Source organism: Opisthorchis viverrini, assembly GCF_000715545.1.
Source record: "Opisthorchis viverrini unplaced genomic scaffold opera_v5_247, whole genome shotgun sequence".
Taxonomy (NCBI): Eukaryota; Metazoa; Platyhelminthes; class Trematoda; order Opisthorchiida; family Opisthorchiidae; genus Opisthorchis; species Opisthorchis viverrini.
In genome coordinates, this window is record NW_008751901.1 from 128,938 (window position 1) to 201,026 (window position 72,089).

The 72,089-nt window shown below is 43.4% G+C and overlaps 4 protein-coding genes across 4 annotated transcripts in view; 2 read left to right on the forward strand and 2 right to left on the reverse strand.

Moving 5' to 3' along the window:
- Positions 1 to 7,382: 7,382 nt before the first annotated feature.
- Positions 7,383 to 27,801, forward strand: T265_14701 (hypothetical protein; the record flags this gene model as incomplete). Its single annotated transcript, XM_009174851.1, has 8 exons — positions 7,383 to 7,442; positions 7,476 to 7,585; positions 17,047 to 17,290; positions 21,503 to 21,717; positions 22,927 to 23,088; positions 24,819 to 24,992; positions 25,141 to 25,258; positions 27,510 to 27,801. The coding sequence occupies 8 exons, from the start codon at positions 7,391 to 7,393 to the stop codon at positions 27,602 to 27,604; spliced, it is 1,170 nt and encodes a 389-aa protein (XP_009173115.1).
- A 2,213-nt stretch (positions 27,802 to 30,014) lies between these two features.
- T265_14702 (hypothetical protein) lies at positions 30,015 to 45,023 on the reverse strand (the record flags this gene model as incomplete). Its single annotated transcript, XM_009174852.1, has 8 exons — positions 30,015 to 30,206; positions 33,746 to 33,826; positions 36,465 to 36,588; positions 39,016 to 39,233; positions 41,245 to 41,408; positions 42,925 to 43,077; positions 44,804 to 44,906; positions 44,970 to 45,023. Coding segments are annotated over 8 exons (1,089 nt in total), but the record flags the coding sequence as incomplete, so codon positions are not given.
- A 1,999-nt stretch (positions 45,024 to 47,022) lies between these two features.
- On the forward strand, positions 47,023 to 57,568 carry T265_14703 (hypothetical protein; the record flags this gene model as incomplete). Its single annotated transcript, XM_009174853.1, has 4 exons — positions 47,023 to 47,074; positions 48,658 to 48,763; positions 48,978 to 49,188; positions 57,257 to 57,568. Coding segments are annotated over 4 exons (681 nt in total), but the record flags the coding sequence as incomplete, so codon positions are not given.
- A 2,192-nt stretch (positions 57,569 to 59,760) lies between these two features.
- Positions 59,761 to 72,089, reverse strand: part of T265_08909 (hypothetical protein) — a gene marked incomplete at both ends in the record, with an annotated part of 20,049 nt that continues 7,720 nt past the window's right edge. The window contains 7 exons of the mRNA XM_009174840.1: positions 59,761 to 60,316; positions 62,949 to 63,123; positions 63,285 to 63,442; positions 63,756 to 63,835; positions 65,065 to 65,144; positions 68,892 to 69,021; positions 71,938 to 72,089. The exon at positions 71,938 to 72,089 is cut by the window's right edge and continues 70 nt beyond it. Of these exons, the coding sequence (XP_009173104.1) occupies positions 59,761 to 60,316; positions 62,949 to 63,123; positions 63,285 to 63,442; positions 63,756 to 63,835; positions 65,065 to 65,144; positions 68,892 to 69,021; positions 71,938 to 72,089 (1,331 nt within the window). The remainder of the gene's footprint in view (positions 60,317 to 62,948; positions 63,124 to 63,284; positions 63,443 to 63,755; positions 63,836 to 65,064; positions 65,145 to 68,891; positions 69,022 to 71,937) is intronic.

Below are 72,089 nucleotides of genomic sequence, written 5' to 3' on the forward strand. Positions count from 1 at the left end.
ATATTATGTATAGTGTTTCTCAAAGGAAGTACATTACGCTGAATGGAATATCGTGCCAACTGAAATATTGGCTGGCTTTTGTGTAGTATGGTTAGCTGAAGGACATCGTTACAAAGGACTCAGCTGAGCCCCGCATTACAAACAAATTGGTGGTCAAATGAATACCGGACGATTCTCCTGGGGAGGAAAGCCAAAAGGTTGCGTTTTCACTGCGAAATTTTCTTCTAACGCGGAAACGTTGGACATATGTTTTCTTATTTAGTGTGGAGCTGGATAAGTACACTGAAATTTGCGCCGATTTTTGGTGCTTTCTTTCCTTGCTGGGAACTGCCACCTCGGCATCATTTTTCACGTGCCACACACTGACATCTTAGAACCCAATCAGGTGAGACGTTATTTCTGCAAACACCCAGTGAAAAATGTCTCAAACCCGACCAATGACGCTGTGAAAGCGAGACTCCTCCGCATTCTGAGGTGCAGTTTCGAAGGCTTAAACCGACGTTCATGTGTCAATTAAACTAACCGTAGGCTACTTACGGCTTTCCAGTAGGTGAGTGAGTGAATAAACTCCAATATTCATTGCAGGACGAGATGCATCTTGTTTTAACGTTTTAAAACGAAACACTGCACTGCAGAAACATGGCGAGATGGCAGTTGCCTTCCCGCAAAACTTCCTTCGAATAGCAGTTACTAAGTATCACGACCGCTTTTGTCGCTTTCGGGTTGCAAAAATCCGGTGCTGTTCACAGTCGGATTGGGTTCGTTCTCAGTTTGCATTCAGCGTGAATTTGGTGCCCGCTAATATATCTACAGAGAAACAATACTGAACATCACAAATTTTTATTACTGACGTTGCGAACGATGATGATTATGATGTAGTGCTCTACTCCAGTGTACGGCAACACTGTGTTTCGTCCCCACAATTACCGTGATTATATTTTCGGTCAAACAGCACACAAATGCCAACCGCCCTGTTTTTTGAAGCCGCGTTTTAACAGCCCCTAAACGCCCCGGCTCGTCAGTAACGACGACGACTGTCTGTGACCCTCATCGCACTGGACGACTATTTTACACCACGGAACACTCAAGTAGTCTACATCTTATCGTAAATACTGTAACAGAAGTTACTGTACTACCACATAAGATTCCGCTTCCTAACTCCACTTTTTATTCGTTACGAGCCGCAAACAGTACCCGCATCTCTACATAAGTCAACCGTCCCATCATCGTTGACCTCGCACTAGTTCAGTAGATTCAAACGCGACGGGAAGGGAACCGCAGAGTCGGAAAAGAGCCAACTCAGGACACTCTGACGGTGTAAACGTTCTCAACACAGACTATCAATTCTAGATGCCTGCTCTAGGAGCGAATCGCAATGGCCGAGAAAAACTACGGGAAGCCAAGTTTTCATACTACTCAAAGAACCTGAATTCGTCGCAAAAGAGCCTTGTGCTCCGAGGAAGAAAGATGTGGTCAGCTGGTAGTCGTGGAAGGTCTTGAGGGTTTGCATGGGTCACCTTTGAAGACGCCCGTGTCTGAGGATGGGTAATTGAACTGAGGTGGGTGTCATGTAGCTAAGAGATAGGGTGATCTCGATTGCTAATTGTCGACTGCCTTCTAAGATGCTGTCGGTGCGTACAGCGTTTGACACATGACAGTAGCGTAACGTAGGAACCGTACACGGGTAGATTACAGGGCGTTGGTGTATTGTAAGCAGCACTTAATAAGATTAAAGCGCAGAACTTCAGATTTCACCTTGGTAGTGGTGATCAAACGGCAAGAGACTCACCCTGGCTATGAAAACGATAAGCCAAGGTACTTGGGGTGTCAACGTGGTGGAGAAGGTTGATTATCAATCGAAAAGTAGAGCACTGATACCATGTTTTCTATGCTTTGAGTTAAGATGGAAGTGGAATCTTATTATTGATTTTCACAAAAAAAATCAGACGAAAGATCCGGTGAGAGTCCACTTCTACGTTGGCTGCGTTTGCGAGGTTGGAGTACGACACATGTGAGTCTTTTGATCCAAAGAAAGACGGAGATGAGCCACGTTTTGTGGGTTGTGATAGACGGTTAGGAACCTTAAAAGGGGTTCGTTGTTGGCCTGAACATACCGGGTCCGCTGGCTACGAAGAAAGTCATACAGCTCTCTGACACGGCTATAAAGACCGCCACAGTGTCTCTAACGGACGGGCGCTTAAGGGAGAGCACACTGATAATCTGAGGGTCGTTCTCCGGAAAAATCACGCCAGCGAAACTGGCACGGTATCCTCACTGAGCCTGGTCGCCAATCGCTTCATGCAGTGGTTACGACAGAAGTGAAGCAAGCGAAAATTAGGGCCTCCAGCACCTATCGCCTCCCATCTGCCGTACAGAATATCTTGGAGCGGGATGGCAGCATTCAGAAGGTCTACTCAATGATCAGGCGTCTATGAGAGGGCCGCCGTCTATAGGCGCGGCAGATCAGGAGTAAAGGCACCGACCAGGCTTCCGCTTGGCACCAGTTCAGCCGACCCCAAACTCATGGTCACGCCGACTGTGGTCATTGCCCCTGTGCACCCGAAAGCACGCCGGCGCAACCGGTCGCTTCTTTATACAGCAGTTTTCATTCGACCACAACAGACCCCTCGTCTTCCAAATGCAGTGATTCCCTGAGAGAGGAAAACCTCGCATGCAGCAGCGTCCAAATTACGTGGAGCCATCAAAGCTTATCTGCGTAATAGACGACACGGATGCGGCCATGAACTCCTCACCTAAGCCACAGCCTCTGAACCGGACTGAGCCAGATGTGCGGGGATAAGCAGCGGAGCCAAACTCCAGATCCGCTCCTCTGCTTGTTAATTACGTGACTTATTTATTTGTCTCCCTATTCCTCAGGCTAGTTCACCACCCTTCCGTGACTGCTCAAGTTTCAAGACTGAACCGTTCCATTTTATACAAATTTGACTCTACCTCAACCGTTTTCTATAGACGATTTGTTTACATTTATTTCTGGGCTTGTTGTTGAAATTTTGTCCCACTTTGAACTGAAGAACAACTTCCCCGCTTAATTTGTCTGATAGCACACTGCCCTTCGTGTGCCATCCTGTGATGCTAGCTGCCCAAGGTTCAATCTAGCCGTAAGCCTTTCAGTAATTCTCCTCACGATTTACTGTTAATTTCCAATGAAAACACGGTGTACCTATCCATACTGTCTGCCCAAGTCCAATTCAATATATTGTTCACTGCCCAGTTGCGCCTACTGAACAAACGCACGTGAAGTTCGTAGAATTCGCTTTCGCCGCAATCATCACTGACCGTTCGTTGGTGAATTAGACTACACGCTACACGCCAGATAGGACACCTAGATCGTGCGCTGAGGCTGTGACCTATTCCTTGCATTGAACTCACGGCCTTAGCACAGGATCACACAGTGCTTGTGGACACAACCGTCGCTCAGAGCCCTGAAAGCCAAAAGCCATAAACGTGACTGCAGCCAACCGGATAATCCCCTGTAAAGCCAGTTGGCCACGCTGGTCGCTGACGAAGGAAAAGCGGCTGCAGCCAAGCAAACCCCAGATGATTCGCCAGATTGGAAACCTGCTGGGTGGCTTCAAGGTGCATTCCTCCGCAAAAACGCGCTGCATGAGAGTGCCACCCAAAGCACTACTTCTTGGTGCAGCCACCCACCGCTCAGGGCCTCACAGGGACACTTCTGTGAAGAAATGGCGCCAAAACATCCAAGAATCCAGGAGGGCAAAAGTTTGTCGCAAATCTTCTATTAGGAACAATTCCGGTCGCCAAATGGCGGTGCTGAAACAGCTACAAGCGGCAATGGTCGACATTTTCACCCACGGGGGGAAAACACCGTCCCCCGAAGCTAAAAGGCCCGAACAAATCCGACTCTCACGGGCCCAAAGGACCTTGCAAGCAAAAAGCAACCCCAGAAACCAAGAAGACAGGAAGCAGGCGACGTCGCTCCAGAGGCTTCTCCGGGAACTTGGACCCAAACCCGGCGCACAACTATTAAGTCTGCTAACCGCCCCGGTCACTCAATTTGCGGCTCCTCACCCTCTGAGGTAGCAGAAACAGTGTTCAAATGCTCGTCCACAAACTGCCTCAGCCTTTTCAACAAACTCGGCGATGTTTAACAGTCAGCTTGCTTTGAACAGCCGCCTATAATCGCACTCACGGGAACCTGGTTCACACCAGATGTCTCAGACGCGGAGATCTTGACAGACGGTTACTCTATTTTTCGAGCTGACTCAAAACGCGGGAGGGCACGTGGGTTGCTCTGTACTTACATGAGGCCCTACGAATCCCGATTGTCCTCTCTGATACCACTCCCGCACCTTTTCGCTATGCACTATGAGTCCAAATCCCGCTGCGCAAGTCTGCTTCTCTTCTCGGTGTAGTCTAGCGTAGCCACTCGAGTCCTCCCGAAGATGACCAATCCCTCATACTAACCCTTGAGCAACTCTCCTCCAGCTACCACTTCACTCATCTCCTGTTGGCAGGTGACTTCAACGCTCCAAAGGCCTCGTGGATGGAACCTCAGCGCGTCAAATCAAGCGGACTTTTTTCAGTGGCGCTGATTGCAGACGTTCAACAGAGCGCTTGGACTCAACATGTCGTTGCACACACCACATACCGTGCAGGCCAACTACCATCCCTCCTGGATTTGGTCATCACCAACAAAAGACACTTCGTTGATCAGGTAACAATTAACGCTCCACTGGGACATAGCGACCACTGCGTGTTGACCTTTGATTTCATCTGCTATTAGGCCAGAAATCCCGAACTTCCAACGTGGTTTCGAGACTTCTGCCGTGCAGACTTCTCACAAATTTGCATCTTTTTTGAATACGTTACGCTGGGATCAGCGCAAGTGGAAGAATTATATAGCACCATTGTCCTGAACGTTCACGAGGCTGACGCGATGTTCGTTTCAAAAAATCCACCACGAACTCGGATGAACCCGCAGGCTGCCAAAAAGGATTCGGCGACTTCTGGGAAAAAGGTCCCAACTTTTTTTCAAAAAGTCGACTACAGGGGATACAGAAGATAAGCTGGCATTTCGAAAAATAAGAAACCGCTGTACATCAGAAATCCACCAATGGAACATACGAAAAAAGCCACCATACTAGACCTCCCTTGTAAAAACAAAAACGCATTGTTCAAATACATGAGACATCGCCGCAGAAACCAGCCATCCGAGTTCTCCTTGACAGGAACGGAGAATCCAAGAATGACCCAACAGTAGTATCTGAAGTTTACAGAGAACACTATGCGTGTCTATACTCACTTCAGCGTCTTCGTCACATCCACTCTTGTCAAGGGGAAACTACGGACCGCCTCTAAGCGACTTGGTCTTCACGGTGGAGGACATCCGCCAACTCCTGCACAAGCTCAACCCGTTCTGCACGTTAGGGCCCGACGAGTTCATCCAAGGATCCTGAAGGAAACGTCGCGGCAAATCATTTATACCTGATGTTTCGGCAGTCGCTTGACGAAGGCCGCCTTCCCTCTGTTTGGAAGGAAGCGATTGTCAAGTCAGTCTACGAAACTGGTGACCGACTATTGCCTGACAGCTACAGGCCTATAAGCCTCATCAGAGTGCCATGCAAGGTGATGGAACGCATTCTGAAGCGCGCTATCATAGATCACCTTACTTTCAGCAACCTGATATCTCCAACTCAACACGGATTTCCCCCAAACCGTTCTTGCGTAACAAACACGCTCGCGTTTATGGGCAGCTTAACCCAAGCCAAGGACGAAGGACTCATATTGGATGCCATATTTTTCGACTTCTCAAAAGTATTTGATAGGGTCCCACACGTCCCGCTGCTCCACGAACTCGGGTCTTACGGGATTCAGGAGAAAATCCTTCACTGGACCAAGGCGTTCCTATCAGACAGATCATTACGAGTGAAAATGGACTCGAACTACTTTTCTCCAGCGCCGGTCCCCACTGGAGTTCCTCAAGGCGCCGTCCTGCGACCACTGCTGTTTTTGATCTACGTCACTGCTCTCCCAGATGTTCTTGCAAATCCATGTCTACTTTTTGCGGACGACTTGAAATCCTGGAGTTCCAATGCCAGTGTACTCCAAATGAACGTAGACACTGCAAACCAGCGGTGATTGGACTGGCACCCTTCTCTGAATGACGAAAAGTGCGTCCATATGCCATTTGGAGGAGACTCAGTGAATGCCTTGATCATGTATGATAAGAAGGGGTGGGAAAACAGCATAATGTTAAACGCCGAAAAGGATTTGGGTATCTGGCTCTCTTCAAACTTGTCCTTCTCACTGCGCCATGAGAAATCGGCTCCAAAGGCATTCGCCATTTTACGTATGATTTGCACACTTTCTCCCGGATTACCCGCATGGACTTCCAAATACTCTATGAGGCCTATGTCAGACCGCTCCTGGAATACGCCAACCAAGTTGTCTACTCAGGGCGCTCGAAAGACGTCACCTCACTGAGCGTATCCAGCGAGCCGCTACGAAAATCGTTGCCGGCCTAAGATCCGTGGACTACAACACCCGTCTCGCGATGCTTGATCTCTTTCACCTGGAGTATCGTCGATTCCGAGGGGAACTAATTCTTACTGTTTGAACCAAGCTTGGCCAACAGGCTTTTCACCGTTGACCCAGCAAACACACGGCGGTGACATGGTAAGATTTACAAGCTCAGAGCGCACACATTCATTCGGCAAAATGTTTCTCATTTCGGGTACTGGCTGCGTGGAATGACCTTCCTCTGACGGTTGTCCACGCTCCTTCTAGAACCTAGTTCAAAGCACTACTAGATAGTTATTTATGCGAGTCCTCGCACTGGCAAGCACACTGCCCCGCGCTGAAAGTGTAAAGAGAAGTGCTACACACTTTTTTCACCTGTGCCTTTCAGGCGAACGGAAGCCACTGAACGACAAGAACAAAATCGATCCGAGAAACTTGGACAAAAGCCTCGATCCTGTGTATCAATCTGTGAATCCGTGCCGAAGCCCAGAAAAATATCAAACACGTGGCTTACTGGTCGTTGGCTTGTTCGCTGAGCTGGGCAGTTTGGTTGCAAACGTTTCATCACCAATCGAAGTGACATTGATTGGTGATGAAACGTCTGCAACCGAATTGCCCAGCTCAGCAAACAAGCCAACGACCATCCACTCTACCTGAGCAACCGACATTCTCCTCTATAGAAAACGCGGCTTACTATCTTCACTTTTCATCCACCACAAGAATTACGGTTCAGAAGCTATTCCTAAAGGTCACAATCAACCAGGCTCTGTCCTCTTATCCACGTATATGCCATTTATTTTTACTACCGTTATCGACCCCAAAGTTTTGTTTTAATTAACTGATGTTGTTTACAAATTCAGGACAGGTTTTGGAATGACAAGGTCGTGAAATGCCAAAATCGGGATATGAAATCTTGTGCTTGATAATTCTACCACCGTTGGGTAAATGATGACCTTTGTGATTAGTATTTTTAGCTCATGCGTTTGTCCCGCAGATCACAGATGAGATAGTTACAGCCGTGGTTCAAGAGAAGGGCACTGCTTATCTGAACTGTACGGCCCTGATAGATGAAAGTCAGGAATCTGTGAGTTATTCAATGTGCAATCGTAGAATTGTCCACATCCGTCTTTCAATACGCCACATTTTTGTGCACGTTAGCATCTTACTGGGGGCCAAATGAAGCTGGTCTCCCACCTGAGGTTAGCTGAGATCCTGAAAATGGTAACAAGGCTGTGACTCTTTCGTGTGGCGGACTGGCCTCCCGTAGGCATCGACAGCTGCCACACTGTCTTCCTGGTAGTAACCGAACGAATCCGATGAGATCCTGTTTAGACGAACATGCAAACGGTATATCAACGTTCCATTCCAAAGGAGAGGGAGGCTGGGGAAACCGAAGACACACTTTGGGTAGATGGAGGATCAAAACATCGTCTGTGTGCCAGATACAAGTCTTTGAGTATCTACCAGGTAAACTGGACACCAGCGGACTGGGACAGCAATAAGCAGATTCGCTGAAGAAATCCAGAAGGAAAGTGTAAAATCCTGTTTTATCCACAGTAAAAAGGAAACCGCAAACCAATTCTTCACAAGCACCGCCCGCAGACTCAGGGAAGTATCTTAGTTACGGTCAGGGGGACTGAAACGGTTCAAATTGTGGAAGACCGAGCCTCGTTGCTGGCTCCGACTACTCAAAAGTTTCTCGAATTCTACAGCCCGTACAAATCCCCGATCGACTGGATGCAAAGAGAAGCAAATGAGTAGCTGCATTGCATCTGAAATAAATTAAATTATGTTCCACTTGAACACACAGCCAATGGATCCCTCTGGTTCAGTAGACTTCTGCACCAGACGACGAGCATTGTGTTTCCGGACAATGCCACGATCATTCATCAGTCTCCGAAAAAAAATACACGGTACCAATGACGTTGAGTGGTGCTATCGGTACCTTGTTACAGAGGCCCGGTATCACCTGATCAGCCACCGGCAGGTTGAATGACGTTTTTGTTTACGAATGTGGTGGAAAGATGGACAAGAAGCCTTGTGGCAGTACTATGATTGCCACGCCATACAAACGTCGAAGCAGATCCGCTTCATAGCCACCCGCTTCTGTGTTAAAAATCCCGTGATAGCGCGAATGAAGGCTGGGCGAGTCGATCTTATCGAGTATACCAGATAGATGTGGTATTCTTGGACTTCAGTGAAGCATTCGATATAGTGCACTGAATCACCCTCCTTGAATGTCTTCAAGAAAATATTTTCTGTCCTTGGCACATTGGAAGCCCCCTTTCTGATTGACTATCACCAAGGGATTAGGGTAAATGGACACCTTTCTGAATGACCACCAACGGGCAGTTCATTGTTAATGTCTAAATATGTCCTACACCGTTTAGCACCTACCTGAACGACTTACTTTACAAGCCGGATCAAACAACCCGGTCTTCGGGTCGTTTGAATGCGCAGCGTCAGGGCATAAGGGGGTTGAACTATTTTTGAGATATTCTATTTATTAGGGGAGGCTGAATGGTGAGGGTCGAACCACCAATCACCCTAACCTAATGTCAGCTACCGCTGTTTAGCAGGGCACAAACGAAGCATCATAATTCTGGAACGGCATCACGAGAGTTTTAAGCTTCTATACATTGTTTCTGCAACAACCTCAAGACGGGGACACACACCACTGGGACAGCGTACCCCATTTACGGAATGCCAAGTGCTGTGACTACGCTTTCGACCCGGGAGACTGTGCCAAAGCTATTGGAAACGTCTATATGGATTATCAGTAGGCATAGATTACCAACCTGTTTTTTCCGTAGGAATAAAGCAAAATTCTGCAGTTTGTCTGGTTATAAAAATGACATCAGAAGTTAGTCTTCATAGCTTCATCAATCGCCACCTAGACACAGACTCGTTCACCATCAAACACTGGCGCAGAAATAACTTGATATTTTTGTTTCAAGTCCCATGAGAGCGCAAATTTCCAGCGTTGCCATAGCTCTTTAATCAGACAAAGACGACAAAAGTACAAGTTTGAAACACATGTGTTTCAGAAGGTACAATGTAGGCAGGAAGTTCGTGCGGTAAACTCCTCGAAATTAGCATAACACCACCTAGGTTGAGGCCCTTAAGCGCGTATCGGCTTGTGTAGGATAGCTTCAAGAAGTAAAAGGGCAAGTTAGAACCCGAGATTATGTACCCTAAGCATCCTGCACGCTCCATTAACTAAAAACCATATTGTTCGGCACAAACTCCGGGTGAGACTGACAAGGACCTCTGAGTCTTCTTCCTTGATCAATTTGACGCTAAACCTGAATAACGAAGACAATCAACAGTCGAACACATATCCTGAACCCAACTGTGCGCGCTAGTAGTAAGTTACGGAATTATGAACCCAGTGATATTCTGTCCCAAACTCTGGTTGATCCTCTAGAAGGAAGAGATAAAGAACGAGCCCTCACTTCTCGTCGTGTTTGACTCTGACGAGATTAGCAGTGCTAAAGCCTGTGGGTCAACTTAAAGCCAGGGTTGCTCATAAAGCAGTGTAATCTGTACCTTATGGGGGTTATGTATTAGACAAACATGCACAGCACCACCTAATGTCTAAAGGCGGGCCTTTCTGTCAACACACGCCTAGGACACCTATTCATCATCGGGGCATTTGAAAGGTTGAACACTGCATACACCGGTTGGAGCCACCTGTCATACTCACATTGAATGTGCCGTTCATGTGCGGAATTTTAGGCCAAGGCGGCATGACACAATTCTGAGACAAGCGCAGCGGAGACTCAACAGATAAGTATACATACCTCATAGCCTACCGTATATCGTAGGTTTAAACTTGCGAAGTGATTACATCGTTAACATTTATTTTTTTAACTTATGAAAATCCCTGAAATATTTGCGCCACTCCTTCGAGCCTAAATTTGCCTTCTGTAGAACTCTCTATGAAAGAACACACCAAAATGGATGCAATCAAAAAGCTACGGACGTGCACTTCTAGACATAACACTCCTCAATCGTCTTATATACGCAACATCTTAATCGCCACCCTTACGCTATATGTAAGGGAGAAGTTTTGGCTTAATTGCCCTCACCAAACCCTTGAAACCACTAAGTGCACTTATCAATTTTAAATAGGTTTGCAACCGCACAGGTGACATCAGCGTTTTGGTTGGCGTGAATAAGTGAAGCTCTTTAGAAGTGGAGTAAAATATCTTATTGCAAACCGAAATAAAATGTTAGGATAAGCTGCAATGCCTTGGAACAAAGAAAAACTATCGGTGGCATAGTGAATAGGCTGTTTCTAAGCCAAAGTACCTCACGCCATATATAGATTCGTGATGAGATTGGCTGGTAGACGAGAAAAACCTACGCAGTGAAATATATTCCGCGACATTCAACCCTACTCTAATGAAGATCCCCGAATTTTATTGAAATTGGAATGTAAATTACCCGCTTAAAATCTGGGCTTCAGATAAAAAACAGTAAGTCCAGAAGTAGTACCTATACGGACGGCGGATGACATAAGTATCATCTTCTAATGAAATCTGAAAGTGCATTTATACACCTCAATAATGCAAGTTATGAGGCCTAAAATTTCATCCTGCTTGAAAAAAGCCTCTGAAAATGGAGTTAAGAATACCCAGGTTGTCTAACTCAATGGCAACCCGAGCAACAGCAAAATGCAAACAATCCGCGTGCTTCTTATTCATCCAAAAGCAAAATTTCAACTGGAAATAACTAAGAGTTTGGCTTTTTGAAAGGCCAAGTGAACGTAAGGATCATTCATTGGCAAAGCTCTAAGCCCTTCAATAAGCACGCCATTTGATCAGTTCTTACGCGAAGGATACATCTAAAGCTACTGCACGTGGCCTTAGCTACACATCTTACGCTAACAAGAGAACCCAGTTTTAAACGATGCAGCGAACAGATAACTATTCTTGTTTTGGCCCCCATGAATGTCATGAAGAGATGAACGAAGAAACCAACTAACTATCATCTGGAAATCAGAAACCAAAGCGGAAAGAGTACAGCAGCGTTTTTTCCGCCAACGCAACTGATGCATACTGAAAGTACTTAGCAGCGAACAGATAACTATTCTTGTTTTGGCCCCCATGAATGTCATGAAGAGATGAACGAAGAAACCAACTAACTATCATCTGGAAATCAGAAACCAAAGCGGAAAGAGTACAGCAGCGTTTTTTCCGCCAACGCAACTGATGCATACTGAAAATACTTACACTGAGAACCTCATAAAACTCCATCCATACAGGAGCAAATAACCCCATGGGTTGTAGGCCCTCAGGATGCTTGGAAGAAGAACTTGAAGAACATGTAGCGCGCTACAAGTATGGATTTTGGACACCACCTTTATTCAGCAGGTGATGAACGACGTATAGAGGCATTTTGTTCATGCACCATGGACTGACACCAAGCTCTGATGAGGGTGCACTGAATGGAAGAGTGCATGCTTGTGTGCAAGACATAGCAGTCATGCTAACAAAGTTATCAAATTTTGTATACTTTCAGACGCGGTTTCATGTGCCACGGAGAGTAACAGTCTTGAAAACCTTTGTAAAAATACTAAAAACACACTCACTAGCATCTGATAAAGGAGGTTTATAAGAACGTTTTAATGTCAAAGCCCAAAACGTGTAAACAGGGTGTCGTGAAATAGTCTGTTTTCTGTAGAGGAATCTAGAAGATAACCTAATCTTGTCTGTTGTACTACCCTATCTTCTCAACTTGAAGCTCATGACTGAAGCATGATGACAAAATTCTGGGGCAGGCAAGATGTTGGGCTACTCATTTCATATGTAGACTACACAAGTTACCATGTAGTTAAGGACTAGAATACCAAAAAATAAAACGTAGGAAACAAGAGTTTCCTAGAGTGCTTTGCACTCGGGTTTCATATGTTCACCAACTCTGGCCGCCTTTTTCCGCTCGCCGCCAAATTTACTACTTCCATCTAAAGTCCGTTTTCTACAATGGCTTTATCTGGGACTCGTGTCTTCATCCCTCTTCGTTCCCTAGAATTTTGTTGAATTTGTAGGGCTGTGCAGGTTACTACACTGAAATCTCTGCCCACCACAGGGTGAGGTTGTTTTACACTGTTTTGTGTTGGTCCCTCCAGTGTTGCAAGTTGGGTGAGCCGGCGCTACGGTGCAGCTCCTGCGGTTATCTACCCAGCCCACGTCGGGCAGAATGGACTTCTGGGTTTTAACAGTTCTACCTTTGACGACCATATACGTTGTAGAAAACATACGGCAATTCAAACGGTTGTGCTGGGTGGAAGTAGTCCGTTAATAGAGTTGAAGGCAAAAGAGAAGGTGGTAACGTGGACGGTCCTGGATTACCGGCACTTGGCATGAGTATAAGATGGCTGCACAAGTTCCTGCAGGCCGAAGGGTCCGGTTTGGCAGCTTTCAAACATTTACTTTAGAAGACGACTTGAAATTCCAGACTAAATCGATGACACACTTTTCGCAAGAGGGACATGTTCATGCCATCAATGTGGACAGCTGCACTGTTTCAAAAAGGTTTTATATACACGCTCTGCATTACTTAACACTAATTATATATGACGGAGGTCTTTCTCAGGGTACGTTTGTGTATTACAGACAAAAAAATCAAGAACGATGTTGAAAGCAGCACTATTCCGCACAACCAAGTTGTCGGCAGTTCCTTTCAGTTTGTGTGCAGGGCCATCGTGGAGTGATTCAATGTCATTTCCATCTCTTGAGGCGCTGGGATTGCTTGCGTAAGAACTCTTATTTTGCCGTAAATTCGGTTGATTATGAATCCTGTCAGTTAATTTTGCTCTGCTAGATTAGATAGATACGTCAGTTTCATAATGTTCCGAAATGGTCTTACCTTTCATTAACTAAGTTTCGTCCTAACATGTACGCCATTTCCTGGCTTTGTTTCCGAGTCAAGCTTTTGACCTGGTAGAGAAAGAGGGTACTGTGGGTTTTGAAAATCAACTTGCTTATATCATATCACAACTGGTGATCTTATCCCAAGCCGTCTGTTTGTGGGTGTCCCATGAATGTCCAGTCACTAGCAGGTAGGTTATTTCCATATTGGATAAGAAGTCCTGATATTTTGCGTGGGCCACTGGGTGAAAAACATGGACTAAGTGGTTACTTTGGTATAGGGATATTCGATGGTCACTGGCGCCATCACCAACTCTGCACTGATCAGAGTAATGTCAAAGAGTGAAGAAGTCTCTCAGCTTTAGCAACGGACTGACCGTTTGACGTAGTTGCAAAATAGGACTCTAAGCCGATTTATTTGTATTTGGGGGTATGGTACACGAGAAGTAGAATGTCAGAGTCTTACTTTACAACGGTTTGTTAGCGATGAAGACACAAGGTATCAAAATCGACCGTAGTTATGTACTTGTCTGAACAGAAAGTATTTTTAGAGACTCCAGAAATAACGGCTCCTCAGTAACTTTGACCATCGTTGGGTGAAAAAAAATAGAAAAGTGTATATTGTTTTCTGGGAGGGGGAAAAGCTAGTAGGGATACTTAGGAATTTACCGCTGCTGAACAGAATTATCAGGCAGTTTGGAGCTGCGTGCGTGTGGAGCACTTGAAGTGTGACCAATACTAAGCCTGAAGGCATTCGTTGCTGAGTCAAAGTCTTGTTGCTCATGAGTAGTTTGACCGTTTATTTACCTTTGATAAGTCGTTCCCGGAAAGCTATCCATTGAGATACCCAGAAGAACAGTTTCACATCAAAATGCTGAGATGGAATAGGAAGGCGACCCATCGTTATTGGCTGCGAACCCAGACAGCATTAACAGGGACCTACCACTTGGGAATGTCTGTTTGAAATGTAAATATCATGTTGCTGACACCACCGGTATTATCAACGATGAGCGACTGGGCATCGGTGATCTAATAATAATCTTTTCAAGGGTGATTTGGCTTTGAAGTGGAGTGAAAGAAACAATCACTCCAAGCATATTAAGACGGACACTTGACAGTTCGGAGAAAGTATGGAGATTTCTGACAAAGCAAACGTAGCCAAAGAGGCATGTACTGCTGGCTGCACCGCTTGGATCAAAAGTTGGCGAGATGAAAAAACTTCTGCATCTGTGACTTTCTGAGTGCACAGAACGTGAGGGGCCATAAGTTATCTTATTCCAAATCTAAACATGATAGGGGTATGCATTCGGAATATGTTATACAAATGGGATGTGTCCGCACAGGTAATGAAACAACGAAAACCGAATATACCTGCGTTGGCAGGAAATTGGTGTCAAGAATGCCAACTGGAAGACAAAGATGGAGGCACGGGCATATGGGGTTAAGTGTTCATGTTTCGAAGAAGCCGAAAGCTGGATCTGTCTTCAGGATATCTTTGATTGACTAAATTAGTGGAGGAAACTGGGGACATGACAAAGGTCCTGGCAACATTGTCGAGCAAAACGAATACAAATTCACCGGTAAATTTACGCGCCCCTACCATTTTTGAGAAAAGCAAGTGGTCCGCAATCGAAAGACTGATAGACCATAACAAAACTGTGGTGCATTTTATTGGAAAAACAAAGGTTTTCATGCATCAGGAGATAACTTGTCGTTGAGGATGTTTATGATTGCATGGACAGCTGAAAAAGCTTATTGAACAGTTTTAAACTGCATCCGGTGAAAATTCAGTCCTCCACAAACTTACCAAGCAATACTTAGGAATAATGAGAAAAATATGCACCGGATGGATGAACACTGGGGAGATTTAATGCTGGAAAAACCCTGAGATCACCGAAACCCATCTGCCAGTACTGGATTTCACAGTACCGGTTTTGGCACAGTCCATTGCGAATATTTAAAAGCTTATTGAACAGTTTTAAACTGCATCCACAAACTCATTTTGCAATACTTAGGAATAATGACAAAAATATGCACCGGATGGATGACCCCCGAGAAGATTTAATGCTGGATAAGCCCTGAGATCACCGAAACCCATTTGCCAGTACTGGACCTCACAGAACCGGTTATGGCACAGTCCACTGCGAATATTTAGTGATTTCCTGAAAAATCGGATGCTGACGTCTGCAGTGGCGAATAGTAACAATGGTGATGCCATTGACTAAGACAAGGAATGGGCATGTGGCAAAAAATCGTAAAGCCCAAATTCCGTCTCAAAGAAAACCATTGGGCGATTGATACTCGATGTGCTTGAAGAGACTGCAGCAGCACAGCTTTATAAGCCACAGGTCGTGGGACGCGAACCTCTTGGCGGATGGGGGTCGCATTGAGTCCGTTATTCCACTGAACATGCTTGTAAATTATGGTTTTCCCGAATGCTCGGGTTTCTCCAGGGCATATTTCTCTTATAAATGACTGATAGGTTTGATTTAATGGTATCCAGTCAAAGCAGCTTGGGTATCGCAGGACCCAGTCTTCACCCTATTGCTCTGTAAACTGAGCATCAAGAAGATTCAGAGCAAACAATCCTAGGGTGGCTAATTCCTTAGTAACGCTTCGAAAATGTGGCCAGTGGCCCCCGAGAATGGCGACGTATGAGAAGCCCCAAGGGTCATCGGAAACCTCTTCGAATGCTGAACCTGGTGAACGTACGTAGATGTCATCAGAACTGACTGCACGGTAAGTGAATACTTCTTGCTACTCGCGATATTAGCTGGTATGACGATACCAACTATTTAGAGTCAAACAGTAATGACTCTAGGCGGGATGACTCACTGGTTAGAGCGCAAATTCATTGACCAGAAGTTCCGTGATTCGAACCCGACCTCTGTCTCTCGACAGTTCCTGTCTAGACTTGGGTCACCTGGCAGTATACTAGCCCCTTTATGGAGAAATGAATGGAAGTGGATGCGAAAGGGACCTAGTACAAACCCACCATAATCATTCCGACGTGCTTACACTTCCAGACATCCATCAAAGCACTCCGGATAGAAAGTAATAACATGGACGCCATAGAAGTCATTCATCGGCTATATTTCACAGCGTCTTTGGGGGACATATCATATTATAGCCGTTGCATTGTAGGCATAACGACAAGGTAAATACAGAGACGCAATATCTGTTATCATTATTTCAATCTGACCACCTGGGGAAAGTCATTGACATCGATGTTGATCTTCGTAACCAATTTGAATTTCTTTTCCTTGGAATCATTGAGATCAACCGTTGGTTGTGTTTTCCCCAATCTTGTTGTGATTGTGGGTATCTGTGATGGCATTCAACGGTAATATAACCTTCCACCTACCTTAATTCGAAACTAGTGTATTGCACTCATCCTAAATGTGAGCAGTACGGTGGTTCCTTCAAAAATGGGATAAATTCTCCTTCATCTTTGACGTGTTCTCCCTCTTCGAATGTGAACGTTTTCATCCGGTGGAAAAAGAAACTGCAGCCAAAACTACCCCTTTCCTAAAGTATGCATAACTCAAGACCAACATTCACTACTTATTAGTAGTAATGTAGACAGTTAGGTTTTATTGTGTGAAGGAACGTTTATGCAGAGCGCAAATCACCGATCTCATGGTCATCGTATTTTGCCCCACTTTCACAGCAAATCAGCTGGTATCGCACGCTGGACAAACAACAAATAGCTTCTGGGACCACTCTGAAAGAACCGGTACGTCGTGGGCCTCATGGAGTCAGTAAGTATGCAGTTCGCTTCCTTCCTGGTCGACCACCGTATGCACCCAATCTGGCCGGAGTGGATTTAACAAAACTGCGAACCTATCAACTCATTGTTAGATTTGTCGACATAAACGATGCAAACACACAATTTCGGTGCGTCATTGAATTGCGTGAGTAGTCTTTCTCTGTTCTACTATACATGACTTGAGTTCTCTCTATTCCGTTTATTCTTCCCGCTTGCAACAGACTGCGTGAATGAATGAATGCACTTCTACGTCTACCCATGTAGGGCACATGAGAAATGAGTGTTCTGTTTCACAGCAAATGCAAGTAGAGCAGCTGTGAAAGATCGCAGCTCGGATCAATTTGTGTTACTTGTGAAATCCGAACGTTTATAGAATCGATACCAAGTGAACAGAAGCGCTCGTAACACACACTGTAGAAGGGAAAGGAAATTACTTACTGGGCAATCACAACACGAAAAGTGAAGATGCGTTAGCTGACTCACTTACATCATCGATTATTTGGGTTGGCCCATTAAACTGTGGTGAATTGTTCGTGTCTGTCGGAACAATTTGCTTTACTCTGGTTGATCGGATAGCGGTCGGTGTATCGTATTGGGAGTAACACGCACAAGGCCACAAGTCATTGTTTCGATATTTTATGGATTCTTATGTAGCGGTGTCTTTAGTTTGTTCTTGCTGCAATAAACTCACCGATGTGTTTTTTTTAATTGTTGTATGACTCGGAGCACGATTTCTCTGAAAGCACTGCAATGTCAGTGGTCGAATTGTTTTCTGAGCGTGACCACTTATCATACTCAGCAAGCGATTCGTCCACCAGATGAACAATATCAGCCCCCGGTATTCTCTTTTATATCAATTATCATAGTAATATGACGCAGCCAACCATCAAACACGATACGTAAGCGCTGCAGTATGTAGACCCAAAGACGTCGTTTGGTAAGGTAATTTCTCCTATTACACGCTGCGCTCGAGTTGCGCGGTCCTAATGAGATAAAGAATTTTTGCTTCATCACTTGGAGATGAATCACCTTCAGTGTTAGTTCCACTGCCTAACATGCAGCATGACATGAAGCTCAGAACACTTTAAATTCGTGGTTTCCATGACGTCAGATTTCTTTTCTGGCTATTAATTTTGGCTTAGTGTAAACAGTCTATTGGTAATTCATCCGCATCATTCCATTATCACTGACTGAAATTCACATAACACACATTAGTGCCTAATTGTGATATCAGCAACTAGATTCCTACGCTGAAGAAGACTGTCTTTTTGAAAAAACTCGCAACGCCTTACACTCAGTGGTAATTTGCAACAAGATATTGAGGTAAATTTACCGGCTCACTTGGAAGAACTATTCTTGAGTGTCGAATTATCGGGTCCTTCCACTCAGTGAACTCTCTGCGCAATCTTCAAAACTTTTCGTCGTGAACCAACATCTTGTCCCACAGAAACTTACGTTCGCTGTACTCTACTGGAAGGTTATCTGTATACGGTCAATGACACCTCTCTTCACTGGCAACCGATGCCGTAGGATCATCATTAAATGAGGAATTTATCTGCTCAAAACGGAGTGTGAAATACCTAAAAGATAGTGAAGGTTACCCTTAGATTTAAATCAGCGTCTCCTGCAGTTTCCACTGCACCTGGATTTCCAGGGATTCCACTGAACGACGGAATTGTCAAAGAATTGTTTGTTACTATCAACGCCCAACCAGGATGTCGTCCAACAGAAATTGACGAGAATCACTGCCCTTGTTGCACTGTAAAAAGATAACTAAATTTGTTCAAAGAGATTTTGACGATCAGAATTCCTTACCCCATGGTCCTAATGTGTCTCGTGGGATTTAAGCAAAAAAAGTCAAGCATCAGTGCTTGACCGACTGTGAACAAAGGACTCATATCATCCGGCGAATCGTTGCGTGCAACCAAACAGCAACGAAAATAACTCCTCTAGTAAAGCTGTCAACACGGCAGTGCTAATGAACCAACAGTGCTTATCTCCTTAAATGAACTAAGAGGCAAATTTAACTCAGGCGCTATGGCTACTAGATACACTGTGATTTCCATTAAACTCACGTAACTGAAAACCCAAGAAGTTATCTCGAAATTGGATGAGGAAAGTAGGTCCTTATGTTTTCGATCTTCGGAATGCATTAAAGCAAAAACAAATTGTTTAACTGAATTCAAGTGGATTGCATTTCTCTAAATAATGCATGATGTACTCATATTCCATAAGTAGTAGGAAATTTCACTCCTATTCCGCAACACTTCAGCTCCGTGCGGATAAACTAATGTGTCACTTGGGATCTTCCTAGGTGTTTATAGCAAATGTGCAGTCAGGTCTCGAAAATCTCGGACACACAGGTGGTTTTGGCGATGTTGCGGAATGTAGGTAGCTCTGGTGCGTTGCGGTTTTATCCCTATCGAGACTCGTCAGGTGGGCGAATCCAGAACCGTTTACATGAGACATGGTGACAATCTACTGACGAATTGTCTGGATCCTTCAAAAGCTAGACACATCAAGAAGGGCGCTTAGTATCAGTCCAAACTTTTGAGTCCCATTTAGGCATCCCGGAGTCTCAGTGATGCTGGGAAATTATTCCACCAGGCTTTTCCGCCAGAGGTATGACTGCTCTAGTGGACAATGAATGGTGAGCTGCAAAAATATGAATGCATATTAGGTTGGTTTTTGGTTTGAACATATACGCGGAAAAGCGAAACATTTTGGTGCAAAACGTTTTACGCCCTATCAAGAAGCACACCGAGAACCATACTCATAAACCGGTCAAACCACTCATTGACCAGGCATTTACTGAAAACGTCCAGTGAAATTTTAGTCGCAAGGTTCAATAATTATCAAGTCCACCGAAGGGATCGATGACTATTTGAACAGAACATTCTGATCACTCACCAACAGTCGGGTGAACCGTGATCCCGTGATCCCACCTCTTTCTTGTTCTCGGCGCCTTGCTCAAGTCGGATGAGTGAATAACGGCAACTTATATCATTATCCACAACGAAGTAAAAACTCTCTCTGTTCTTGAAGACAGAACCTCAATTTAGCCACTGCTCATGGGCAAGAATATTACAAGCAATAAGTGGTCGAGATCAGAAATTTCGTATTTTCTAGTTCTGTTGGTTCCATGTTGATTCCCTGTTTAGTCAGATCACATCTGGCCATGAAGTTGCCTCATCACCTCACCTTGTCAAAAAAGTGGAACATTCGAACCTTTAAAAGTCAACATTCTAGTGGGAGAAATTAGTCAGACATGATCTCTCACAAATTGCCAATGTTCACCAAGTTTGGGAATGCATGGAGATAAAACAAGGTCAAGAGAATGCGGAATCGCGCCGCCATGTTCTTCCGTTAGAATGCCATCCGTCCTCGAGAGGATCGTGAAATTGCTCTCACTCTCAGGCTGATATAGATTACGAGGGATATGGCCATCCAGGGATGACTAGACAAGCTTCCCGATGTTTTATTGTGAAACTGAAGTGATAAACCAGGTCTTTGGTGTAAAGCTCCCTGGTTTTCTGTCCTATGTAGAGGTTAGTGCAGCCGTTACACCTTATTTTGCAGACAGTCTTAAACGATGACTTCTCAATCGGTTCCAAACCTTTTCCAAAGGATTAACTGGACATTCATTGCGCTCCCAACATGACCTGTCAGTTGAGCATATTCACTACCCTCCTGAAAATTGAGTTCCCAGCTCTTAGCATACAAGCTGAGTAGGTTTACACAGGCGCAAGTTGGAAATAACCGAGTTTCCACTCATGGATTGACAAACACGTTCGCGTCCGGGTAACGTTTGCGGTGAGCCTGACGCCTTGACAGTTCTTGTTGTGTCAGAATTCACCGTCAGCGCCACGGTAGCTGCAAACAAGCAAGAGAAAATGCTTTATCATTCCTAATGAGCTTCTGTCATACAGGAACCCTAATTCGTTGTCTACGTTTGTGTTAGTGACCCGCGGCAGATTATGAGGCTGTTCAAATAAGGGCCATTATGCAAACTACGCAGTTTCAACTACTCACAAGTAGTCCGACAAAACCGCTGTTTTGCCAAACCGCTGATAGACTAGCCCTGTAATGAAGTACCATTGGACAGTTTACTAGGTTTCCCATTGCGTGTAGCGGTGTGAAAACTGTTCCATACTGTATGGCATAGTCTGGAATTAGCTTTTTATCTGTCTGAAATGCATGTACTTGTCCGGTCCCAGAAACCAAGCATCAACTTATTTTCACGAATCGGAAATATTGAGTAGGCACTGAGTAATTTTGCGGCAATTTCGCGAAATACTATTCTGTGTGCTGCTTTCTATTTAAATTGAATGAGATCCCATCTGGTTTTTGTCTGTAGGTACCACCCCTAGAGAAGAGTGGCCTCAGGCCTTTGGACGCATTGTCGTCAAACGGGCGCCAGAGATTCTGCCTGGACTGACTTCCCAGATTGTGAATGAAGGAGAACCACTCCGCCTGGATTGTATAGCTCAGGGTAGCCCCGCGCCGAAAGTCAGTTGGACCAGAGCCAACGGAAGACCACTCTCGCTCCCTGGCTTTCCACAGAGGATATACGTGAGTTATGCGTCTCGCTTAATTGTATTGGTTGGTTGTACCGTAAGGATAGATACTCGTCTATGCTCTATTATTTGAAATATAATATCTCAGTTTAGAATATTACTGTGAAAACAAAGGGATACCCAAATGTGTTGACTAAAGACTGGACCGAGTCGTTTCATTTATGTTTAATTATTATTCTTTCATTACTCCCAATAAAATCCTCAGATAGACCTGTGTGCACCAGAATCCTCGCTTTCCGTCCACCGGGTGTGGGAAACAGCTTAAATAACGGGAAGATCTAACTTGATCATATAGTTTATTTCCATACTGCTTTAGACCACCCAAACTTTAGATTGCAACTAATTGAGCCCTTCAGTTTGTTAGTAGTATTGTGAGGAGATCTGGTGTTTTTAAATTGAGATTTCCCCATATAATTGGAGCCTAAAGGCACTGTACAGTTGTTCCATCCTTGTTGGGGACCGTGAGCGCCGTACATCTGACGAAATGTTTTGGAGTTTCACGCACACAATCTCCTGGCTTGTAGTTTGAACACTTTAGGTTCGACCACGAACGGCTGACCAATAGGGTGGCTAGCTCACATTTACCAATTAACCAGAATGTCCAACGATGACTGAGAGATGTCCAGGAAGGATATTCGCAATGCTTTTCATCGGATCGATATGTTTTTACAGCAATGAATGGAAACGGTTACGTTCCGCAAACTTGAGAGACTGCCCCTGAAAGCTGCACCCTTTAAATGGTGTTTGACCAAATAAACACCATTTTACCACTCATTACTCTGTTTCCTCGTGGAACAAGATGATACCGAAATACGGTGAATGCACCTGTAAAATGTGCTGGGATACAAAGCTTATCATCAGTCATCCAAAAAACTCAACAGTGGTTCAGTAAAATCGATAAATCCAACAATACCCGCCACCTACTTCAATGGGAGATTCTAAATAATGTGATCATGAGTGGTTGTTGCCTGACTAGGATTGAACACCTGCTAGTAGCAAGTGAGAATCACGGTGTGATCAGACCATATGAGTTGAAAAGTGACCATTTTTCATCGTATCATAGAGGAATTAGAAAAAGGACACATGTTGGATGTGCACACCCTTGTTCTCCTTATTTGGCGTGGCTTTTGTTCTAGCTCCACAATAAGGTGATTGTTCAAGAGGTATAATGTTGTCCAAATTCACTACCACCTTGTCCATGCAGAATACAACACTGTACCTACCAAGGGTCGACCGATACGATCGGGGTGTTTATCGCTGTTATGCCGTGAACAACGTGGCTGAGTCGGCTCAGTACGACGTGATGGTTGAGGTGAATTACGCGCCGCATGTGAGAGAGGCTAGGTTCAAGGGTGCCTACGGTCAGGTTAGTCTTTTTCTCCTGGTTTTCTTCCGTCCCTTACAAGCAGTCGAGTGACATCATTCTCATTTAAATCGAGTAAGGCTGGATATGTTTTTGGTAAAATGTAAAAATCACGAGCTCCCGATGCTTTCCCCAGCATTTGTAGATGTTCAATGTTGTTCTTTTTTATTCATCTGCATAAACAGATATTGAATTTAATATGGCTTGAAGATGTGTCGAGCACCAGAAGCTGCGTTGGTTGGGACATGTGTTACGTACCATCGTTTGCCGAAGAGAATGCTGTTTTCCATGCCCAACTCAGAATGGCGTAAACAGAGAGGTGGCTAACCCTTGACCTGGCAGAGGAGTATGAAGGAGATCACGAAACGCTTGGGTGCTGTCGGTGCTACTCGTCTTCCTGGGTGGGGACCGCGTGATCCTCACTGTGCCTGGTTGGAGACACTACAAGATATGGCTGCCAACCGATGTCAGTGGCGTTCTTGTTGTCAGTTTCTGTCCAGATTACTTGAGTGAATGTCTGGAGGTGTAAGCACCTCGGAATGATTGTGTTAAGCTAGCACTAAGTCCCTCCCCCGTCCACCTTCACTCTTTTCTTTACAATGAGGTTTTCCAATAAGTCATGGTACGGCAGTGAAGCATTGGTGTTGAACACTGATGTCATGCTGCTGCTGATGATGACGGCTTAGTTGAACGGCGCTCTCACCACTAAAGACAGAATATCCCAAGAACTAAATAAAGTATTTGACAATATTTTTCTTGTTCAAAAGTAGTTCAACTTCTTCTCCAAAAAGGGGTACGTCTTACTCATCAAAATTCAATTTCAAGCCCTATCTGGCCAAATGCCGAATTGACCTCGTCTTTAATGTGCGTTTTGACCCCGTTTCCAAAGGGGTCAACAAGCAATGATTTATCTATTTCCTTTGTGCTGAATGAAGCGAAGTCTTCATGCGGACTTATCAAACAGAGATGTTCTTGGGTCAGCGTCTCTATTCACGGTCGCTGCATTCTTTGACTTGTGTAGTGGTGCGGTCCCGTATTGGCCATACCTCTCAGTCCGAGCTCTCATTGTGCTGATTGGGGGGGGCTAACAATGGTAGCTATATGCGTTACCCAAGTGACTATGCGAGAGATATCATTCTCATGAATCTTGGGTAGCTGGAAAATGTTTGACGGTTGCTTACAAACCGAGATCAGCCGAAGCAAAAAGGGAAGACCATCATAGGATTCTGTGTTGTGATCAACAGTTTCAGACTCGTGTTTTGCGGTGAACGGTACAACAGCTCTAGCAATTTGACTGTCACTATGGCCAAGGCGATGAAATGTGACACAGTTTGCAACACACGCAAGTCTCGAACTTTATTTACATCTGAACATTGAATCTGGCAGCATACGAATGACACAACATTATTACGCGCGCAACGACATAACTTTACACACTACGAGATCTCTGTAGCCAGTTTGGACAGTGAACAACGAGTTTTCCTAGCCACCAGCTGGTTATTCCACGAGCATCACTTCAAGGAAAGTGTATTGATTACTCGGGGCTGAACAATGGACACCAGAAACCGTACTGCCAGAAAGCTCACTTTTTTTCGGTCAGGAGGGATACGTATTTCACATGACCAAAGGATTACCTATTCGGACATTCCAGCAAATTTCTAGAATTAGAATTAAATTTAGTTCTGCAAGTGAAATAAATGCTCCGAAAAACCATTTTCCCCTTTCCGCTACAGGCACCAGATGGAAACTATGATATCACGTTGGAGTGCATCGTGAATGGTTACCCTGATCCCGATCTACTCTGGTACAGGGGAGTCTACGACCCAATAACTAATAACGTTCCGTTGTATGACAACAATCGATACGAACTGGAGAAAGCCCAGAGCTACGGAGCTGCAGGGACAAACGTAAGTGTCAAACATAAACATACGAGTCCAGAAACTCTAAAAGACTTTAGGCTAAATGCGAACAACCATTAAGCAGTTTGCATCTGATTATCCGATCCTCCTTTGCATTGCATTTAAAAGCTTGAAATCTCCACTTCCGAATCCACAGATTACAGACGTGTTTTCCACGCTTCTTGTGCGTAACGTTCGTGTGGGAGACTATGGGAACTACTCGTGTAGAGCAGAGAACAAATACGGATCGAGTTTTGTTGTAATGTACCTATTCTGTAAGTTTTCTTACTCTCTGTGAGAATTGGTTTCAACAATTTTCCATAATACTGATGGGGTCAACCCCTGAAAATCAGCACTCACTTGTGCTGCTCTGTGGTCCAGTCAAATACAAGATGTCCGAACCACGGAACAGCACAAATCGTAAATGGACCAATGAAATAATGATATTGCTGTTCCTCACTCAGGAAGTCAAATCAACAGATAGGAATCGCTCTTTTGTAAGCTATATGGACACAACCTACCCAACCGCATGCTGATGATGTCCCCACAATTTATGACAAAACGTCTGCAAGAAAGTTGACACGCTCGGCGAGCAGATCAACAGCCAATTGGATCTCAATGGGTTTCGAGCAAAGCTTGGACAATTAGGCATAGCCTACACATCAGAGCAATCTTTTCCTCGGGTTGGTTACACAAGATGGCAGCCGGTTGGGAACAGGTGTATTCATAATCACCATGGTTGTTGTTTTGATCAATGATCCGAATAGTCTCGTTGAATCAGTGACATTTGGGAGACTGGTTGACCGGTATCGTTTTGTATATTGTGAGTGGAAACCCGGAAAAATGCTAAGGTTTCAGCAATGGACGATTGTATCTGTCACTGACTTCATTAATGTTCCAGTAATAAGACCGATTTTTTTCAAAGGGACTGTGCATAAGTGTTTGCGGAGTTCTGTTACTGTTCGTTACTTTGTTCTTACGCTTGACTCGGCACTACTTACAAATATGATAAAAACTTTTAGACAACTTTTAACCGGATTCGCTCATTGGATATCGGGCAAAATAGTGTCGGGTCTCAGGCTCTCAACTGAGTACTCAAATTCACACAGTGCCCAGACGCTTTGTCTATTCCGCCAGGTCTGTGTTGCTGAGGTGGCAAGCAAACACATCTGGACATGAAATGGAGTAGAAGTGTCGGACTCTAGACTAAACAGACCAGTTCTCAAGCTCTACAAAAGACTAAGAATGACAACAGTGTCTTGAAAAGTTGTCACACCGATGATCGTTTTGACATATCCTGTTGGACTGGCTGATGGTTTCATCCTACCAAACATATTGCTTTGGGTTTAAGTGGGAACGGTCAAAGTGTGTCAGCACAAAGGTGACTGTAATTACCCTCTTGTTTATCAGCTATACGAAGATGGTCACTAGTTCATTCAAAACGGGTTGGCATATCTCTATACGGAGCCAGCAAGCCATCCACTATAAAACTTTTAAGAAGACTGGCAGTCCCGGGCCAAACGCAGCTCGGATAACATTGGGAAGTCTAGACTGGTGGGTCAATCGATCGTCACAGCCAGGACAGTTTCTGGGTCATCGTTCGATGAGTCGGGCACACCAATCACATCGCTCAAGTGTGAACACGTTCGCCTTTTCAGACATGTAAATTCAAATACGTCCGACCTGCGTTGGTGGAGTAGTGGTTACACGCTCGCCTCGCATGTCAGATGTCCGGGGTTCAAATACCGGCACGGCCATTGGATATGCACTGCTGATGAGCTCTAATAAGAGCGAAACTCGAGTCCAGTGCTTCCCTTTGGTGTGAACTCACCGGAATAATTACACCAGAACAGGAATGCGGCTGTTCAAACGAGTGGTGTGACTATGAACAAACATTGGACGAATTGGAAGCCATCTGATGTATAGTATGGAAACGCACAGCGCTGTGGAATGAGATTCTATAATTCGGTTGTAGTGTGTAACACTTTCATGGACCGAACTGCAGCATCCGTAGTTATGGCTTGGACCTATTGCACACCAGTTGGCGTGGCGGTCAGGTGTCAAGCAGGAATCTCAGTAAAGACACATCACAGCCAGCATAATAGACGGAGGCACAACTCAGCGAATGTACACACATACAAAACCAACATAGAACCACACACGCTGATCGCACCTGATCACCGACTGATCTCAGGTGAATGGCAACCAGAAGAAAGTACTTTGCGGAACCAAGTAAAACTGCACTTGATACGTATTCAGCCGATTGCAAAAATTCTTAAAAAACGTTGCCTTCTGCAACCGAGATGTCGGACTTCATTCTACTGTGCTGTGTATTGGATTCAAACTTCCGTTCTTATAGGGGATATCTCCAGGTTCCCGTTGGTGGAAATACAAACGATCAACTGATAACTTTCATTTAGGATGACTTTCACAGTGCCAAATGTGACATTCTTATGACCCATATTGTTGTGTGCTTTGCAAAAATCGACCACACCCTCTACTGATTTTCAACCATTTCGTCCACAGATCAATCCATTTGTCAAGGCGCGTATTGTCCAATGCTGGGAGCCATTTCAATGACCGCCAGACTAAATCCGGACGGGACGCCTGTAATCACGTGACTGCTTTTTTTTCGGTTACGAAGCCTATCTTGAGTTGCAGAGAGCTTTTCTCCAGCAAATAATTCGTTTTTACTTTCATAGGAATTGCCTTGAAGTTTCTATATTTTGTCCAAAATCTCGCTGGTACATTCCTCAGTGAATTGGTCGAATTGTGCACGCTTTTCTCACACATTTTGGATTCAATTAAAAAATTCAAGATTCAAACAGTTACGTTTCATTTGGCTGAATGATCATACGGTTGGTTACCGGCACTGTCCGAGTTGGTCTCCAGTCCGGATGACACCTTGTGTAAAGTACTTCACCAGTGGCCTTTCAAATGGTCAGTCAGGGAGGGAGACTCTCTGATGCACTCAACTAGGACGGCTGCTTGAAGTTAAACAAATCTCAGAAACCGCATACCAGATGCCACAAATTTTCAATGCCTGCTGAAGTACTCTTGGTCGCTCAGAATATAGGTTACACTATGTTGGCTGTATGAGAATATCTGGGAGTTCCGTCCTAGACGGGTAACCAAACTGTGCTGAAGTGCCAAGAAGCATTGCACATCTGCTTCATCTTCAGTTGTAATCATCATCACTGCACATCCAACGAAACTCCGGAGTTTTGAATCTGCCACCACCCGGCTGGTAGTCTGTATCCTCCGTCAGCGGGTTCAAAACACCCTGCCGTCTCGTGAGATGCGCACTGTTGACGAGTCTTTCTCGACTTTCCAGCCTAGATGGGCTTCGATTACAGGATGAAATCTTTATTCTTTACAGCATTTTGTGTCTCTGTTGAAACGTGACGAAATAAACAAAGTGCTTTCACTGCAAAGAATCATTCAGGATCCCTGCCTTCTTGCATACCTTCCAAGCAACATTTTTGTACATATCAGTTTTTTGGAAAAGTAGTTATTGTTTTGTGTACTGAATTGAATAAACGGCTCAACTTTAACTCAGTTCAACATAGCACTGTATCCAAAACACTCAAATCTAAGCCAGAACATGCTAGCAGAATGAAATCAGCATAATGATACAGACGTGAAGAAAGAAAATTCTCTAATCCCATCACCCAAACATTACCGTGTAGCTAGATTTCAATCCAACCGGTTACAAACCAACCTGGATGAGAAAACAGCAAACTGTGTGCAGTTGGCGGTTAGTCTTGTCATATCGCGCCCTTCGCCCTCTATAGGAAGTAGTCACGAATTTTCGAAGAAATATATTTTGCAAGTTCCTGTCTAGACAATTATCTTCAGCAAAGAACTCATGATTTCATCCAGTGTTTTCGCGTAGTCTTTGGTTTTGAGTACGCCACCTACATTTATCGAAAATAAATGTATAGCATTTCGTGATCACCCTCGGGTTTGTGAAGACGACCGTAAAGTGGGATCCTGGTACACCTCCCAGAGTATAATCCTCCGGAGTGGAGATCGATTTGTGCTAATGCTACATTTCAGTGCTTATTGAGAGCACACAATCATTTCCTCGTCGGTTCTAGACCTAATTCATCACCATTACCGACAACGACTCATCTGTCCGGTCATTCAGAATACGTGTCATTGCCATTCGTGCAGAGGCTGTTGGCCTTTTGAACTGGTCATGCATTTGAGTCAAATTCATGTGTATCCGTTCGCCTTCATTCCTCATGAAATTATGGCTACTAAATCAGGCTGGCCAGCTCCTTCCTGAGCCAAAGCTGCCACTTCAACAATATTCAAGACTCGTAACGCGTGGCGTCTGCAAATACGTCCTAAAAGTAGGCGTGTCGATCGAGGCACAAAGAATGACTAGCGGGAATAACCTGCACGTAAACTTGTTACGTTTACGAAAGCTTTGGGCTTGTCAAGTAGACAAAATCCGTACTTTGAGTGGATCAAATTTGTGTTTAATATACCTGCTCAACCATAACCATACCGAATTCGGGAGTGCGCCATTGGTGAGTTTCACTCAAGCTTACTAACAGTGCTGTTTTTGAAGGAAACATTGAATCATTTCTGGAGAGGTGTTATCAGAAAATGCCAGTCCTATAATCCTCTCTGATAAACGCTCTCCTCGTAATTCCCAACCTGGTGTGTCGAATTTGAATGAACAAGTGATCCGGATTTCGTATATTGTTACAGGCAGTCGTTTGAGCGTGCTCGAACTTCGTGTTCCTTACCAGTGGGATAAAAACAGTGGTTCGTACCTTGCTTTCGAGAGACACAGTTGCTGTAAAATAAAATGAAAAATTGGTTACAACAGGTATGATAAATTAAAAAACATTTATACATCTTATGCCTTGATTTGGTAGCATTCAGACTGTTCTTTATGCCGGGCACTAGAAGATATAAATTTACTCAAATACACACCACAGAAATCAGTGCGAGTTATGCTGCTCATTTGATAGTGAGCGAGCATTGAATAGCAACATGTGGGCAAATAAAGCTTACCAGCTCCGTTTCAATGAGTTTATGGACCTCTTCAAGCAGACGTTGTGTTGCTCTGTAATACTCACCACGTTCGGGCCAGTTCTGGTCACGCTGACGACGGTATTCAGCGAGTGAGTTCACGCTCGAGCGAAATTTGAAGGTTTTTTGCGGCACAGAAGTTGGCTCAACTTTTGCAAGCTGTGAAAATGTAGGCTGGAATTTTAGAAAGTAAAACGGAATCAATTTTTACCGTTTTTTGGTAAACGAAACGCAATAAAATTGGAATTCAAATAGATAGGGTTACCCTGCTCATCCCAACATGTTGGAATTTTCTGAGCATTGAATTAAGCCTGAAAAATAGCAAAACAGCAATGCAAACCAAGGGATGGATAAGTCCCATTAGATTTCAGGACAGAAGGTATGGTGACCAATTATTCAACAACCTTCTTAAATCCGAAAGTCCCTAAACACTAATCCAATAAAGAAAGGATGGGTGTGGATTTCCGAGTTCCAGATTCCAACTGCTGACATAATCACTCTGGCTCGATTTTTGGCGAAACACAAATCTACTTCACACCCTTCTTAACTACGTACTGCAGTAGCTTAGCAAGCAACGCTAAATTGGCACCGCTCATTTTATCGCTCTTTAGAGAATACTTTATGCCTGTGCACCAAGGCTGCTTTTGAAAGTGATTCCGCACTATTCATAAAACAGCTGAATATTATTTTTGAGTTGGGCTATGTGCCTCCTTTCTCCCATGCAAGTGAGAAAAAATTGCGTTTAAATCATTTGTTCTTACAAATTCGAATCTTCTTGGTCTGTTCGACTTGAAAAATCCCAAACTGTTCCCAAGTGCATGTCGCTTCGGATAATGTTCTCTGCTCAATGTTGAGGACCGAAGCTCAGGGAAGCCTTCACGAAGTTCAGTTTTGAATTCGCGCCTCCGTTTCTTCGCATTGTTTGTTTTGTAAGGTTCATATTGCAGCGCAGCGTAGCACATTTTAACCGGGTAACTGGTTATAGAAGCTTCCGAATCAGCACAAATAGCACTGACTGCTTCTGCTTGCTCTTGCCTATTCGGACCCACACAGGCTGTTGTACACCAGTTTTTGTCCTACGTGCACCTACGCAGCTGGAAAACTGCGCATTGGTTGGCCAGTTCATTTTGCCGCTTTCCTCACATCGTCATCTATCTTTGTGAGGTCAGATCCAAAAAGTCTACCTCTCTGACTGGAGTGCGCTCACACGCGTACACAGTTCACCTAGGCTGTCTAGTACTTTGGCATACAAACGTGTCCCAAACTTCACCGCTTCGGGTTATCAGGTGGGAAAGTGATGAAGAAAACAGTTTTCAGGTAACCCAGTGGTGTCGGTTTGGACGAATGAAGTCGGAACAGTAATCAGCCGGGTATCCACGATGAGAGTTTTCGAAGTCACCCTGGTTTGAAAAGCATATTGAATATCCTCCTCAATCACTTCCTGGGAAAAGGGACAACAAAGGACATACTGTACTCACTTGCCAGTGAAGCTGTTGCTAACGGTAAACTCAACTAAATCCCAGCTGAATCTTTATCCTGTGATAATTGCCAACTGAACGTGTTGTAGAAATGATGGCTTATGTTTCAGGTTGCATGGTATTTGAGAGAGCGCAACATATTTTCTTGGCAGAAGGAACCATTCAAAAGGTTTTTGAAAACTGTCTGGCAGTCCACGATCGACTGCGATCCTCTCGATGCTCAACATAGACGGAAGATTTAGCTGAATTTCAGTTCTGCAAAGGCCAAATTAGTTTCCAAATAAGTGTGTTTCACAAGTTGCTTTCAATGTGGGCTCGTGTGGAAAACAGGGTTAGCGAATATACACTCATTTGCAAACTAATTTGTTTTTTTCAAGAGACTCACCTGGAACCCAGCTGAATCTCTCGGTTGTGATGTTTGAGGCAACTGAATGTGCTGCACCAGGCCGCCTCATGCTTCAGTCGCTACGATATTTGAAATATCGCGATACATGTATATCTTTGTAATGTACTACTCATAAGGCTGCTGAAAATCTGTCGTCAGTCAACGACCAGTTTCGCCCTTTTTGGGGCTCAGCAGGTAGGCGCAGTCCCCGGGTTTCCGTCAACCTTATGTTCTACTTGAAACCAAATTTTGCGAAATTAGCGAATATACACTCATTTGCAAACTAATTTGGTTTTTTTTCGAGAGACTCACCTGGAACCCAGCTGAATCTCTCGTTTATGATGTTCTCAAGCAGGGTTGATGATCGCGCTTACCTGATGAGCCCCAAGAGAGGTAGAACCGGTGTTTGGTTGTCGAATCTTTTTCAGCGACCTTAGGAGTAGTGCGCTACCTCAAGAAAAACGATGAACTGTGTAGACTGTGCAAAGTATTTTTGACTGGGGTCAATAAGTATGCCTGGAGAATAACAGCCATGGGACTACCTCAAGCCTCTTTGAAAGAACAAAACGACGGTAGGGACAACTTGCAAGATCAAAAACATCCAAGTGAAGTCACATAGTACGAGTTTAGCAAATACAAGAATAGGCTCCTCTGGAACAACTGACGCGTCATGGAACCAAGAACGGAAAACACAATTTTTTCGATCTACAGTGCACCGTTTCCTCTCTGTAACATCACGTTCTGAAATTGCACGGTAGTCCAATCACGTGTACAATTATATCTACAAGTGTATGGACATCTGCCCGTATTTCTTTAACGTTCAATCGCTGACTATGTTGTTGTATCCGAGCGAGAAAGTAAATTGTTCAAGAGAAGTTGTATAGTATAATTTATCCGCTTTTGCCGGTTTGAATAGGTTTGTATTTGGTGGATAAAAACAAATCCAGGATTTTAGTCCAACTTTGTTTTGTCCAACAATTCAAGCATTCCGCACAGAAACAGCGTTCCACGTTTATCTGGCTGGGTCTATGGACAGATTTCACTGAGGATTTGGATGGGTTTGATAAAAATGTGCACACAGTTGGTTTAAGCTTCTCATGTGCTTTCATAAACGGTTTAGTTTGTTCGGACAACTTGCTATCTTCGGAAGCAATGCTTGATCTGATCGGATTTCCCAGATAAGAGAATTAGGTGTGCTTGCTTTTCCAGGAGTTTTAATGTGAATCAAAAGACCGAACTTGATAAGTGATAGACGGGACCCCTTTTCTCCTGTGCAGTCCTGACTCAAGCTATCATGGGCAGCTAACAGGTTTTGGAGGACTTACCTCACTGATTTCGTACTCCAGATAATTAAGTACTTATTGATTGCGTTGATCACATTAGAAACACGGTTCTCTCTGATTTGAAGGTTTTCTACACTTTCAGTTGGGCATTTGTAGACGGAAGGGGATTGTATCCTACCCAAATGCAATCAAGAGATGTGACTATCTTGGGTTATTTCCGAAACGCATTGAATGGATGGGGTAATACCTCCGGCAAACCATTTCTTGTTACGTTCTAGGATGATTTTTGGATACGAGAATCAGTCCCCTGTCCGTGAGGCTGTCATGTGCTGGAACGAGTTAGAGAGCACTGAATTCATCAGTAATCCTACAAACTGACGAGAATTTGTATTAATTGGGGTTCACCTTCACCGGAAAGGCCACTAGATCGAAACGAGTAGCGTTTTTTCTGCGAGGTAGTCTCCTTTGGGATCACTATATTAGCAAAAAAGAAGCTTCAAGAGACTAACATGAACTGACTTTTCCAAAGTGGTTTTTCTGAAGGTAGCCTGGGCAAATACCACTTACCTCTTCATTGTCTGCATTAAGTTCCCTTCGATAATTCAGAAAGTGACCGTCAGTCAGCCGAATGGTGAGTCGCGAATAAGGCTGTAAGTCAATGGAGACCAAATTTTTTCAGTTGACTTAAGTCAGTTACGGTTGAATCACAATACACCACCCTAACTAACAAGCTATTCCATGCATTGCTCAAGCTGAGAGGTCACTTCTTACTTCACGTGTGTGTAGGATGACTTTCCAGGGTATGGAAAGAACCTGAAGCCTTACCTTGCCGCTACAAAAAATCTCTATTCTATGTCCATGTTGGGAACAGTCGTCAGCTGGCGTTTTCTTTCCAAACAAACAACAGTCAAAAGCAGGAACTCCTTTAGCTGCAGGGTTGTTCATTGGCAAACACGAACTAAGCTATTACAAGCCATTAGATACGAAATTAAACATGTATTCTGTACAGAGAGTTTGTTAAGTGAACAATCTCAACCGTCTTCTTGAAATTTCCTGGAATTTCATCTAACATTAGACAATAATAAACAAACACTGCAAAGTGGGCCCGTAATTTCGGTAGTTAACGTCACCTTCCGTTAGATGCGGACCCAGAAAACCGGACCCTAGACTACTCGCATGCTTCACCAGTAGTATGCACCATGACACCTCTTTTCAAAAGTTCCCTGATTTTGGCAACAATCTGACCCGTAAAATGCGGAATGAGAAGCGTTTTTTGGTGAAAAAGGGCGTACTTGTTGAGATTCGACATTATTTGACGTATATTCTGAGGTGCATACGTACCGCGTTTATGGATTCAATCTTTGGGCTGGTTGCTGGTTGTTGGTTTTCGTGGTTATGGTATGCGATCTATATACTCCGTAGAGTGCCCTCTCATCTCAACAGCTAATCTCATGTGACCGACTTCTTTCTCAGCTGCTTATGATCGTCGCAGGTGTGTTTCTCTCACTGGACTAGTGCGTTATTTTGACACGACACACCACAAGACTAGATCAGGTCTTTTCACTGGAGAACAGTTCAGTCTCCCAAGGAAACAAACACTGTTTTTAATAGGTGCTCTCATAAGCAGACGGGAGGACGCCTTATGTCAGAATGTTTTTAAGTGACTGATTTAACCCTACTGTGTAATTTTAAAAAAGTGGCAGTGCCGGGACTCAGTTTAGCGTTACTATGACACTCTAGTTGGAAGGCACGTCACTTTCCAGAGGTGACTTTGTAGAGTAGGTAGGTGGTACAGGTAGGTAGTACAGGTTCGCTCACTGTATTTGAGGACCTCGCGAAACACTTATGTGAAACGTTTCAGTACTTAGTCGTTTATCTGGTTCCTTTCCATATTTTATTATTCTCGATCGTTCTACTGCTTAGGTGGGCAGCTTTTCTAAATGTAACATACTCACACGGCCTTTCGTCCTGACTCGCCAGAATTGGCGTTTTAGAATGGGTCTCTCAACTCTGCCGCAAATAAACTTGATGGCAAACGGTGATTAAACCGAGTATCAGTTGAACTTCTCTCTTGAAAGAATCTCATTGAGAGGGTGCTCCTTCGAAGAGACAGCTGTGGAGTGTCGAATTGTTTCCATGGTTATCCCTTATCCTCCTTCCACTTCCAGATAAGTTATTCCTTTTGGAGGACCACTGTATTTGGAATGTCTTTTGTCTTCGACTCTTATTAGGTAGGTGACCAACATCTATGAATAAATTCTGCGATAGTAAACTAACCCGCTGCTGTGCCAACCCGCCGTCACTGGTCTCTTCTCAGCTGGATATAACTTGATCCTTCCTACGCGTAAATCCTTATTTGTTAGGATAACTCACTATTTTCAAGCCTATCCTGGTCATTCAAATCAGAGGATAGCATGGGGCAGATACATAACGAGTTTACAAAACAACGCTGTTTTGTTGTTATGCAAACATATGCCTTCACCATAAATTTCCTTGTCCGTAGTTTTAAAGTTGATCTTATGCTGGCGAAGAAAACCGCTGGATTTTTACTATCCAGTTCGAAATGCTTCACCAAAGGAAACCCAAAAACAATGTTTGTCTGCAGGTTCTGATAGGAAAGAAATTTAAAAAAATTCCGACCTACCTTCGGTGAAATCGCTTATAGCCATAGGGTGCAAATGAAACTTTATACCACAATGCGATAAGGTGGTTGTTTTCACCTCAAGGAGGCATGGTTGTAGTAGAGGAAGGTGTTTATTTAAGGGAAGAGGTAATGCACTTGCTGCAATAACCGTAACGCCTCAGCTAAATTCACCCGTGCTAGCGTTTCTTTCAGCAAAAGGGTCACCAAAGGTACACCGAGCGTATTCAAAGCCTAAAACAAGTTAGAAGCGCATGCGCTGCCTGCCGTGCAAAGACGGCATTCTGGAAACTTGGATGCCTTCTGGCAACCGGCACTCAGCGGACCTTGAAACACGAACGCCTCGAGGACCGCTTTCGACCAATCAGATCTCGCTTTAGTGCTGGACAGCCAAACGAGCCGATCTTCCGACCAATCACGTGCATGTTGTGTTCGTTGGTCGTAGCAGTGCCTAATTGCGAGCGATAAGGCGATTTTTTGTGTAGGATTCCGTTTAACACTTGCTTACAGATGCTTTTGCACCAAACGCGCCAACATTCCGGCAACGTCCAGCAACTTGGACTGTGGAAAAACTAAGAAAACTTCACAGCCCTAGTTTAATGTGCGTTCTTGACAAACGAGAAAAACCAACACTTGGCAACTCACAAAGGGCTTTGGACCACGCAAAATCAACGCCTGTTCTGATTTTCTCTGAACTCTCCGGAGCCAATGCAACTGAATTGGCGGTGGAAAAACAGCCAGTTCATGGATTCCATAACGTAAGAACTTCCTGGGAAGAACGGATGAGTGTACCTTTAAGTGAATAAGTCTGAACGTCACTTTTCACCAATTTAGCTTAAGGACCTGAAAATTTGTGTTTTACCGTAAGTTATACACCGTATTTGAGCGGCTTGTGATTTAATCTTTGTTTTCTAATGTGTTTCTATAATATATTTAAAGAAAAAGGGGAAGTCATCTTTTGGACATTACAAGTAAAATTAGTAGGCTAATGTTGAGCAATACCTGCTCAGGTAGATGAGATTTGATTCGCGTGCTTTGAAAGTACCCTGTTTCGGTGATGCATGCGATCTTTGGCGTTTTTTTTCGCGCATCCGGTGGCCCAATTCTGTTTAACTAGGCGGACAACACTCTAGCCAAGCCAGTCTGCTGGCTGCTGATCAGGTGCCTGTTGATCTGTTCGCCCAGCTTGGCAATTGGCTTGCAACGCATTACCAAGCTGGTCTGCATCCGATTGGACAGTAGCAGTCCATACATTCAATGGTACCTCAGTATGATAATAAATCCCCCAGCAAGCTGTGGAAACAAATATCCCTTCAGTCAGCTCAACAGATACCATAAAAGCGTAGATGTAATTATTAAAGGAGATGTGATGGGACTGCTAAGCTCCGGACGTGTTGGAAAAGGCCAAACGTCCATATAACAGGTACAGAGCGTGTGTACAAATGCTCTTCGCTCTACGCCTGCACTTTATACAGAGAACTTAATGCAATAAAGCTCGTCTTTGTGGAGGCAACATTCACGTGATTCTTCAGTAACTTCATCCAGTATTCTTGTGTTCAAAATACTTCTAGGATTATCAGGTTCAAACAACTGAAAAACTCGCGTTTTTGGTCTTGTTCGCAATCGGTGAATCCTTCGTGGTTCCATCCATAAACTAAGAGCGTGCACTACTGAACTAAAATCAAGACATCTCTGCAGAGTGTTAGAGTTCCTCATTCCGTGTTTAACTAGAGTGTCCATGAAAGGACCATTACTTTCCATCACTGTACTGCGTAGAACAGCGTCTTCGGTACTTTCGTTCCTCAAAGGGGTCGAATTGTTCAAACTTTGGCTATGGCCGTTTCCCTTGTTTTCTATTCTATTCACCAGGAAAGCTGTGACAGTGTATGGTTAAATGGTTGCATTTTGCACTCATTTTCAAAGGCTTTGCGTATGTCTGTGGACCATTATTTGTCTGTCAACGTCACAAGTACCCAAGTCGCCCTGTACACAACGTGTCCAATGTCTTCTTGCCTTGCGTCCCTTTGCTTAAGCGTAGAGCAGTTTGTGGCAGCACGCGTCATTTTGCACACTTGCAATTGCGTCATCTAGAGGTGGGGGTACGAACCTGATGACCATAATTTTTCTGTACCCCCTTCCACCCTTCCGTTAGTTTCACGCTCCTTCTTTACGGTTCGGTAGTTTTCCTCTAAGTCTGATGGTCATCACGAAATAATGACATGCCCCGCTTCCTCTCTATACCGGTGGTTGATCGGATGACAGTTTATCTGTTCACCGAGCTTGGCAATTGGCTTGCAAACGTTTAATCCCCAGTCGAGGAGACATCGTCAGTGCGCAGTTGAATGGATTTGCTCAATAGTTTTACCTAAATATACTGACCAACCTCCACGATTCCCACCGTAATGACTGCTATAACCACAGTTTGCTGTCAGCTGTCATTCTTTTGTATGTACGCTCTATCTGAATGTTTTAATACTTGGCCAGTGGTTCACACTACCCCGTCTGCTGTTTTTAACAGTTCTCATGTAAATACGGATGTATTCCGTCACGAGTACAGATGTTCCTGCTTACTCCTTTCTGCCTTTGGGTATGCATGATGTGACTTAGCAGCGAAAGCCTACCCTGATCAATCCATCGCACTACACCAGATCCCACATAGGCCCTTTCCATGAAGAACCATTCAGTAATAGCCAGTAATGTAAAGCTGGGAGTGTCTGTATCTTTTCTGATGCGCATCAGAACAAAGTTAACCGGCGCTCGAAACTTACTGTAAATTAATGTCCAGAGGAGTCCGTCTATCAATATCGTTTGCCGAAATATTCCTGGTTTCTCAACGTTTGATAAGAGTACATATAAACAGCCAAACTACAAAGGTGCTGATCTTTACGGATTCATCTAGAAAAAAGCGTTACAAACAGATTTTAAAAAAAAGTAAAGGTCTAGTTGTTCGTTTGGGTGTCAAAAAGTATTCATTCGGTCCAAGCCCATATGCCTTTAATAGTAGTAGTAATAATGATAATGATCATTCAGCTGTAGCATCCTTTCGGTGCCTAGCTGCCATTCCCCCCAACCGGGTGGCCCAAGCCTAGATAGGAGGGATCAATATGCTGAGGCTGTGTATGAACCACATGTACTCATTTTATAGAGCATCACTAAAGGTAACTTGCTACACTGATAATTCATTAACCCATCTTACCTTTCAAGGAGTCGAATCACGGACCAGCCAATCATATGTCTGGATTTTATTTGACGACGTTTCGCCTCCCAAATCCTATTGAAATTCTTCTTCTTTTTCGGTTTAAACCACGATCCACGATGTCCAACGAATATGTCTCCTCCAATTCGAAAACCCAATGGGATCGCAAACAACTGAATCACCAGTATGGCATCATCATCTCCATAAGGCTTGGTTAGCTACAAAGCAAAAGCAAGATTCCATTTCATCATACTATACTGTCTTTCTGGTAGATTTGCAACTCAGCTCTGATGTTTTCAGCTAGAAGTAGACCCTCACAGGGGGTGGACTTCAGGGATTTGACACAGAGCAGTGACTTTGGCGTCGAGAACAAACGTTAGTGCGGTGCTAAACTCTGGACCAACTTTTCTATTTTTACAACTTCACCGTTTTATGTCCGTATTATCTCCCGTGTTCGCCGCAGACTTGTAGCTGGGGCGTGTGTTTCAGCACAGGATACGTATTTTATTATTTCGCCACTTACCAGTGAACCCCGACAATCAAAAAATGATATGATGCAGAAATAATCGCTTACAGTTGTTGCACATGTGACAGTAATCTTATCTATGTTGCCAGGTCTTCAAGTCTGGTTCATCCAACATAACCTCCGATCCGAGCAACCGGAACCTTCTGCAAGACAAACTTTCCAAGATGGACATCGGAGGTCACCTTCTGTTCTTCTCAAGCATTAACCATTCCAAACGACAGTTATACTTTCATACGAGCACATATTTGTCGTAAGCTGTCACATACATGTGTGGCCCTGTAGCAGGGAGTTGTTTTGTCACCGTCTGTTCATTTGCTACACAGGCTCCTCAGGACATGACGGACTGTGCACTTTTACGTAACTTTCAGGTGACGTTACTCTTGATAGAGCGTGTTTGTAAGAACCGTGCACCTGCTCATTCACAGAGAACATCGAAGGTGCATATCAACGGGTAAATGAGGCCCAAATCTATCCAACTGCATTTGGAGTTTGTTCACGTGGAGGCGAAGTAGATATTCTCGTACCAACTGTTGCCTTCTACCTAAAGTTAAATGCATACAGTATCTTACTGGAATGGTCTCACCTGAATTACAGTCGCATGAACGAGTTGGTCATATAGACATACTACACTACTCATAAGGCTCCTGGAAACTCTTCTACAGCTCATGGACATCACAAACGAGAGATTCATCTGGGTTGCAGGTGAGTCTGCCGTCAAAATCAAATTGGTGTGCTGATGGGTAAACAGGTCGCAGTGATAGTGTTATGTAGATAGTGTTATGTCATGAACAGCCCTCCTTCTCTTACTTCGTTTACCTGAAATAGTTCACTGGCCACTACTTTAACAGCTATGTTATAATCTTAAACGAATTGCTGGAAAGGACATCACCACCAAGTGGTTCCTATCAACTTCCAACTTAAACCTGGTTTGGCTTCCTAGTATCATAATCGAAGGAAATACAAATGACCGCGCAAATGAAACAGTAATTGGTGAGGATTCACCGTCATCCTCCACCTCATCATCAGGACAGCAACATCACTGTTCACACTGATACTTCACTGCTGTACAGCCGCAAAGTTTGTCTTATTATATTTAAAGCCTTGGAAGATAAACGAGTAAGTGAGGGAAGGGACTTGGCCTTAGTCAAGCATTCTTGGATGCATGTACCTCCAAACACTCAGTCAGGATCTGAAAGAAAGTGTCGTTTACTGGTTGATTTACATAATGCTGACTTCGGTTACTGACTCATTAACAGGCGTATATAGAATTGGTAAGGCTTCAGTCCATATGTATGATGAAATTGCCCCAGCCGGGTACTAAATGGGGCCCGTCGTAGACAATAGTCTATCGATATTCTTCCACACTATGTACAACACATTCAGAAGACATGAAAAACAAAATAAACCTTATTGAATATTCTCACAAAAAAGTCTCAGGGCATACTGTGGAAGTAAACCAATTGACTACAAGGATCTCCCAGAAGTCTCCAGCTCTTTCATTCAGATAAGCTCGAAAACAAACATTCAGACCAGCTGCTGTTCAAGTCAGAGATTGATTATCTCCTCTGGAGACCATGTCTACCTGATAAACCCCAAGAATGACGAAAAAGATAGCTAGCTGTCTTCAGTACCACTGCATCAATTGCATATGAAGCAGACTACTCAGAACTCCAGTAAGTAGCATAGAAACACAACAAACTCACTATTGCTTGGGACGTCCAGACAGGGTCAGACATGGGGTTTATCGGGTCCAGTTGGTAGAACAACAAATCATCGTCAGTGCCATAACCAAGCTCTCTGTTTTCCGAGAGTATTCTGGCGTCTGGACCTCGCATGACCTTCCCCAGTGCGAAGACAAAATCACCGGCTGAATGTTGGAGATATGTAAGACAGTCAAAAATCGTTGGTCATCTGGTTACATTCCTATGGACAACGTGTACCCCCTAGTTACGAACAGCGATTCAACGTGTACATGATATGTATAAAAATACCATTTACAAATAGATGCGTGATTCTTAGGTTTGCATTTACCAGAGCTGGACGTGGTTTTGACCATCTATCACTGCACAGAAATGTATGGATTTACAATCAATACTTTTTAAAATATCGCCTCTTCAGAGCTAACAGATGAAGCAGAATATATTGTGTTAACAACTTCTATCTGCATAGATGCTTTGCTTAGATGAAGCACAATATGGTGACCGCGATAAATAAACTCCATTTAAAAAGAATTAAACAGTCAGTTGTTGGGCGAATCAGCGATAGGCTAAGTGCACTGAAGAGAATGAACTCCGGAGCCACCAAGAGACAAGGTAAAATTGAGTCAGATGAACTGTTCAAATAAGTTGGGCAAATCAATCGCAGTCATCTCTGAAGCCAGGACAATTCAGACGCTGTGATAAGTCCACCACGAGTGCTTTCGCTGTGTTCACGCATTAAAGGCAATGAATAGGGCTTGGCTGACAATGGATGTGGGTAAACAGGTAGAACTGACGTGCAAAACCGATTATAACTGGTGCAGTTTTTGCCGATGGACCTACTCACTACTTAAAATGATACCTTACTGCTCAAATAAGGTTAGCACTCTGATCTTTGTGGTAATTTACTCAATAGCAGGAGTATTCAGTGGGATCTTCGTCCTCACATTAGAGGAATACACCCAAAGAAGCCACTTTTTAAGAGCCAACAATTTCAGAATGAAAATCTAATAACGCAGAAAAATCCTCTGACCCTCATGCAGCAAGCACTTTACCTGGAGACAGACTAATATGAGTAGGAGTCAGAGAAAATTGGCCGTTGATCTGTTCGCCAGGCTTGACAATTTTTTTGCAACTGAATTTCACCGCATTACCAATTACTGAGTACAACCCACCCTGAATAAAATGAACGGTCGCCGTGACAGTTGGGCGACGATGACTGAAGGTTTTGTGCTTTAGCAAAATGATCAAGGTCGTGAGTCTTGTAAAAGTGGGACATAGCACAGGGTACACATACGTTAGTAAACGTTTTAAATCAAATAGGGTAACAAGAAATAAAGAAACTGACAAGAGGGAAGTGGTCCACACGGAGACCCGGGACCATCGACCAGTGGCTTGATCGACATCAGAAAAAGCTCCAGCATTCTATCTTTATTGACATTTTTTCAAAAGGTATCGACGGTGTATTGACTGGTTGTTTCTGACGTCACGTACAATCTTACAGTGGTTAGCGGGTAACCTTGTCCCATTCTAGCTCCGTTTTGCCTCCAACAAGGAAACAGAAATCTCAAAGTGCGAGTACTTTTCAATGGTATTTCTCACTTATGAGGATCTGCGTTTTGCAATAGAGAACTAATCAGACTGTGGTAAAGAACTGACAGCGGAACGGTACAATCGATAACTTACGTTTTATTGATAGATGAGTTGCCTTCAGCACGGACAACTCAAACCCAGCACGATGGTGATAGCGGAATGGCAGGATGGTTGTTGCTTGAACGGGGTCGTCTGTGCTCAATTCCTCGAGCACAAACTCTCTCATTTCGCTTTCCGAAGGTATGTCTGTTTTGTACAGTGACAAAAGGAAGGACGCCCCCATAATACGTATGTGGACTTAATAGGATTGTTGATGCCAAGTAGATCAACGGGATACTATTCCCGCGGTGGTTTATGAATAATGGCCCCTTTCTCTTTTTTGGATGGGATAGTTTTTATAAGCAACAAAAACTGATGGAAGGCAAGGAACCAATAACAACCCTAGGCTATGGTGTTAACTATTCAGTGAAACAACGGACTCTCAAGCGCTGGCTGCCAGTAGTCGAATACAAGAGTTGTACATCACGAAGAGCAATCACATGGTCAACTTTGCGTCTCTACTTTACACTTTTCAGGAAAACCATTGTCCTCGTGCGCTGGCGAACATGGCCACTCTCTTGCAGGCTAATAAATTAACTAGATGATTCTACGGCTTCAAGAACGAGCTACACTTAGACGAAATACCGACCGCGTATTGTCGTTACGTCATCTATACTCCGTGAGGGCGGAATTATCCAAGGTGCTCTACTAAAGAAAATTAGTATTCTCTTCAACTCAAAATCAAATTTGCCTTGTCTCATATGGTTTAAGTAGTCAGCCGTTTTCATTTTAGTACACAAAAAGACAGTTTTCATGGCTAAAAATGTGTGAACCAGAAAGCATTGTGATTTCGTTTCAAAGTTAGGTTTGTTCAAATGCGTAAACTTTGGTTGGCAGCAATAACAAAGCACAAAACTCTGGTTTGCAGCGTAGAGTAAACATTCAAACAAAAGTGGCCAAAAAGTACAGAAATACTCCAGTGAAAACGAGTAAGCGACAACCGATTACTTTATTCGCACAAGGCAAACATCAGTCCTTGACACAAAATTCTGAATGAGAATGCTCCCTAGGAACCTCCAACGACCAGACAGCAACAAGGTCAACAAATTCTCAAACCACCTAACGAAGACAACTAGCGTTCACCTTGAAGACGAACAGCTCTTCCTACATATTCGAAGTTTTTGTAACAAAATAAGCCCCATCAACAGCAAAGATAGCAACATCAATGCTGACACTGATGTTTCACTGCCTACAACCATAAAATTCATCTTATTTAGTCTTCCAACGACCAGACAGCAACAAGGTCAACAAATTCTCAAACCACCTAACGAAGACAACTAGCGTTCACCTTGAAGACGAACAGCTCTTCCTACATATTCGAAGTTTTTGTAACAAAATAAGCCCCATCAACAGCAAAGATAGCAACATCAATGCTGACACTGATGTTTCACTGCCTACAACCATAAAATTCATCTAAATATATTTAGTCTTAAAATGGGAAGAAGAAAGAAGGCTAGGTGAAGGAGACGACCTGATGCTGGCCTGTTGTAAGCGTTCTAAAGTGCATACCCCTCGAAGCGCTCAGTCAGATACTCTATAACAAATTCACAGCACGAAAGCCATTGATATTAATCAGGTACCATTTCTTTCAATGTCCCTCATCGGACATGGGGGTGGTCACGGAGACCCCATCTTGGAAGGCAGGCTGCACCAACAAAACCTCAACTTCTCGTAATCCTTTCTGCTAAGTCAAACATTGTTCACCCCGTTGTCTGTGTCACGGAGAACAACAACGATAGACCCCGTTTTGGCATGCCACATGACCTACATGGCTGAACCACCGAAGTTGATAGTAATGGATATTTTCCTACTGCAAAATTAAATACCCGTTTTCTAATAACCCCCTATTGATTTGTTTGACGCCACCCTACACCAGCAACTTTTATGAAGCACCGGTGTTCAAAAGCCAGAAGACGTCTCACTTTATCTGTCCGCAGAGGCCACGTCTCGCAACGATTCAACAACACTGCCTTTTTCTGTAGTCTGATAGACAGGGCCGTCGAATCTCAATGATATAGCATTTTGACGCCATAAGTGACGCAAAGCAGCGGCCGTGATTCGGACTTCTGAGATTTAAGCACTGATTGTGTCATAACACTTTCGTCAGAGCTAATTCAACTACAGAAGTATGTAAAATTTACCATAACCTCCAATGATTCTACTTGATGTGTAAGGGGTTAGTTTAGAGACTGTGTATTATGAATCATGGCTTTGCACTTTGACGGTGTAAGACGCAGGCCCAAAGATGGTATGATACTCAAAAGAGCCTTTGCTTCGCCTTGGTCTTCTAAAGTTAGGCGATGTTGTCTGCATACTCTAGATCAACAAGGTCCTCACCAGCAACAATTTGAACACCGAAGTTTTAAAGACCTTTGAGTGTTCGCTTCAGTTTTTAATCAGTGACGAAGTTGAACTTGAATGGAGACAGTGGACATCCTTGTCGAACACCGCTTCTTGTATGGAAACTTTTGGAGAGTTCACCATATATTCTCACACGCCCAGAGGCAGCTGAATGTAGGGCGGAATAATATCCACAAACCTCTCGACCATCCCTTGTTGAGCTAGTGTAGTTAACAACACTGACCAATCGACAGAAGCGAACTCACTTTTGGAGTTAAGGAACACTAAGTTTGTGGGTCGTCTGTTCATATGGCATTGCTCAAACGCTTGAAGAAGTCAGGAAATGGTCGACGATATCTCCACACACCATCTCTCACAGTCCAAAGATTCACGTGGTGTAGTGAGAGGACGAAGAATCAGTGATACCAGAATCCTTTTCACAACAGGAGTCCAACTAACACATCTGTGGCTAATGCGAGTACCCTGTTGCCTGAAAGGGTCGCTTTCTTCCGGATGGACACATATAAACTGTGCAAGAACTGGCCTTGGACTTTACTGAGCAGAGCAGGTGCAAGGTCGTCAGGACCGGTGGCATGGTGACGACTAAGTAGTGAATTACACACATATACTTATGAGGTTGAAACGGACTCTACATTCACGGTCCACCTTTCTTTTGAAGACCAGGATTCTGGATTTGTGTTCGGAGGTAGCTAAATGAACTGCTGTGCCCGGTGGTCCAAGCGTTCTCCATTGCTACGTGTAAAGTTCGTTTTGGTTTCCGATACTTTCGCCGGCAATAAGCTTCCAAAACCCCCTCAAAAGAATGAGGTGGAACAGCCTGAGGACGTTTCCATAAATTTTCGCACCCTCCATTTTTTTATCCATTTGGGTGCACGAAACGCCGCTTGATTCCTCAGGTTGAGTTGTGGTTGTGGCCAAAAGGATTCTGTCGCTGCTCCCATCGGTCAACCAGTGTTTAAATGAAGTTGGTTGGATAGTTCAACAAACATAATTTCCTACTTTGAGTAGCAATTTGGATATCTATTCTCAATGGCCAATAATATCCGACATTTGACTATCCGGCAGGAGTTCGAGCAGCCGGTTCTGATAGGTTCGCTAGACTTCTGGGTCCGCCAGCTCCCTAATGGCTAAGTAAGGTGTGCGCGTTTTGCGTGGACCTGAAAAGCGCAGTGAAAAGCAACAACACACAGGTGCACGTTTGGAATCCGCGCAGGTATTTCAGAAGAAGCGGTAGGCAGGAGTCGACCCTCACCACTGGTAACTGATGGCGATGTGGTCGATTTGGATCCGGGACTGATTCATTTGTGGGCACAACGTCATCAAGCGATTCTGCTGTTCCCGAACTTGGTCTTGCAACCGAACAGTCTGCGGTCGACACACTTCTGAAGTAGACGATCATCGTTGTCTTTCCATCTCGTATCCAAGCCAAGACGACCACCCAATTGGGCCTTAGCAACGCTTAGTCTACCTACCTGGGCGCTAATTTAGCCACCAACCAGTCCATCGTAAAAGAGAACCTAGAGCATCAAAGAAACTATCTTTGGCAGATTCAGAACTATGGTCCGTTGGAGCGTAAACTGACACAATACACAGTGTCCGACGGGGCCCACTTCCTCGAGATCCTCTCCCAGATGTCAAGCGAACCGCACAGAAGCGACTAACAATGGGTATCTAATCGAGTGAAGACCCAACAGCAGCTATTGAATTATTCATCCAATCAAATGTCTACTGATGAGTAGTCAGACTTTTATTCAACTAGCCATCGAACGTCCCACAGGACCCGGTGAGTGGCCGAAATGGAGTAGGATTTGGCAGTCAGTGGAAGCCTGTGCATCATAAGAAGTCAAAGGCAGCTTGCAAGGACTCCCACGTGGTGCTGTGTGAAAGCTCTTGACACCGATGTAAACCCAAGGCAATAAGAACAGTGCATGTGCGTGCAGAAGCCCGCTGTAAGCAGGCTGTCAACCCTCCTACACACGACCTATGGATGGGCATCAGCACCGACACCACTTATTCCTACTGTCAAGATACGGGCATCATCAGTCGATTTCTTCAAGTTTCATTGCACTATCGCACCTTTTCCAGTATGACATCGTGATGTCCATTAGCACAACGTGAAATCGGCAGCGGACTATCCGGTAGTAGCATTTCATCAAGGTTACCGTTAGTGACATTGTCATCCTTAGGATCACAATGTCGAGGAGGAAGTCATTAGGAAATGAAACGAGCTTATTTAGTTACCATATACTACAAGTTCCGAATATTACCAAACCATCGGGTTGGAATTTCCCTGCGCAGCTAGGAGTGCCCTCAGATTCGGAAAGCTCAGTTCGATAACTGAAGAAACTGGTTGGCTAATAAGTGGTCCAGGCTGAAACCATTAACACAAGAGTCACGTGTCGGATCCACCTAAACTCGGCTGACGATTAGCAATTAAGGTGGATATGTTAACTTCCTAGGATTTAAGCACACCCACGCTGTATTGCTAGAAAGTAGTCACAACGCAACCAGCTTCATGATTAGCATTCAATCGTTTTACCTGACATCACTTCATAAGTGTAGACAAGCTGTGATCAAAAGTAAGGCCAATAGGCGGGTGGTGTTCAGGTCGACAACCTGGCCCCTGAACAAGTGGTGACTCATTTGAATAGCCCCACTCGCTAATAAACGCTGTATAGACTGATTTTTCAGGGTTGATCAGGTCTAGTTTATGATGTGAACTCGTTATTCCGGGATCACCAAGTTAGTTTCTCCTGATGCACTCAGCTATGCATCCCACCTTATGCTCCCACCCTCAGATTATCCGTAAGCGCGCCCCTTTAACTACTCTGGACATACTTCGACTTCGGTTAGTTTCTATGACCACATTAAAACTCGCGTTCACAAATGTCATTCGAAAAGGGCGTCAAGGTCAACCCAATCAGCCGAAAACTTTTCTGTCCATCACACATTGTATTTTAACTTTGGTTGAAGATTTTGAGATGCGCAGATAAGTTTTTCTGCCACTAATCCTCTTCGCAATGCGTCCATGAGCAAATTTTGAGGCACTCACCTGGACTGAATGTCCACTGCTTTCGTCGGTGCTGCTTTTGTACGTATTCATAGAAACATGTAGTCTGTGGCTCGGACTCAAATAGGTGATAGATCTCCCATTCCATTTCTGTCGGTTCAGCTTCAATCGACCGATAGTTTCGTTCGCGATAAGCAGCTGCCTCAATTGGTTCCTGGGTAGCAAGAGATGTTTTGAGGAGCGCACTTACAACAGAACTATATAAAACTTGTATTATCGTTCAACGGGATAATTCCACTTTAGTTTTGTTCTGCATATTTTTCTCGTGTTTACCAGTTAGCTTCCACACTGAGAAGGAAACGACAAGAAGTGTATGCTGTGGGGTTTGCGGGATGTGTATTGCTCACATTCATATCACTTTCGTTTGAAAGGTCGTTCTCTTGACCTGGCGCAACTATTCCGGTGAATCCACACCAAAGGGGGGAAGCACTGGACTCGAGTTTCGCTCTTATTGGAGCTCATCAGCAGTGCACATCCAATGACCGTGCCGGGGTTTGAACTCCGGACACCTGACATACGAGGCGAACGTGTTCACGCTTGAGCGACGTGATTGGTATACCTGACTCATCATCGATATGACGACCCAGTAACTGTCCCAGTTTCGATGACCGATTAGCCCCCACAAGCTGAACACGTTCGCCCGATCAGACGTGAGAATTCAGAGAATTCAGATGCGTCCAATGTGCGTTGGTGGGATGGAGATAACGCGTTCTTCTGGCATGCCAGGTGTCCGGAGTACAAACCCCGGCAAGACCATTGGATATGCCCTGCTGGCGAGCTCTAATAAGAGCGAATCCCGAGTCCACTTCTTCCCCCGACCCTTTGATGTGGATACACCAGAATAACTGAAGGATAACTGTTCAAACGGGAGTGATGGATGTCCGAGGCTCTTAGCTACAAAACCTTCACGACTGAAGTACAACATTTTGCGTTAAAATGTTGCATTTTGTTGTGTGTGCTCAAATCAAACAACACCATAATATACGCTCATATTTTCGCCGCTCACCAAATCCTATTGTCCACTGGAGCAATCGTACCTTTGGCGGAAAGGTCTGGTGGAATAATTACCCAGAATCGCTGAGACCCCGGGATACCTAAATGGGGCTCATAAGTTTGGACCGGCACCCTGAACTCAACTGCTCGAGTGCTTTGGTCCATCAGAGACACGTAAAAGCTTTTCAAAATTCAAATCCACTGTGCGAATACCGAGCGCCAGATTGATGTGAAAAAGTGACAAGTGTCTTCATTCACCTGGTTACTAGGCTAGTAATGTAAAATTACCAGTTGAAAGGTCAAGTGAAGGAATCACTACGATATCCAAAGAGTGCTGATGTTCTAACGTGGCTAAGACTCCCGCTACATCCAACTGGTGTACACAGAACGCTTTGATGAACTTCGTAGATTCCGTTTTCAGACACAACCCCATTCGGTTTTCACTTATTGACTGACGACTCCTTTTCCCTGTCTGGTTCTGATCATATCTTTCTTCGAGATGATGAAGAACTAAGAAGACGTATCTGGTGATGGAACTTCGAAGGAACCACTCCGAACCTTTTAAACGGTGGTTACGGGAGTTCTTGGGAATACACTTCTTCAAGGAAAAACTTCGGCAACGGAAAAGAATAACCGTTGTATTACATTCTCGTATTCGGCAACCTGGATTTGCGGTAGCACGCCCGACTCACATGTCAAATGTCAGAAGTTCAAGGCCCGGCACAGCCAAGGATATACGCTGCTAATGAGCTTTGATTGGAGCAGAACTCGAGTTCAGTGCTTTTCCCCACTTTGATATGCACTCATGAGAATTAAGCCTCGAATTCTTTAACTAGGTAGATTAACTAATTTTGTTGTTGTGCTCTTGACTGAGAGGTTGAAGCTGGCATACTTCGAGTCAGTCTAAATTAAAAGTCACTCAGGGCAACCATCCTTCGTCTTTGACAGACCTGTGCCTGCCAGCCGAACGTCGTTTCGACATTCGCTTTGGATTTAAATGACTTGGCTTGAAAAAGCACCGAGGTACACACAATACCAACAGGAAGATTGAACCCCTGTCCAGGACTCGAACCAGAAGTCCTTCACTCGCCAGAGAAATGGCTTGCCAGATGAGCCCTCGGAGAAGCCGGAAGAAATCGCTCATAGGCAATTGGCCGCAACCGTTTCGACGAGAATAAAAAAAATATTGTCTGTGAATGTTATTAGTGGATTGCTACGGGAAGTTCACGTTCGCTTTCCTTCGAATTAGGTGCATTTTTAGAGTGAATTTTGGAGCATATCTAACGGTGAGCTTGCGCGATAAAGTTGATTCTAAAATCCTTGAAGAAATCCACTGTTTTTAGACACAATTTGACGGGGGGGGGGTAAAATCAACTCATTTTGTAAATGACATTTGAGAATAGGGCGCATTGTGATGGAGAGTGCATGTTGCACCAAATGTGACGTACCTCTGTGTAGGGAAGCAAACGTAGGCAGATAGTGGCACAAGGGATGAAAGTAGTCGCCTCCAATTCGTCCTTCCAGTAGATCGTTTTGGCATCATACGCTTGAAGATGTTCTGGGATTCGACAGCATAAGCGCTTTTGATGTCCACCAAGATGAAGAATACCCTGATACGTCGGTAAAAAAAAAGCAAAGCCAAACTGATTCAGCTCTTTCAGACACGGAGGGCTAAGGTAAAGTAATTCGACAGAAATTCACTTCATAATCAAAAAGAGAATTTTCGGGCTTGTTGTGACAATGGTTGCACAGTTTAACGTATTTCCCGCGTTTAATCACCATTTGAAAACGCGCAGTAACAAGATCAAATAATAAATTTACTTTTCAATGATAATAAGGGTCCGTTCGATGGTACTTGAGGATCCTCGGCAAGCTTCCCCATAAATTTGGAGAAGATTCCCTCAGCAAGTAAATATTTTCTATCCCTTAAAGATTGCGACCGAAATTTCATTGCTCCTCAGCTTAGCGTATCTGATTTACCTAACGGAAAATTAGCTGCTCTGGTGACGAATAGTAGTAGCTCGGGTTGTGTAGGTGGTCTGTGTCCTGTTTGCTGTGCCTGCAAACGTTTCGTCACCAACCCAGACGACGTCATCAGTGCGTATTAAGTTTGCCGCGCCTCGTACTACGTTGTACCGGCGCACCAAATGTACTGCATCACAAATTAACGCAATGCTTTGGAATATGTCTATAAACGTGTCTCGATTAACCATTCACTTCTATTCTAGCTTCGTCCCAAGAGCGTTAAATATGATTATGCTCACCGCTTTGTTGGATTTTATTAAACTATATTGGATTTCCTGCTTAAAATTTGATCTGTGAATCCGTTATTATTAACATACACAGATAGACAGATAGATAGATACATAGTTTAACTGGTTGCCTGATCTGTTGATGGATTGATAGATAGAATGCTCCATTGACTGACTGATTGACTGACGGACTGGTTGATCGATCGGTCGATTGATTGATTGATTGACTGAATGAATGATTGATTGTTGATTGATTGATTGATTGATTGATTGTGATATTGTATCCAACTGCCTTCCGGGATACGCCTAGCAATAAAGAAAATACTGTTCTCAACTTGATGCAACTGAAGGTGAAGAAATTTATTCCTCTTTTCCACACGTAACGCAATCCTTACCTGGTCATCAAACAGCCGCATTAGGACATTTCCAACGATGCAAACTTTTCCATCCGTGATCCGCTTAGTGTAGATCTGTAGGAACAGCAGGGAGTTCACCGATAGGGCTTTCTCCTTTTCCACCTGCACCACTATTCTGTCTTTTGTTCGAAACAATGGAGATCGTATCAGAGATCCTGGTGTGTGGTGAGTTTGCCGTTCTCCCTTTGGGATCAGTGGCGAACCAATCGTCATATCAGGAACCACCAGAATATCGGGCATTTCTGAATCCCAGCCAGTATTCAATAACGTGCCAGTCACCTTAAATAGGTGACAAAAAATAAAACTTGGTCAACTATCAACCATCAACTACCATCATTCAAGAGTAGAGAAATTCAAATACTATGCAAAACGCAGACCAAACTCACACAGTTCGTTGGGTCCTCTGTTAAGTAGGTTTCCTGTGACACTCAGCCCATATCACGCAATCACGACAAAAAATGTCCTGAGTGAGTCTCTATTCAAAAATGGAAGTGTGCTAACCTTGTGGTTTTTCTGTGAAAGTTAGACAAACACTAGTAGTTAGTGAGTGCGAGGAGATGAATAGTAAATGAGCCGGTCAATTTTCACTAATAATTCCAATTATGACAGATTGTTAAATATGTGTGACGCCTCACCTGAAAGGAACACTATATTCTTAAGCTTACTCATATCATTCACAATAGAGTACCCGAGGGTAGCTAAACCGGATCAGTGTGGTGCAGAAATCATACATCAAGATGCTACTCCGCCTCGGGAAGAAACATTCGTGTCGAGGGACATTTCCGCATGCGTTTTCAAAAGCAGTGTACTGGGTAACTGCTTTCAATGCTGATCCTAAACGGTGTTGTGGCCCTGTTATATGCTAAGGCTGCTGTTGATGTCCGAAGAATAACAAATTGTCCCGTAAATATCCTAATAACAAGGATCACGAGCAGTCGCTCTGAGAGGGTAGACTGAGTAGAGATGCCATGTGTATTATTTGGTCCAAAGCTTAACCCTACTCACAAGTGTCAGTGCATGCCACTGAGGGCACTAAGCTACTCCATTAACCGGAGAGTTGTTGCGCTTCAGCCTGCCACAAATGTTTGTGTAACCCAGTCCAAAATTCATTAGTACATTCATGCATGTAAACGCTTGATTGAGCCGCCGCTTACAACAACGATATGTTGTCACCAGCCAGAAGGAATATGAGTTGAAATGGAGTTGTTTGGAGGGCGAACAAACCCACTTTGGGGTAAGTACGAGTAAGTTCGGCCAAGTACTGTTTTACGGGTATAGAAGGTTTTGCACAATTGTCAAATTTTTGCAGGCTATGGTTGAAATATTATTTTTAAAACAATCGGAGTTCAACGAGTTGAGACTTTGACTGAAGATACGCGAGTAAGATTGCACAAAACACAAAACGGATCCTAGAAGTATTCGTAGCTATAATTGACTATCCTGGACACCACCGTCCCTGTCGAGACGGTTTTGTATTAAACCTGGAACTGTAAAGTGTACCAAACTAGCTATACTCTATTTGTCTATCTATCTATCCATCTATCTATCTATCTATCTATCTATCTATCTATCTATCTATCTATCTATCTATCTATCTATCTATCTATCTATCTATCTATCTATCTATCTATCTATCTATCTATCTATCTATCTATCTATCTATCTATCTATCTATCTATCTATCTATCTATCTATCTATCTATCTATCTATCTATCTATCTATCTATCTATCTATCTATCTATCTATCTATCTATCTATCTATCTATCTATCTATCTATCTATCTATCTATCTATCTATCTATCTATCTATCTATCTATCTATCTATCTATCTATCTATCTATCTATCTATCTATCTATCTATCTATCTATCTATCTATCTATCTATCTATCTATCTATCTATCTATCTATCTATCTATCTATCTATCTATCTATCTATCTATCTATCTATCTATCTATCTATCTATCTATCTATCTATCTATCTATCTATCTATCTATCTATCTATCTATCTATCTATCTATCTATCTATCTATCTATCTATCTATCTATCTATCTATCTATCTATCTATCTATCTATCTATCTATCTATCTATCTATCTATCTATCTATCTATCTATCTATCTATCTATCTATCTATCTATCTATCTATCTATCTATCTATCTATCTATCTATCTATCTATCTATCTATCTATCTATCTATCTATCTATCTATCTATCTATCTATCTATCTATCTATCTATCTATCTATCTATCTATCTATCTATCTATCTATCTATCTATCTATCTATCTATCTATCTATCTATCTATCTATCTATCTATCTATCTATCTATCTATCTATCTATCTATCTATCTATCTATCTATCTATCTATCTATCTATCTATCTATCTATCTATCTATCTATCTATCTATCTATCTATCTATCTATCTATCTATCTATCTATCTATCTATCTATCTATCTATCTATCTATCTATCTATCTATCTATCTATCTATCTATCTATCTATCTATCTATCTATCTATCTATCTATCTATCTATCTATCTATCTATCTATCTATCTATCTATCTATCTATCTATCTATCTATCTATCTATCTATCTATCTATCTATCTATCTATCTATCTATCTATCTATCTATCTATCTATCTATCTATCTATCTATCTATCTATCTATCTATCTATCTATCTATCTATCTATCTATCTATCTATCTATCTATCTATCTATCTATCTATCTATCTATCTATCTATCTATCTATCTATCTATCTATCTATCTATCTATCTATCTATCTATCTATCTATCTATCTATCTATCTATCTATCCTATCTATCTATCTATCTATCTATATATCTACCCACCCACCCACCTACCCGTTTCTCTGTATGTCCGTCTGCTCATCCATTGTCCTACTTGCCAACTTACTTATCGTACTGTTTGTGGGATCCCAGCCACATTTCCCCGCTGTCAGTCATCCGCACTCACAAACTCTTGGGCCTTCTCCGGAATTTTCTTTGCCGCTTGGATAACCTACGGTATTTAGATCAGATTCTAGCACTTGGTAACCTTCTTACTCTACTCAACACAACTACCCCCTCATTGGGGAAATTAATCCTTGAAGGAAATTTCATTAAAAAGATATCCAAAGCTTCCAACCAGGATCGCCATCCGGTCGAGTCTGGTTAATCACGGTTGAACTGAGAAGATTTATTACCTTGACTGACTACAGCTGGTTTATTGTCGCATTCGCGTGATTTTCGGTGGTGTACTATTCACCGCCTGACAGTGTGTGGCCTGAGGCTTCAGATATCGGTGAACTTTTGTAGGAATTGTAACTCATGGTAGTGCTTGCGTAAAACGACCTGGTGAAAATGCTTCTGATATGATGATTATCACGAGAAACACACATGAACCAAAGTATGCTTAAGGTCATCTTGTTTTCACGACTTCAATATGGCCTCACAGAAAAAAATCATTCTCAAAATCTTTCCAAGTTATCTCAGAAACTCTTTCAGACGCTTCCCTATTTCATGTGTCGGACTGTGTGTATGTAATATAGTCTATTATTAAAATGAATTCCTTAAAGGATGGAGAACCAACTTCAAGCAAAGCAGAGCATTTAACTTCTCATCGAAACGCACCAGACTTGGTTAACCCTAGTTTAGTTTCTCCCATAAGCATAACCAACTTCCTAGGGTAGTGAAATTAGACGAGACGTGCATGGAACTGCACTTTAAGAGTAGAAGTCGGCACACACGATTCCCATTCAATAGGTGTTATCAGCCCATGAAAGTGACGTGCACGAATGAGGTGATGAATTCTAGTGTGACTTGTACCGCGCAACACAGTGTTATTTATTTTCACCTTACGCCATATTGTCTTATCTACTATAATGTGTCTGCAAGTCTGGGAACTGACTTCGTTAACTGGACCCTGATAAGGCCTGATGTGATTAGAAGGCCTAAGCACGTCTCTGACTCGTCTAAACTCTTCTTCACTCATACCGAAAGCATCAAGTAATCAAATTGTAAACCCTCCAAGCAAACTGAGAAACGATGCAGGTTGCAATGTGCACAACAGCTGGTGTCTTGCAACCACTCTAGCTGCCCACAAGCACTATGCACAATTTGTGCGTGGGACGGCCATCCGTTCATAAATCCCAAGAGCAGTCAGTCCATACTGCTGTTGTGACGCAACAGAATCCTACATCTTCTAGGATGCTGTTCATCAGTAACTGTTGGCAGCCTAGTTAGTCAAGCTTTTGCATATCAGTGTAGATCGATATGTGTGTAACTGGAAGACACTCGGGGGGGGGGCAAATTAAGCAGCGATTGTATGACGGGAATCAGGACTATTTTAATCGAGCCTTCCTTTTGAAAAGAAATCAGTCTACACCGAAAAGTCAAGAGGCACTTCATAATTTGTTCACAATTCACAATTCCAGTGGATTGTTCATCCGAAAAGTCGTCAGCCAAGGGGCTGGTCAACACGTGACCACGTGATGTGAATTCCGTGACAGAAGGATGATTGGCGCTGTATTATGTCTAAGTTAAATTTCGAATGAAACAGTATGAAGTCAAAGGTTATGAGAAGGAGATTGTTGGCTTCATTGTTTCACTCACAATGCCAAAAAGCATCAATTTTACATCATAAACAGGAACAATAGCGAGTTAATAACACTGTCGATTACTAGCCGTTAGGTCGCGAGTTCCAGTCTCCTGGAGCTTCGTGAGATACGCGCTGCTAGTGGTTCTTAATCACCCTGAAACGATCGAGCAGAGCACTTCTCTGCTTTTTCGTAAAGACCGACTTCTTCTGCAGGATGAAATTTCGGCCGAACAGATGAAATTGTCCGAGTTCTTTCGAATTCAGCAGCATACGAGTTAACTTACGTGCTACCCTCAGTTTTCACTTTCCCGCAGTCTTCTTCGCTGCAGGGTACTCGTGACACTTCAAAGTGCGGAGTGAAATCATTTTCCATGTTCTATAATGACGAAATGTGACAAATAGCATCAGGATCGACTGGGCATCGAAACAATTTGGGTCTGGTCAAGATAGTAGGTCTCACCGAAAGCCAAGGGACAAATGAGTGATTTTGGGGTTTTTGCGGGATAGGTATGTTTGTTCAAAATTGCAACCAAAATTCTGCCCAGTGGGTTTCAAGAGTGTGTCACGCTACCTAACTGGGAAGTCCTGACTGGCGGGTCAATCGATCGTCACAACCAGGACAGTTACTGGGTCATCGTTCGATGAGTCGGGCACACCAATCACATCGCTCAAGTGTGAACACGTTTCGCTTGTTCAGACATGATAATTCAGATGCGTCCAACGTGTGTTGGTGTAGTAGTGGTTACACGCTCGCCTCGCATGTCAGATGTCCGGGGTTCAAATCCCGGCACGCCATTGGCTATACACTGCTGATGAGCTCTAATAAGAGCGAAACTCGAGTCCAGTGCTTCCCTTTGGTGTGGACTGGCCAGAACACTAACGCCAGTACAGGAACACGGCCGTTCAAACGAGAGTGGTGTGGCTATGAACAAATGAGTAAGTGAGCCAGGGGGGCAGACTGGTAGAGATTATGGGATAAATGGCTGTTCCCACTTTTCCGGCCGATTCTCCGCGTTTCCAGTCGAACCGGTTAGAATATTTTGGTTCTCAGTCGATTTTGTTACCGGTCCTAAAAAAGTGCGGTTTTGTAGAACAGTATTATCCGACAGTTTCTGGGTGGACAAGTCCCGCATTGTGAAAGAGCTGCATTCATTCATACACAATTCTTAATCGGTTTTCTAATGTGTCGGGTGCCTACCAAACACACAGACCGTAGCTTAAACTAAACTAAATCGTTCTGACCACAGGGAAGCAAGGCCACACGAATGTTGAAGTCCCAAGAACATTGGTTCCATCCATATAACTATCGAGCTTTGTGCACCGTAAAGTCTTGCCTTGTTTGAGACGTAAAGATAATGCCAGCATCCTCTAGACTTTAATTTGAACCAACGTTCTACTGTTTTCACATTATCTTAGATAAAGAAATAGATGACTAGAGTTCCTCTCATTCCGCCTGAGCAGTATTCTCGTAAGCTAGATCCCAATTTATTCTCACAAAGCAGGTGCATTCGGTAACACCTCTGCCAGTGCACACATTTAATTTCAACAAGAATGAATGTGTTTGCGTTACAGTGATACATGTAATCATTCAAACGCACTACTTACAAACTCAAGTAGCATTGGATTTGAAGATTGGTTGTGCCTTTTTAATCTGAATTAAGCTGCAAAACTTAAAAAAAGGCTGACGTGAGTATGAAATTTCAAAGACAAAACAACTTACGTCGAAACTACGTTTCACGAATATCCTCCACGCTCTAAATAGCATTTGGTATGAAGTGAAAGTTGAAATTCAACTTAATTAGGTGGTCAGTTCATAGTTTTAATTTAAATCCGTTTGTGGTAATATATCAGCCCCCAATTTTTGAAGCTTCCTAAATCGTCAGGGTCTTACGGAGAATAGAAATAAATCGAATAAGCGTACAACGAGCTTGCTGCAGGTTAATTCACTTGATTCACATATTCAGTTCGAATTTATTCACCTTATAAACGGAACAGTAGTCCGGCATGAATCGAAGTTGATCAATGTAGATGCAAAACGGTTCAGAGTGAAGAGATGGTCGCATTTCTCGTTCCCCCAAAGTAGGCTTCCTGTACGCAACCCAGCACTCATCTAGTGGAGTCACAGGTGGACTTCTACAAACAAAATGAAAAAAAAGAAAATAATCTATCTTTGGTCCGGTGTTTTCAGGAAGTGCATCTAAATCCCGGTTGGAACTAAGACTTGCATGATCGTAACTAGCCCACCGGAGCAGAAGCACTTTTTTAACTGGACCATCTATTTTCATCATTTGGTTTCTTGCGGCTAGTCCGCCAAATTTTTGGCCATATTTTTCCCCTGTCTTTAAAGTGATCATCAACTTAAATTTACGATCCCTTTGGTCATTCGGTTCCGAACTAGCTTGCATAGCAACTGAAGTATCGTTGCTATATTGACCGAGGTCAGGAAGATGAGTCCAAATCTGAGACAAATTTCAGTCCTTTCAGCTGAAACTTTGCAACCCAACGGAATCCTGTTGCCTAGAGGTAGAAGTTTTTCAAGCAGGGACACTACAGAATGGGGAAAGATGCTAACCCTGTGTCGAGTGAAAATTAACAAGTTGAAACGGAGAGTCCGAGATTTCTATCACTGAAAGTACGGACGGTCGATGAACTACAGAATTTTTACTGGAGGACTTTCCAGGAATGTTTTAATGGTATTTATAACACAATGGCTTTTTTGCTTACTTAAATCTCCATTGGATAACCAGTTCCATGTACCGCTCTTTCCACACCCATTTTCTCATACCAACCGGAGTTTCCGGATCTGTAAACGTCTTTCTCATGGCGGAAGGGCATACGTTTTGGTGTTGCCCACGCAATAAACGTGGGAGATTTTCGGACGATTTTTCAGAAGTTAAGTGTTTTGTACAGACAGTATCCTTTTCTTTTCTTTATTCAATCACATCATCATCATCATTTTCAGCTGTAATAACCGAGTACTCATCGTGCAGTGGTTGTAACTGCCGAAGTTTCGTTGACCAATGAATTGAGCGGGTAGGTAGCTGCACGTTGCAGGCGGGAGATGATAAATTGGTGCATAGATCAAGCCCTGTCAAAGGGCTGTCGAATGGGGGGACTGGAAAATGAGTTATGCATTGAAGGCAATAGCTTGAATGCATGAGCGCCATTGAGGACACGGCTGGGTCATGTCTGACAATGTCTCTAACCACTGATGTGGCCCGTCTCGGGGTCCCCATCCAGGAAGATGGCAATGACCAGCGCAGCTGAGTTTGCTGGTAATGGCCTTCATACTTCGCTGCCAAGTCATTGTTTGACCGCCTCTGGCTCTCTTCCACCCTTCACGTGGTTGTGCGAAAAGAGCCCTTCGAGGAATTCGGTCGGCTGGCATACGCAGCACGTGGCCAAGCCAGCGCAACCTATGAAGTGTGATCAGTTCATCTATCAAGGGTAAGTTATTTCTCTCGAATACCATTCGATGTACTTCAGAATTGCTGATCCAGTGCAGGGCAATGCTCCGAAGACATCGATGATCAAACACTGAAAGTCTTTTGACGTCCTCAGCGTGCCGCGGCCGGTTTTCTGATCCATATAGTAACATGGAGCGCACAGTAGCATTGTAAACTCGATGCTTGACAGAGAAGCTGATATCACACCTACGCCACAGGTACGCAGGTACACAAAGGCTGCTCTGTACTCAGTTAACGAGAATTGGCAAAACTTGTGAACTTCCCAACTAGCGACCGGGCCAGTTTCAACCACGTCTTCGTTGGTGATGCAGTGTGGTGGCGGTTTGATATTTCTGCTAGCGACTGACAGTGTTTCCAGCAAGTACTTGAAATGTAACGATCAATCACTGATCTGTATACTAATGAATGCAATCTTCAAAGGTCTAATTCAAGCGCAGACACTTCCAGTGGTCTTCGGTACACAAGAAAGAGTCCTTGATGATGGAACCCCAATCCCGCATAGTGAGGCCCTCTTAGGCTATCCAGATTTACGCCTCAGTTTGTGCGGACTCCCAAGGGTCCTTGTGTAGGCCCAAATCGTACTACATAGAGTATGCTCAAGTGACCGTGCAAACAAATTTGGTTTTGCGAGAGACTCACTGGAACCCAGCTGAATTTCCCATTTGTGATGTTCCCAGTTACTCTATTCTCTATAGGTTTAAAAAACTCGAACTTTTTCCCAAATTCATTCTACAGACGGGCGATGCTGAAAGTTGTAAAATCTTCTCTGTTCAGCGCACAAAACCTTGACATCTCAGAGGGCAGGTATGAATCCACGCACATCGGGTTTTCTAGTCTTCAGCTGAGCTTTCAATCACAGATTTTGTCTCACCAAATCTTTCCGGGATAGATATTTTTGAGCCACGATTAAAAGCCAAGAAGCACACTATGGTTGTTTCATATATATTGCTAATTATCAGTAGTGTGTATCTCACAACACTCTAGATAAATTCGAAACCGTGACCTTTCGTCTGGTAGCCTGAGCATTTAAACATTCGACCGTGAGCAGCTGATCGGCACTGTGTTTAAACCACAACAGAGGCTCTTTGTTCAGATTGCTGTAGATAAGACTAAGCAGGACCGAAGATTTTTTTGCTTCACCTTTCTGTTTCCACGAGAGAGATATCCGTTGAGTCTCAGTCGCTTGTGAATGTTAGCTGCTATGACATTGGTCGCATATGTACGCTGTGACGTACGAGGGGATGCATGTACGGTGGGATCAATGAAACAGGAACCTCGTTTACTCAAAGCTGATGTCCTATCGATCAATCTGAAGGGCTAGTCTATTACTGAACCGCACAAAAGAGCGAGTGGGATTGCTGAGGCAGTGATATATGGTTTTTACGCAATTAAGTCGATGAATACTGAGCACCCTAGCCCATTCTTGGGTTCGTAAAGTTTTTCTGCCCAAACGTCAGTGCTTGTATTCTCATGGTTGTACAGAATCTGGCTTAATAAGTGATATCTCATCCGGTTGAACGGTATGTGTGTTCTATACTTCTACTTGATTTGTAAGCCATGAGAGTTCGCAATTGATGCTGAAGAGCGCAACCGAACGACCCTAGAAATGACTGGCTAATTTGTCAAAGCTTACTCCGCACAGTGCAATCCGAACCTGACAACCTTATCTTGCGTTAGTTAGGCAGAGTTGCGCCTATTGCTCGATCGACACGGTGTTTTCCTCACCCACTGGCGTGCTTACTACGGTTGTTAATGGATTTTGTGAGAGCAGGTGCAAAAACTGCGTCCAACCTTAGGCTATCAGCAAGAACACGCAGCCCACTTTGAGACGTTTAGCTCCTGGACTGGCCAATCAGAAGCACAGATGCGGTTCGGGATTCGGCTGACCGGCGCGTGTGTTCACGTAATGTCAGCAGATGAGAGACAACACAGTTGTCTCGGGACAGACTGAAGAAATCGTGACAAGAGCGAAGGTGGCGAACGAAGTTTGTGATTAGTCCTCCTGACTAACACCTGATTTCTGGTCTCATAAAATTGCGATGTATTAACTAAGAGGACCAATCACAGAAAGGAAGCTTTGTTTGTACCTTAGTACTTGTCATGACAGTTGTCTCGCTAGTTGCGTTTAATTGACAGAACTCCGAACCAAATCATCAGTCGGATACCCGGACAGCCCATCCTATTCAAGCTGAACAAGTGTGCTACCTGACTACTCACTTCAAACTATTCGTCAGTGACCATATTTTACGCGTTTTATTGCTCTGTGTTACTAGTGATGAGTTGAAATTGCTAGTAAATGAAGCAATGGCACTTATTTCCTTGCAGAAAGCGTTACTCTGCTTGTATGGTCATAATTCTGGTGCGCAAGTTGTTTTCAACCCAAACAGGTTTCCCCAAAGATTGCATTGCATAGCATATACACAGGGATAATGTTGCCACTCTCTGAGTTCCTATGGCAGGGTTCGAGCCATGGTCTTACTCAACAGCAATACTTTGAAAGAAATATGTACACATCGCGCTTGTGCGCGTTTTGACAAGTTGTTTGACTCACGAGTTACGCTCAGTTTGGTCAAATCCAAAGCGTGTTTTGTCCCGGAATTCTAGTAAAAATGAACCCTTGTTCTGTAACAGTACACCATTATGAACCGCGTAGAGGCATAACGTTAAGCAGCGCCTTATGTAGTCAGCCAGTTGACGGTCATTCTCAATGACCTCACAGATAAATGCAAGATCATCCGCCACACCTGTTTATGGAGAAAGAAAAGCTATTCGAAAGCAATTATTTTGACCGCCGTCCTTGTTTACTTCACCCTAATCTGACTCCTTGCTTATAAGTATAAAAGTTTACCTGGAATCTTGCTCCATCACAGGTATGTTCAAAGGCTTTAAGGCATGCTCTTTGTGAACAGCAGCCGGCTTGTGTTTGATAACCTTCTTGATGACAGGAAGTATTGTATCTGGTCTATCCGTTTCCGGGTTGAAGATTGTGGCTGACAACTGCGACCCAGCACGGAGAAGTAGCACTGAAAGTGAGGAAAGAATAGCAGTTGGCTTTTCAAGTCAAGTGTTGCGATGAAGTCAGCTAAAACCACTTTCTCCTATTCTTTTGACGTATTCTTGAGTACTTTGGAACTGGAGTTTTGTAATATTTTGTAAGATGGTTATTAATCGAACAATAACTCACATTTCCGTGAGGTCAGTACATTGTCGTCATTTTCGTAGAACTTATACGGTCCGTCCGTTGTCCATTCAGAACAAATGTTTTGTGGCCATTCGGTTTCTGGGAAAAGATCTTCTCTAGTTCCTTTTTCAATTTGATAAATTGCCTGTCCGTTTGCTGGTCTATAAAAATTCTGGATAAACAAGATCGATGTATTGTAAAAACCTAGTTTGGGTATTCACTGCAAAACGGGAGAGAAATATCGGTCAGACCGGAGTGATGGTCACGTGAACGCTCGCTCAGTTCCACCGAACTTGCATTAGTGCTTGAACTCACCGTCAAGTCTACCATGCGGGCCCCCAGTATTTTTTCGATACCTAGCATTTCAGTCAGTTATTGCATACCATGGAAAAATAGTCCGGTTTAAGATATCTTAACCATGACAATCCCACCTCATAATACTCCTGAAATAGGCCAGCTTGCCCCTAGACTTACAGTTTGAGGTCCATCGGCTGGAATGTATTCTTCATAGCAATGCAGTTTGGCCCATCCAATGGTAATCCACTTTTCATCTCCTGAATTGAACAAAGTAGAGAAAGAACAAATGAAAGAACCAAGGATGGAAATTTTGCCTCAGGCAAGATTAATAATACTGTTTATCCAGCAAGTCTATTCCAGTTGGTGAGTTGTTCGCAACATAAACACGCCAGTCACCGTTTGTGTAAGGTAATGACCATCAGTTATATTCCAAAAAACGTGCTTGTGTCTTGACAAATCAACCGACAAGAACCCATTCTGGAAAAACGTAAAGTCCATCTGTACTTCATTCCCCCCGGTCAAACTCTTCTCTTGTCTGCTGCTGTTTACTGCGTCTATCTCACAGAATCGACACGCATTTGTAATCCCTTATGAACTTTTAACCCTTGACTTATCGACCAATTTGTTCGGCCATCCTTTACGCGCGCTTTTTGACCATTTTGCGTTACCACGTGTCGTACCCGCACGTGTGCCGATTTGCCATCTTTTCCGGGCTTTCTTTGGACGTGCAGTACTTTGTGCAACAGTTTAGACGGAAATCCCCATAACTTGAGGTTTGTACGTATCACGTATTACGTACTTTATACATGTAGTACCGCATCTTTTGATAAATCTTAAGAATTCACAATTTCTGGCTTGTGATTTTGCGCGTCACTCAAGCGAACTTTCCTGAATAGGTTCAAGTATTCTACACCATCGTTATTCAGTTAAATCATCCTGTATCATGACATTATAACCATGGCTGATTAAATTAAGACATTTCGAAAGAATCTGATGCGTAGAGCCCTGTCAATCATTGAGGAAAAACAGTAGTAATGAGGTGTGAAGAGATGCTGTACTTTCACCAAGACTTGTCATCAAACCTGTCTCTCAAGTCCCGAAGAATATTTGCGTAGGGTCCCGAAGTAGAGGGTACTGTTTTTGACTGGCATCAGGGTGGAAAATTGTTTCCAGTCAATTCCTTCATCTCACATATAACCTGATCAGAACCTGCTTGCTGATTTCTCAACGCAAGCATGAGTGGCTAAGGAGTCCACCAGGCAACCTGTNGATGGTCACGTGAACGCTCGCTCAGTTCCACCGAACTTGCATTAGTGCTTGAACTCACCGTCAAGTCTACCATGCGGGCCCCCAGTATTTTTTCGATACCTAGCATTTCAGTCAGTTATTGCATACCATGGAAAAATAGTCCGGTTTAAGATATCTTAACCATGACAATCCCACCTCATAATACTCCTGAAATAGGCCAGCTTGCCCCTAGACTTACAGGTTGAGGTCCATCGGCTGGAATGTATTCTTCATAGCAATGCAGTTTGGCCCATCCAATGGTAATCCACTTTTCATCTCCTGAATTGAACAAAGTAGAGAAAGAACAAATGAAAGAACCAAGGATGGAAATTTTGCCTCAGGCAAGATTAATAATACTGTTTATCCAGCAAGTCTATTCCAGTTGGCGAGTTGTTCGCAACATAAACAAGCCAGTCACCGTTTATGTAAGGTAATGGCTATCAGTTATATTCCAAAAAACGTGCTTGTGTCTTGACAAATCAACCGACAAGAACCCATTCTGGAAAAACGTAAAGTCCATCTGTACTTCATTCCCCCCGGTCAAACTCTTCTCTTGTCTGCTGCTGTTTACTGCGTCTATCTCACAGAATCGACACGCATTTGTAATCCCTCATGAACTTTTAACCCTTGACTTGTCGACCAATTTGTTTGGCCACCCTTTGCGCGCGCTTTTTGACGTTTTGCGTTACCACGTGTCGTACCCGCATGTGTGTCGATTTGCCATCTTTTCCGGGCTTTCTTTGGACGTGCAGTACTTTGTGCAACAGTTTAGACGGAAATCCCCATAACTTGAGGTTTGTACGTATCACGTATTACGTACTTTATACATGTAGTACGCATCTTTTGGATAAATCTTAAGAATTCACAATTTCTGGCTTGTGATTTTGCGCGTCACTCAAGCGAACTTTCCTGAATAGGTTCAAGTATTCTACACCATCGTTATTCAGTTAAATCATCCTGTATCATGACATTATAACCATGGCTGATTAAATTAAGACATTTCGAAAGAATCTGATGCGTAGAGCCCTGTCAATCATTGAGGAAAAACAGTAGTAATGAGGTGTGAAGAGATGCTGTACTTTCACCAAGACTTGTCATCAAACCTGTCTCTCAAGTCCCGAAGAATATTTGCGTAGGGTCCCGAAGTAGAGGGTACTGTTTTTGACTGGCATCAGGGTGGAAAATTGTTTCCAGTCAATTCCTTCATCTCACATATAACCTGATCAGAACCTGCTTGCTGATTTCTCAACGCAAGCATGAGTGGCTAAGGAGTCCACCAGGCAACCTGTGGTGATGATGTAGGCATCAGCCGATGAGGCTGATTTGTTCGTGGTTGATAGGCAGTTTGATGAATGGCTAGTTCATTATGCGAACGGAGTATCGTTCAATGCCAACAGGAAGGAAGGGCTTCAATGCAAAGTTACTTATTAGGAAATGCCAACTGACCAGTTACAGACTATTGCACAGGGAAGTAAGACTCTCATCTGCATCTTATTCACAAAAACTGAACAACCATCTTCTCTTTGGACACGTCTTCCTGAACTTTCCTGGATATTCATTGACTGTTGCTCAAATCCAAACAAATGCTACAAAGCGACTCCACAAATTCCGCAATAGATCTCCCTTTTCAAGAGACGCAAAGCGAATTTACAAGAAGAAAACATACTACTCGCATGCCTCCCCTATCTGGAGTATCACCGTTACATCTGTGGTGATGATGTTGGCGGCAGCCGATGAGGTTGATTTGTTAGTGGTTGACTGGAAGTTTGATGAATGGCTAGTTCCTTATGCACACGGAATCTCGCTCAATGTTTTGTTATCATTCTGTAGGGTTAGCTGTGTTTTCTGTACCATAATCTAATACATATTATATATGTTATGATGTATAATATATGTCAAATAATACATGTCGGTGTATCAAGTGCTCAAGACCTGTTTATCTGAAAAGTTAGTACTAAACTGGACCTTGTAGTTCGTAGTTGCGCAGGTGGAAAATGCAATCTAGTGATTCTGATTTTGCCTGCTTGGTGTTTTTAAGTAGCTTAGAGGAACGAACAAACGTTCTAGCTCTTGGATGATACTGGTACGTGCGGGGTTTGGGTTTTAGCATGCTGCCTTCCCGAGAGGATCAGTCTATTTGACAGTCTAATTTCCCAAACTACCTCTTTGTTTAGCTCATCAGGCATACAAATAATAATAATAAGAATAAAATCATAAACAAGCCACTTCTGCGAACCACAAAGTTGGAAACCGAGTATATTTCTTCTGGTTACTCTCTTCCAAGGATTGCGCCTCGGTTTTTTTCTAGGTGAACGCCTTTAGCCTGAAGGTAAGTGAAGTCCCTAAATTCAAACTCTTTGTGAGGAAAAAACTAGGTCTATGATTTGCTGGTCAAATGCACACACTAATGTGCTGATATACTCTCTTCCAAGGATTGCGCCTCGGTTTTTTTCTAGGTGAACGCCTTTAGCCTGAAGGTAAGTGAAGTCCCTAAATTCAAACTCTTTGTGAGGAAAAAACTAGGTCTATGATTTGCTGGTGAAATGCATACACTAATTGTGCTGATATATGTCATCCAGTCACATGTTCCACTTCTTACGATCTAATGGTAACTGGTCCTTCAAATGGCATCTTCGTCACGCTAAATCATCGTGAAATAATGGGAGTTGCTCATTACCGAGGCATGATAATCAGGCTTCTTATCTTTTCGCTCATGCTTTACTATTCCCAAGTGAGCAGCGACGACATATCTCTTGCCCCCTCCTAATTATTCGGTAAACACAAACTGAAAACAGGTGAACTTCGGATTATATCAGGCAGGTGACCACACGGAAAGTTGAGAACACCTCTTATCTTGCTGTTTGACGCTGCGATGTACTTGAAGAGAGGTCGATGAGAGGTCGTGATTCAGTCTTGTAGTTCATTCCGGTATGTACAAAAAGTGAAAATTGACTAACCTGTATATTCGGTACTAAAATACAATAAGTTTCCCTGAATTGAACTTATTGAACTTATTGAACTTATTCATTGAACTTATTCTCTCATAGGCGACTTACGCCAAACCTTCCCAGTATTTTGCCACCAAATCCTGCTACCGATTCATTAAATACTGTTCAAGGTGGTTACCGAGAATTTGCTTGATTAACAAAATGCGATGGAAAGAGTTCCCGGTGTTTTCTCTGAAAGTTCGGAAGAATGGGGGTCTTTCGCCATAAAATTTCATTTTTGGTTCTCCATCAGTTTTCGTTGAGTGAAATTCGCATCGTCTCGCGCTGATCCGAAAATACCTATCTCCTACTACTTGCAAGTAGCGAGAAAAGATATTTCAATTTTAGGCTCGGCAACAGCAATCGGTCAACATGCCCCTGAGAGGTACACTCAATTTATAGTTTAGAATGCGCTTCTCCTACCTCCAGTGCATAGGAATGAGCTTATAGAACAAATTTTCGAAAATGGAAAGAAAACACTTGCCGCAGCGCTCAGCTTCTATGCTATATCTCTGTCGACTTTTTAACATTCATCGCTAAAACGGTTTTCCGGGGAGCCTACTCCATAGCGTCAGCAGAACGGAACATGCTTTGGCAAAAAACTGGGATACAGTTTAAATAAAAAACGATCAACAGTTCACTAGTCCCCCAAAAAACGCGAATAAACAAACATCAGCTTTTCCATCGAAAATTCTTTGGGACGTCACCAAACGACACCGTAGTGTACTTTAGTCAAAATAAGGGCGTGGATGACAGGAAACTTCCCTGAACCTGTTGTCAAACACTGTAACTAATGCAAAATTTCAGGCACACAAGGATACTGTTTCATATAATGTAAAATTGTACACATTATACTGTAACACCTAATGGCCCATATACTCTTGCTTCAAGTACTTTGCGGATTTTGAAACAAGCTTCACTGAATACGACCGACCTTCAGGTAGTACTCCAGAGGATATACGAGCGAATCAATAAAATCGATACAGCAGCCAATGAGATGTAAACGAAGTGAAACGAACTATAAAGGATCTAAACCCACCTTCTACCACGGGGATCTGCGTTGTCACCTTTTTTTGTTCAATCCGCACCTTCACATAAGCTGGCGAAGTCCTGTTTTGACCCGACTCACTTGATGGTGCGGGCGACAAAGTATCGTCGATCTTTCGTGCCTTTTAAAAAGAATAGGTCGTATATCTACAAACTGTCAACATGCAGGTTCAGAAAACATGATTGGTCCTGCAAATTGTGATAGTTTGGTCAAATATTTTTCGTCATAAAAATGATAGCTGCTTAGGTGAAAACAAATAACACCTTAAAGTAGACTGTTTCTAATATGCACTGACGTTTTGTAAAATCGGATTCTGCTAAGTAGAAGTAAGCATGAAGCAAACGTCTAAGAACCTGCTGATAAGGTGGGGAACTGTAGTCAGTTTTATCTAAGATTTCGTCCTGCAGAAGAAGTCAGCCTTGTACAGCTGATTCATTCATGTTAGGAATACTCAACAGTGCACCTCTCACGAAACTCTGGATGATATCAACCGCGCAACATTCCTGCCGGTAGTGTGAACAGTTAGCGAGCGATGACTTATCAGATCCATCAGGCTTGTCTATAGGCCAAGCTGTGAGTGGGACTGCGCGATGCTGACCTCACGAGTGCAGGATGGGTGGCGCCATACCCCTTTTAAATGCGATCTAATTACAGTGCTGATCAGCTGCTTGTGATCCAACGAATGTGCTCAAACCACTGATCCGGGAGTGAGACGCCTACCGATGATGGTTTCCAATAAGGATGAAAGAGTGCTTTTTGGCTTCATTTACAGGACTAAATCTCCACTGAAAATCTACAGAACCACGATATATTGCTATTTCCTTAAATCTCGCTGCATCAGCCAACGTACGACAGAAGAATGCACATTTTACAAGAGAACAGCAAAGGGGAAACCCAGAAGAAATGTGCACGAAGGTTTAACGCAAAGAACTGGGATGGAAGTTGAGAGATAATGAGCTTAACTGGGGAAATTTTTGATGACGTCAAATCTAAGCTTTAGCATCTGTGCACCAAGACTCGGCTTCTGTGTAGAAGATATTTTATTCACCATTAAATTAGAATTTTATTTTGACTGTCTAAGTTTTATCAAAACCCAGCGCATCAGTGCCTAGGGGAAACAAGCCCAGAACAGGTGGAAACAATTCAAAACCGTACCTCGAATGGGTTTTTGTCTCGCTAATACAGACAAGCTCTATAAATAGCTATTTTCATTTATGATTCTACTAGAATGACCTCCTTCAGTTGGTCCCATCAAGTTCCCATCCATACTTTTGCAAATCTATCAGTACATCGCCAGTAAGAGTGTACAATTTCTACATCCAAACAATGAACGTCGAATTTAAGATGTGATTCATTTTTTCACTGCCTTCACATTCGAGTAGACTTTCTTTTGACTGACTTCTTCAGCCATCAACATGGATCGGCTTTTCTGCACAAGGAATTTTGGTTTTCGTATTTGTTTGAAGTGTGTTTCTAGTGTAGGCTTGCTAGGCTGCGGACGTGCCTGCACTCCGCATGTCCTATAGTCTGTGGCGGTTTTCATGGACAGCTCGGTAAATTTCCGCAGCAATTTTAAAACAGTAATTTCTTCATGGCGTGTAATCCTTCTTGCAACCTTCCGGTTTCCTCCTCTATGTGGTAAACAGGAGGTGGATGACTTCCGCTTGTTCGTCTGTCTTGCCAGTAATCAGTCATTTCTGATTCCTCGCAAGTCCATGTGTTGCTAATTTTTGGAAGCCCAGACAGTGCAGATTGATTGATTAATAACCCCTGATGAGCATCGTTCACACGTTAAGCCTGATCCTGAGTCAGATCAATAGAGCTCATTCGAGCGGCACCCACATGGGTTACAAGCATGAGGAATTAGTCGATTTCTGTTTGGATGCTTGTATTCCACCTAGAGTAGTCCCTACGGTACCTCTTCGCCATGCGAGATGGAGTGTGTGTGTCTGTCAATATATACATATATATATATATATATATATATATATCACTACAACAAAAGTCCCGTGTTCGCTGTGCATAAATTCACTATTCTGGATCACAGTGAACCTCGATTCAGAAGTCGTGCATACATTTGTTCTTTATGTATTCACAGTGCTTGAGACCAATGGAAGTCACTCAGAACATAACTTTTGATTTTATTCATTTATCCACTGTACCCTCGGATTCGTATCTACACACGAGTTTTAACTCTCACCGGCGGCCCCTGACAACAATATTACCATTAGAAACTGTAATACCAGAGAATGTAGAGGCTGTAATGAATGACATCGTCCGGCACTCCCTTATAAACGAAATGCACATTTACTGCAACGTGACACGTCCGTTGATTTATTTCCTTACTTATTATAGAGAAACAAAACAAAATGATTCTGTAAATGCCTGAAAAGGAATTGAGTGAGATTGGCGAAAAGGAGCCAATATCGAAAAGTGATCACCATGGAGAACGGTGTGTAGTGCAGCACTACTGCTAATTAATCCTCCGTCTGTTTGCAGACTTCACTGTGATCGTCAGCTCCCAACCCATAACTCTTCACTACACTTTCAGGTCTCTCTAAGAAACAAAGACCTCAGATACAACTTAACCCGCCTTTTTTTTGAAGTTATGATTAGAATGAATTGTTCAAATTTGTCGCTGGTACACCTACATTCTACGTCACAATAGCTCAGTTATTAAAATTATGGAATGCAAGAGTAATCTCGAACGCTGCAAACGTCCTTCAACCATCCGGGCCATTTAGGTATCGATCTCTGCAATCGATTTGCAGTTTGACCTTGTGAATTTTGGCTCCGGTTTTGGCTCAACAGTTTGGAGTATACACTGAACTTCCTGGTTCCGTGATGACATTAGCCTGTTCTGGCTCCAAAGGTCTATCTATCCCAACTCATTTGCTTTCAACTGAAGAGGAAACCTATGACGCGTAAAAGTATCACTTCATCCCAATGTGTGTCATGCATTCATTAGGTCTGTGCAAGCCACTCATAACCGTGTTCTATGTAAGCTCTAAGCCATCTACAACCTAGCAAAGCTTACCTCGAAGATAACTGGTGCCTCGTGAAAATAGTGGAGAATGAGTAACCGTCTTTCTGGTCGAGGAAATACTGGCACATCCGGATCCACGGGGACATACTGTTCCTTCTCACAAAATTTCCCATTGAACAGCACCTTCGGGTCCACGACAGTGG